At 43.9% G+C, this 60807-nt stretch overlaps 1 protein-coding gene across 3 annotated transcripts; it reads right to left on the bottom strand.

The window, feature by feature from the left end:
- Positions 1-4899: 4899 nt before the first annotated feature.
- LOC140187635 (cytochrome P450 2D3-like) lies at positions 4900-58708 on the bottom strand. 3 transcript variants are annotated; one of them, XM_072243156.1, is made up of 9 exons: positions 58451-58708; positions 46101-46269; positions 39433-39585; positions 36563-36723; positions 29188-29361; positions 24701-24842; positions 24116-24303; positions 8049-8190; positions 4900-7639 (listed from the first exon to the last, which is right to left on the bottom strand). In XM_072243156.1, exons 1-9 carry the CDS (start codon positions 58658-58660, stop codon positions 7458-7460), a joined length of 1521 nt encoding a protein of 506 aa, XP_072099257.1. In that variant the 5' UTR covers positions 58661-58708; the 3' UTR covers positions 4900-7457. The 3 variants fall into 3 exon arrangements, with proteins under 3 accessions (XP_072099257.1, XP_072099258.1, XP_072099259.1); XM_072243157.1 differs by lacking the exon at positions 36563-36723 and having other exon boundaries at positions 29188-29324; XM_072243158.1 differs by lacking the exons at positions 4900-7639; positions 8049-8190 and adding an exon at positions 18600-18722.
- Positions 58709-60807: the final 2099 nt, after the last annotated feature.

The raw sequence follows: 60807 nt of genomic DNA on the forward strand, positions 1-60807 counted from the left end.
CTCCACAGTGATGCTTTTTTTTTTATCTCCATTCTTTTTTCCCATTCTTGCCTCCCTTATCAATTCAGATATTTTCAAAATATCTTTTATTTGATGGATTAACGGGGCACAATATGCGTTTTTCCGGAGGAGCTGTTGATTTAAGCTGCCATTCTGGACGATGACATCACTGGAACCCCACAACTCTGAAATTCGACAGTTTTCCAGGTAGCCATGAAACCAAGAAAGAAAAAGAAAAGCCATGCGGTTCCCGTAAAAAAAAAGAACAAAATTGGAACAAGCACATCAACCCCAAATCCCTCCTCCTGCACAAAATAAAAAATGGACAAAGCAGATCAGTCACATCGACCCCTAGATCCCGATTCCCGCACAAAATCCGAACAAAACAGATCAGGCTCTTCCATCCCCCAAATCCCCCCTCCCACACGAAAACCAAGCAAACAAATCAGTGATAACCCAGAGAGGTAGGTTTTGAATTCCTGAACATGGGAGCACAATGTTAAAAATTAGTTAAATGCTTTATTAAAACTCCAGAAACTATTTACTTCAAGTTTTGAAATAGAATGATAACTACTTAATGTGAAGCAAAGGAATGACACCACCCAGGTTTCACCCCTCCTTTTTTTACAAAGAGTCCCGTGGGATGAAGTGACTGACAATGTTTAAACAAGTACATTTACAGGTCAAGTCTATCAGGTGGTCGAGTCCGTCGCTGTGATCTACGTAGCACCGGCGGTGATTGCACTGGCGATGGTGGTTGTGCTGGCTCCGGCCTGACTTGAGGTGTCAGCAGATTGGGCGTCGGTAATCCCTCATGCTTGTGCATTGCGCCCGGTATGTGAGTGTCGTGTGGTGTCTGTGTAGGGCTTGGAGTGCGTGGTGTCTGGTTGGTATATATGATTGGTGGATACTGGGTTAATAGTCACCATGGAATGTTCAGGGGAGAATGCCACGGTGTGGAAAGCCACACTCTTAGTCCTCAGGTCAAAGGGACTGCCGGTCTCCCGCTGGCAGGAGGTCCTTCCCGAGGCACTCCACTCCATCCGCTCCCTGTTATGCACGGCCACCGACGCCACCCCTCATGAGCGGCTCTTTTCCCAGAAAGTCGACCACTGGGACTACCCTACCAATTTGGCTGATGTCCCCGGGGCCATTGCTGCTCCAGAAACATGTGAGGAGCAATAAATACTCCCCGATGGTCGAGAGGGTTCACTTACTTCATGCGAACCCCTGGTATGCCTATGTGGTTTTACCTGATGGGCGGGAGGACACGGTCTCCATCCGGGACCTGGCGCCCGCAGGAGCACCGGGCCCCTACCCTGAACACTCCGTGGTGACTATTGACCCCGTACCCACCGATATATATACCCACGAGACACCTCGCACTCCAAGCCCTACACAGACACCACATGACACTCGCACACCGGGCGCAACACACACGCACGAAGGATTACCGACGCCTAACGTGCTGACACCTCAAGTCAGGCCGGAGCCAGCACAACCACCATCACCGGTGCAATCACCACCGGTGCTACATAGATCACAGTGACGGACTCGACCGCCTGATAGACTTGACCTGTAAATATACTTGTTTTAAATATTGTCAGTCACTTCACCCCACGGGACTCTTTTTAAAAAAAAAGAGGGGTGAATGTAGTAAACCATATATATATGTTGTAACTGGGTTACCTGTCTGGACACATCCCTTTGCTGACTGCCCCTGTGGCTCCTCCCACAGACCCCTGAATAAAGGCAATTGCACCATTGCTCCTCCTCTCAGTCCAGGGCAGATACTCAGCATGGTGGAGGTCACATTTTACTGCTAATAAAAAGCTTCCAGTATTTACTCTACTTCCAGTCTTTTGGAGTTATTGATGGTGCATCACCAGGACTTCATTCCCTGGAATTTAGGAGTTTGGGGGCTAAGCTGATTAATGTATGCAAGACCAAGAGTGGCATAGACAGGGTGAATGCATTCTCTTTTTTCAGGGAGGGGAAGCTAACAATGTGAAACATAGGCTTAAGATCATAGGTGAGATGTTAAAAAGGGATGTCAGGAGCAGCTCCTTCACATAAAAGATGGGTCCTTCAGCAGGATTTTGGCTTGAAATGTTGACTGTACTCTTTTCCATAGATGCCACCTGGCCTGTTGAGTTCCTCCAGCATAAATGTGTCAAGTTAGCACTGACACATTTACATTAATCCTACTGTTTTTTATTCTCCCCACATTCCCATCAACACCTCCCAGATTCTTACCAATCCCCTCCACCCCAGGGACAACTTACAGTGACCAATTATCCTAAACTCACCCGGTTTTTGGGTTGTGGCAGGAAACTGTTGCTTGTGGGGAACGTGCAAACTCCCCACAGACAGCACCAGAGGTCAGGATTGAACCCGAGTCTCCGGAGCCAGTGGGGGGGGGGGGGGGGCAGCAGCTCTCCCTCCTGCACCACAGTACTGGCCAGTAAAGCAACTGCCCGGGGAAGCAGTTCTGCCATGGAGGTGAGAGAGATCGCAGTGGGTAGAGAGAGATATACAGAAAGGGAAATTGAATTGTTCACCGGTCACATACATGCAGGTAAGACAGAAACCCATGAGAAGGAATTCTCTCCTTCAGGAAAGAGAATCCCTGTAGCATTAGACAATCCTTTCAGGAATTCCGTTATCTCCCCAGGGATGCCAAGGTGAGATACACACCAATAGAAATTTTCCTGCCTCACACACACTTACTTGCATCAAGTGTTAATCACACAAATTGTGATTCCAGCCACACCATCCAATGCCCCTTTTCTTCTCACCGATGGTCTTCTCTCACTCCCCCTCCACAAGCCGATGCATCCTGCAAAGATCATTCAGAGCCCCTCACCTTCTCCACATACGATAAAGCAGTGGAAGCTAGAAGGGAGGCCACTCCAGTGGGAGGGGTTCTTCCCAGGCTGCAGGAGGCATGGGAGGAGGCACTGAGGCACAAACTTCATCTGGAGCAAAGTCACCATGAAAAATCCCATCAGCACTACATCATTGTGGCTACAATATCCTCCTATCGATGAACAGCACACATTGTCACTACCCTGTGCACTGCTGCGTCACCATAGGCGGTGGTTTGGGTGAAGTTTATGTGCGTAGCTGCCTGTTGTTTTGTTTTTGCAGGGAATGAGGAGAGGCTCCCCATTTCGTACTCGATGGAACAGCAGGACAGGCGGGACGAGATGCTGTCGGATAAGGAGTAGGAGGGAGAGAAATGACAGTGATGAAGTGATATTGAAGCCGGCACCGTACAGCCTGCAGGGAGTGAGGTGGAGTCGGCCCCATTCTCTCACAGGGGGTTGTGCTGAAGTGGGAGACCAAGACCTCCACTCCAGATCTGATTGTACTTGTCTACAAGGGCTTGGTGACAACCCACCACATGGCACCTCAACATCTGTCAGGGGCCAGATTGTACTGTCAGGACACTGAAGCAGGGACCCAATCGTAGACCAAGTATGTGTGCACTGCGATATTTCTTGAGTAGCAAATCCAGAGAGGCAACAAAGTCAGCATCGAAGTTCAGGCAGCGATCAAAAGTTCCAGAGAAATCGAAAAACCCAAATCAGGAAACAGGCAGAGTCGATATTCAGATGGACAGAGTACAGATAGAAATGCTGGAAAGGTTCAGGAAAATTCACTGGCCCAATCTGACAACAAACAGGTGAAAACACAGGACTGAAATACACTGAGCAATAGACAGAGAGGCAGATGATAGGTGGAGCACAATGAGACACAGGTGGCAGCAATACAGGTAATAATGAGAAACAGATGAGAGACGGAGTACTCAGTAATACAGGGGCCGGAGTAGAGCAGGAGCGGGGACAGGAGCACATGACAATACAAAACCAGAGACTGACAGCTAGGAGGAAACACACAAAAAGACAAGAGTTCAACTGAAGGTACTGACATAGTCCAAGTCAAGTTTATTGTCAAATACGCAAGTACACATCTGCACAGGTGCAAAGAAAAACTTAGTTGCAGCTGCATCATAGTTATGTAGTATCATATAAGCCACATTTATCAGAAAAACATAAACACAACTCTCAATTTTTACAAGAAAGGACACAGGTAGAACAGAAAAACAATGTCTGTTTTAGTGCACAGTGATTGAAGTCATTGAAGTGTCTTGGCCCGAAATGCTAACTGTTCAATCTCCTCCACAGAAGCTGGATGGCCTCCTGAGTTTCTCTAGTTTTAGAATCATAGAAAAATAGAGCACAGAAACAGCATACAAGCTTTGTACTTTAAAAAGTTTCACTTTTGAAGGCCTCCCACTTACCAAGTACACCTTTGCTAGGCAACATCTTGCCCCAATCCAAACTTGCCAGATCCTTTCTGATACCAACAAAATTGGCCTTTTCCCAACTTAGAATCTCAATCTGGCAGACCAGACGTATCTTTCTCCATATTTACTTCAAAACTAGTGGCATTAAATCACTAGATGCAAAAGTGTTCCCTACAGGAATTTCTGTCACCTCTCCTCTCTCATTCCTTGATAGGAGATCAAGTATTGTAAACGCTGCCATTGGGATTTCAATGTACTGACTAAAGAAACGTTCCTGAATACATTTGACAAATTCTGTCCCATCTATTCCTTTTATAGTATGGGTGTCTCAGTTTATATGTGGAAAGTTAAAATCACCTACGAAAGGAACCTTATGTTTCTTGCAACTGTCTGTGATCACTCTACAAATTTGTTCCTCTAAATCCCACAGACTATTGGGTGGTCTATAACATAGCCCCATTAACGTGGACATACTGTTCTTATTCTTCAGTTCCACCCATAAAGCCTCACTAGATGAGTTCTCTAGTCTGTCCTGACTGGGCACTGCACGACATTTTCCCTAACAGGTAATGCCAACCCCCCCCCCACCCATTTTAATCCCTCCCACTCTGCTGTGTCTATAGTAACAGAACCCCAGAATATTAAGCCAACAGTCCTGCTCCACCTACAACTAAGTCTCACTAATGGCTACAATATTATAATTCCAAGTGTTGATCCATACCCTGACCTCATCTGCCTTTCCTGCAATACTATTTGCATTGAACTATACGCAGCTCAGAACATTAGTCGCACCATGCTCAATTTTCTGATCTCTGCCTTTGTCCAAGGTCTTAACAACATTTGCCTCCACAACCTCTCTACTTATCTGTTCTGGCGCTCTGGTTCTTAACCCGCTGCATCTCTTTGTGTGTGTTGACCCAAATTTCCAGCACCTGCAGTCTCTCTTGCATCTCTGCAATATCACAGAGAGCTAGCTGATACAGAAAAATCAACTTACCTGAAATGATAGAATTGAATACAGAAAACTACAAGGTGCTCCCCTAGTGTTCCTACTCTGAAAGTTGTTCCACTTGGCACTTTCCTCTTTGGTCTAACCAAATGCTGATCACAGAATCATAGATGAGAAACTATTCCCATAGCTCCAACGTTATTCTAATCCATACTGTGGGAGCTGAGGACCCTCAGTATCACGGGTCCTTACAATCTGGTAATGTCCTTGCAGGGTTCCTCCTTTCTCCCACTCAGTCTGTGGTGGCCTCAGGAACCTCCCCGGTCATTTATTACCTCATTCACATTTAAGCAATGGTTTCACTTGTTTATCTCTTAAAGAGATTCTATCTCTGCATTATGTACATTTTCCTGAATCAGCACTGTCACCTGACACTTTTTTCCTGGTCAAGAATATTAAGTGATCATTCCTGTACTTTTGGAGCCGTGTTTGAATTATTACACTGCATCATAAACCCACAGAACCCTTGTGTACACGCAGCTCATCAGTCCTTTTGCTACACTTTATATATGTGTCTTTTAAACCTAACTGTGTCCTCCCTGCAGTCTCGTCACCATCCACCAATATCCTAAACTCTTCACATGAAAGTGTGTTACTCATTGACCTGTTGTCCGTTAACTTCCCATCATCCAAAACAAGGTATGGTCCAGTTGCAACTTTCAACCAAAACCTCTTGCACGCTTGTGCCATCAAAATGTTCCCATCTATCATAGCAGTAACAAGATGTTACATGTAGGGTCACTCATTAGCATTAGGAGAACAGTACTCTTTGATTTTATCACTATGAACTCTGCTGTAAATTAGTGTTGTTCAGCAGTCAGCAGAACCTACAATTGTAATCAAATCAAATTCAGACTTTATTCTTTCTTCAGGCAGTTTGGCCAAGCTCAGGAACTCATTCTTCCATTCCTTCTCGGACATAATCGAAGACCCTCCCACTCCAAACATTCTCCCCTCCCATCGGGCAGAAGATACGAAAGCCTGAAAGTGTGTACCACAGGCTTCTATCACGCTTTTAGAAATTGAAATAATGTGCACTAGTAAGGTTTTCATTCTTGAAAAAAAAGGGCCAATCAATTGTTACATTCATCACTGTCAATTTAGAGTTTGGGATGACATGGTAGTGTAGCAGTTAGCGTAACGCTATTACAGTGCCAGTGATCAGGGTACCAATATCTGAAAGGGGTTTGTATGCTGCCCCCGTGATTGTGCAGGTTTCCTTCCACATTCCAAATACGCGTGAGTTAGTACGTTAATTAGTCACATGGTGTATTTGGGATTGGGTTAAATAGCTGGGCAAGCAGGGCCTGTTGCTGTTCTGTTACCTCTAACTGAAAGATAAATATATCAACAATCTCTAGAGTCCTAAACTGAAGTTAAGTCCTGTAAGGTGTACACAAGACCTTTATACATAGGGACAGAATTCGGCCACATGGTCTAACAACTCCATTCTGCAACTATGCACCCTCACTTTACGGAGATTACACTGTATCATCCTAGAATGCAATTTTCTGAAGGGGTTTAACTGTCAATAGTCACTCTTTCAAGCAGTGATTCCTCCCTCCCAACCAAGGAGGAGATGCATCCAGCTAATCAAACAGATTAAACAAGTGGAGCACATTTATATTGAGGAGTAATTCTAATAGAGATTATGGATCTATAAATGATATCCAAACATATGTCCAATTCTTACTAACTAGATGAGTTGCAGACAAATAAGTTGCAACACAGTAAGACTGGTCTGGGAAGAGAGCCTTCTCAGATCAAGGCTGAGGATTGAGATCCATGTCATGTTCGTAACTCCGCACTTTTACTGCCTTTAAAAGTTTATATAACTTTTTCTTACAAGTCATCTAGTGTTGCCCTCATCTGCATGTGGTAATTTCACAACTGAATTGATCAGGTCAGACTGCAGCAGAGTTAGTTTAACTCAGACAACATTGTTTCTTCTGATTAGGTTGTAGTCCCAATTAAGTTAATGATGTTTCCTAATCTTGGACATGATTGTTTCTCAAGAGGACTGATAAATTAGTACTAGTTAAAGATTAACAATAAATGCCTTGAATAAAAAAAATCAGCATTTTGAATCTGAGTTTAGCAAAAAGCCTCCTGAGCCCAGGTAGTGAATACCTATCCCTATCTGGCTTTAACACAGAGCCGATAGGGCAGTGGGCGGAGGGTAATTCCGAATCGAGCTTCCTTGTAGCTTGGTCTTGCCTCATTTCCCGGGAGAAAAAACGTAAATCTTTGGAGCATGGACGTGAAGAAGATGAAGAGCTTCGTCTTTGCCAGTTGCTCCCCCAAACACACACGATGACCTGTAGGGTGAAGGGCAAGAGAGGTTAGTATCACAGAAAAAAGACTGAGAAACACTGCAAGGTCACACAGTGACTACCTATATAGTCTCGAAGTCCTAATATAATTCTCCCTTATCCAACCCCATCTCATCTCTGAGAGAGGTAGTACACTTCCAGAGTTTATCAAAGTTAAACAAATGTTTATTCCATTCATTGTAATTAGTTAATGCATGAAGTTCTCTTTTAGCACTGGGGTGGTGGGAAAAGGTTTGGGGCGTTAATTTAAATTTTGAAGTTAATGAAGCGAATACTACAAATGCAGGAATCAGCCAGCAGCGTCCCTCTCCAGAGCACGGGAGATGAAGCTTGGATATCCACAACCACAGCTCCAAACTTTGGTACATTTAATGATCCACAAACCCTACATTACCTGCCGAGAATGGGATGAAGGCCTCTGGCTTCACAAACTTCCCGTCGGAATCGAGGAAATGTCCTGGATTAAACTGATGTGGAGTCAACCAAATATCTTCATCAAGCAAGGCAGAGGAAATGTTTGGAATGATCATTGTTCCCTAAATATTAATCAAAGAGATACATTAGGGAAATATCAGTAACAGATCCACAGAGCAATGAAGTGAATTATATTGTGGTCTTTGGACTAAGAGCTAAGACTTGTAGCCCAATGACTGTAAGTCATCATGGACAGAAGACAGTCAATCTAATTCTGCAATACACTTCACCTTCACTTCTACCACAAACGTAGGGTGCATTAGCAATGCTTTGAGAGGTTTGTTGATGAGAACATTAGTCGTCGAGAGCCTGGTCCTGCTGTTGCAGACAGCGAGCCTGGACCAAGAGGCCAGCAAGGTCACTTTGGACAGAGGAGGTATGAAGGTCCAAGAGGTTTCCCTGGTTCACCTGGTCCAGTTAATCTCCAGGTGAGTATCTGATGTGGAATAATGAGACAGAGTTGAGTGATGACATGCCTGGGGTTGGGGTGATGGAATGGGATTGTTCTGGAGTTGGGGTGTAATGGAGATCGAAAGTGAGTAGGTGGGGGTTCAATGTAGGCAGCTGGCAGAGCAGTAATCTTTACAGGAGATGAGGAGGGTGTTATTGCAAACTGGGTGAAGCAGAAGGCGAATGAAGATGGACTCCAAGGATGATTGAGGAAACACCTGGAGGAGAAGTGGGATTCCCAACTAGACTGAGCAGGAGAAATGAGATCAATACACCAGCTGGGGAAGTTGTACGTAATCCAACAGAGGGAGTAAATGGAAGCAAGTGGAAGATCCAGAATAAAATATGGAATAAAGATAGTTATTGATGAATGTAAGAAAATAGGAGTTGGAGTAGGCTACTCAGCCACTCATGACTGCCCTACCATTCAGTCTGATCATGACTGATCTACCCTAGTTCTTATAGAGTCATAGAAAAATACAGGCCAGAAACAGACTCTTCAGCCCACCTAACCCATGCTAAACCACTTAAACTGCCTACTCCCATCTGGTGGTGCAGTGACATCAGCGCTGGACTCTGGAGCGAAGGTTCCCAAGTTCAATCCCAGTCTGGCTGCTCCCGGGCACGCTTTCCATCCGTGCCGGGTTGAGTGTTGAGCTCACAACTAGGTCTCGTAAAAAAAAAGACTGCGCTGTGAGAAGGATGTGGGGGACCACTCACAGAATCTTTCCTCCAAGACAACCACTTGAAAAAGTGGTTGCCGAGGCTCTGACAGAGTATGGCACACCAAAAAACTCCCATCAACCTGCGCCAAGGCCATAGCCCTCCATACCCCTACCATCTATGTGCTTAATCAAACTTTTTTAAATGATAGAATTGAGCTTGCATGCAGCATTTGCACTGGCCGGTTATTCCACACACTGACAATCCTCCGAGTAAAGTTGTTTCCCCTTACTTTCCCCATAAACTTTCCAAATTTGATCCTTAACCCATGACCTCCAGTTGGAGTCCATCCAATCTCACTGGAAAAAGCCTGCTTGCATTTATCCTATCTATACCCCACATAATTTTGTATACCTCTATTAAATCTCCCCTCAATCTTCCACATTCTAGGAAATAAATTTCTAACCTATTCAATCTTTTCTCGTAACTCAGGTCCTTCAGACCCAGCAACATCCTTGTAAATTTTCTGTGTATTCTTTCAACCTAATTTACATCTTTCCTGTAGGTAGGTGACCAAACTACTACTACTACGTCAACTCAGGCCTAGGGGGCCGGTATCGGGCACAATGACAGACTCTCCACTTCTCTCTCTCCCTCATCAGTGTGCTCAGTTCATCTACATTAGCTACGCCACTATCTTCTAGGAGCGTGTTGACCATAGTCTTGGGAGGGTGCCCAGGGTTCATCCTCCCATGCTTGTGCTCCCATATGGTGACTAGGCTGGCAGGTAGCTTGGGGTGGCATAGACAGTGCCCTGCTAGTTGCAGCCTTCTCGCCTCGACCAAAACTGCATACAATACTCCAGATTTGGCCTCAACAATGTATTTTACAACTTCAACATAACATCTCATCTCTTGTACTCAATACAACAGACACAAAATGCTGGAGGGACTCAGCAGGTCGAACAGCATCTATGAAAATGAACAAACAATTGACATTTCGGTCCAAGACCCTTTATTTCCAGCATCTCCAGAATCTGTTGTTCTCATGTTTATGATATCCTATATTCAATACTTTGATTTAGGAGGCAAATGTGCTAAAAGCTTCCTTTACGAGCCTTTCTACCTGTGACATCACTTTCAATCAATTATGGACCTGTATTCCCAGATCCCTTTGTTCTCAGTTCACTGTGCAAGACTTACCTTAGTTGGTCCTGAAGTGCAACACCTCACATTTATCTGCTTTAAATTCCTTCTGCTATTTTTCATCCGGTCCAGTTCCTGCTGCAAGCTTCAATCGTCTTCCTCACTGATCCAGTTAACTACGTTATCATCTAGATCATTGATATACATGACAAACAAAAAATGACTCAGCACTGATCCCTGCAGCACTTCACTAGTCTCAGGTCTCCAATCAGACAGGCAAACATCTACTACCCCTCTCTGAATTCTCCCACAAAGCCAATGTCTAATCCAATTTACTACTTCATTTTGACCAACCTCCCCTATGGGACCTTGTAAAATGCATTGGTTGTAGACAACAGCCACTGCCTTGTGTTTATAAACTTTCCTGGTAACTTCCTCAAAAAACTCTCTAAGATTGGATAGACATGAGCCACCATGCACAAAGCCATGCTGACTATCCCTTATCAGTCCATGTCTATCCAAATACTCAAACAGTGTATCCAGTCCCTCAGAATGGTTTCCAATAACTTCCCCACGAATGATGTCAGGCTCACTGGCCTATAGTTTCCTAGTTAATGTTAGAACCTTTCTTCAACAGCTATGCTCCAGTCCTCCGATACTTCACCTGTCACGAAGGATGATTTAAATATCGCTGCTCGGACCCTGTAATTTCTGTACTTGCCTCCCACAGGGTCCGATGGAACACCTTGTCAGGCCTTGGGGATTTATCCACCCTAATTTTCCTCAAGACAGCAAACATATCTGTATAGGGTCCATTACCTTGTTGCTGCTTTGCCTCATTTCTATAGACTCTGTGTACATCTCCCGAATAAGTACGGATACAGGAAATCCACTGAAGATCTCCCACATCTCTTGGGGCTCCACGCATAGATTACCATTCTGATCTTCCAGAGGACTAACTTTGTCCATTGCAATCTTTTACTCTTAACATATCTAGAATCTCTTGGGATTCTCCTTCACCTTGTCTGCTAGGGCTGCATCATGCCTTCTTTCAGCCCTCCTGATTCTTTTCTTAAGTGTTCTCTTCCATTTTTTAAATTCCATAAGTACATTTTCCTACTTGCCAATACCTGCTATGCTTCTCCTTTTTATGTTTTAACCAGGGTCTCAATATCTCTAGAAAACCAAAGTTCTCTAAACCTGTTATCTTTACTTTTATTCTGACAGACGCATACAAGCTTTGTACTCTCAAAATGTCACCTTTGAAGGCTTCACAATTACCAATTCTACTTCTGTCAGGAAGCAGCCTGTCCAAATCCACACTTTCCAGATCCTTTCTGATACCATCAAAATTGCATTTTTCCAATTTAGAATCTGAAACTGTGGACCAGACCTATCTTAGAAACATAGAAAACATACAGCACAACACAGGCATTCGGCCCACAAAGCTGTGCCGAACATGTCCCTACCTTAGAACTACCTAGGCTTGCCCATTACCCTCTATTTTCCTAAGCTCCACGTAACCATCCAGGAATCTCTTAAAAGACCCTATTGTTTCCGCCTCCACCGGCAGTCCATTCCACCTCTCACCACTCTCTGCATAAAAAACTTACCCCTGACATCTCCTCTGTACCTACTTCCAAGCACCTTAAAAATATGCCCTCTCGTGCTAGTCAATTCAGCCCTGGGGAAAAGCCTCTGACTATCCACATGATCAATGCCTCTCATTATCTTGTACACCTCTATCAAGTCACCTGTCATTCTCTGTCGCTCCAAGGAGAAAAGGCTGAGTTCACTCAACCTATTCTCATAAGGCATGTTCCCCAATCCAGGCAACATCCTTGTAAATCTCCTCTGCACCCTTTCTATGATTTCCACGTTCTTCCTATAGTGTGGCAACCAGAATTGAGCACAGTACTCCAAGTGGGGTCTGACCAGGGTCCTATATAGCTGCAACATTACCACTCAGCTCTTAAACTCAATTCCACGATTGATGAAGGCCAATGCACCGTATGCCTTCTTAACCACAGAGTCAATCTGCGCAGCAGCTCTGAGTGTCCTATGGACTCGGACCCCAAGATCCCTCTGATAATCCACACTGCTAAGAGTCTTACCATTAATACTATATTCTGCCATCATATTTGACCTACCAAAATGAACAAATTCACACTTATCTGGGTTGAACTCCGTCTGCCCCTTCTCAGCCCAGTTTTACATCCTATCAATGTCCTGTTGTAACTTCTGGCAGCCCTCCACACTATCCACAACACAGCCAACCTTTGTGTCATCAGCAAATTTACTAAGTATCTTTTTCTATACTTACTTTGAAACTGTTGGTATTAGGATTACTAGATTCGAAGTGTTCCCCTACACAAACTTCTGTCACCTGCCCTGCCTATTAGCAGATCATATATTGTACTCTCGTTGGACCTTCTATATACTGATTAAGGAAACTTTCCTGAACATATTTGACAACTTATATCCCATCTAGTCCTTTTACAGTATTGTAGTCCCTTTCAATATGTGGACAATTAAAATCACCTACTATAACAACCTTATGTTTCTTGCAACAGTCTGCAATCTCACAGACTGTTGGGTGGTCTATTAACATGGTCATACCTTTCTTATTCCTCATATCCATCCATAAAGCCTCAAGGGATGAGTTTTCCCAGTCTGTCCTGACAGAACACTGCTGTGACATTTTCTCTGACTAGTAACACTATACTTCCCCGTTTAATCCCTCCCGCTCTGTCACATCCAAAACAGCCAAACCCCAGGATATTGAGCTGCCAGTCCTGCCCATCCTGCAACCAAGTCTCACTAATGGCTACAGTATCACAATTCCATGTGTTGATACATGCCCTGAGCTCATCTACCTTTCCCACAATACTTCTTGCATTGGAATATACACAGCTCAGAACATTAATCACACCATGCTAAGACTTTCGATTCTGCCTCCACAACCTCTCCACTATCTGTTCTGTGTTATCTCCACTTCTTCACTATTTCCTTAATTCTCTAGCCTCTCCAATATTTATCTATCCCCAACTGGAAGTGAAGACCAAATCTGCCTAAAACTGTACCGGAATCTTTTCTGTTCTCCAAAAATCAATTTATGGGGATTAAGTTCCATCTGCCATTCTTTGCCCACCTTACCAACTCAACAGCCTCATGTGGTGGCCTGTGATGCTGCTGTAAGGTGAGAGAGAGGAGGGTTAAAGGGGATCTGCAGGGGACATTTATCACCCTGTAGTTATTATCTGTCAGAGCAGGTGGTGGAGGCAGGAACTGAGAGACACTTTGCCAGGTACTTGAATGGAAAGGATTAGAGGGGTATGGCATTAATATTAGTAGCTATCATGCTGACAAAGAGTTGGTGGACCAAAAAGCCTGTTTCTATGTTGAACAAATCTCTGAATCTACCCACGGGAGCTCTCAGCCGCACAAACACGTCGAGCTGATGGCAAGTTGCTGTTCTGTCAGAGCTGCAGGCTGCACCCAGGTGGCAGGGATCAGGGTCCCAGCTGGATCAGGGCAGGACCAAGTGGGTGCTTTCAGAGTCCCTGCAGTTTCCACCTGGGCCTCTGTTGCAGTCGTCGCTCGCTCCAGTTGGTGCCGTGTGAGAGAGTCGATGTTGGCTTCTTGCACAGGAGTGCTCACAGTCTCTCCAGAGGCTCCACACCACCTGTGGTGGGAATGGTTCTCCGTGCATCTGGCTCAGCAGACCTGGCAATGCATTTGACCCCTCTGCACACATCAGCCTTGGAAAGAAGGCATCTCGCGCTGGATATCTGATCACTTGAGGCAGTAAGAGATGCTCAAACTACTCTGAAGCACCACTTCACCCAACTCCTTTTCCTCCTGTCAGACCACAGGCCCATTGGTGTCTATAAAACACGTCTCTCTGAACCGACAGCGAAAGACAGCGGGAGGTTGATGGTGCCAACCTCTCGGGTATCAGGCACAATGATGCAGTGTGCAAAGCTTCATCATTCTCCTTGTGCTTGCCCCTAAATGTCCTCCTTTCACCCCTGTGCCCCTTCACTGATGCCTCTTAAATGGGAAGGCAGAGGGCTATTGATGTTATTCCATTTTAACCCCGGAGTGGGGACTGTGAGTGCTGTCATGTAAATGACAGTGGGGGAGCAGGTGGAGATGTAGGAGACTGAATGACCAAATGCGGATGTAGGTGAAGCCCCATTGTTTGTGCATGACAGAGAAACAGGATCAAAATGAGGAGTACCTTTCCATTGCCTTACATGGCTTATTTTCTGCTCAAATCATGAAAATTTACAACATCTTGTAACAGTACTGTATGATAAAAAGATTGTTGCAGTCACCAACACTCCTGGCTTCCTACTGGCACCATCCAGCAGAGGGCCTCTGTGTACATTGAGCAGAGTAAATATAAGTCAAAATTCAAAGGAAATTTATTATCGAAGTATGTATATATATGTCACAATATACTACCCTGAGCATCATTTCCTTGTGGGCATTCACAGTAAATACAAAAAAAAAAGAATCAATAAAAACTGCAAATTCAAGCAATCAATGTGCAAAAGATAACAAATTGTGCAAATACTAAAAAATACAAAATAATAACAAATAAGTAAGTAATAAATAATATTGAGAACATGAGTTGTTGAGTCCGTAAAGTGGGTCCATAGATTGTGGAATCAGTTCATAAGACCATAAGATATAGGAGCAGAATTAGGCCATTTGGCCCATTGAGTCTCTTCCACCATTTGACATTGGCAGATCCAATTTTCCTCTCAGTCCCAGTCTCCTGCCTTCTCCCTGTATCCCTTCATGCCCTGAACAATAAAAAATCTATCAAGCTCTATCTTAAATATACACAATGACTTGGCCCTCACAGCTGCCTCTGGCAAAGAATTCCACAGATTCACCAGTCTCTGGCTAAATAAATTCCTCCTCAATGTTTATCGTTGGGGGCGAGTGAAGTTATCCACTCTGGTTCAGGAGCCTGATGGTTGAGGGGTAATAACTGTTCCAAAATTTGTTGGCATGGGACTTGAGTCTCTTGTCCATCCTTCCTGATGGCAGCAGTAAGAAAAGAGCATTGCCTTGATGATAGGGGGTCCTCGATGATGGACGCTGCTCTTTCTCGTACAGGTATACAGGCTGATTGAGTGAGGTTGTCACAACTTTCCTCTTAACATTAGCAAGACCAAGATGTGCTGGAGCTTTTGGAAAGCATCAAGTTGGATAAGTCGCCGGGACTGGATGAGATGCACCCCAGGCTCCTGTGGGAAGCGAGGGAGGAGATTGCTGAACCTCTGGCGATGATCTTTGAATCATCAATGGGGACGGGAGAGGTTCTGGAGGATTGGAGGGTTGCGGATGTTGTTCCTTTAATCAAGAAAGGGAGTAGAGATAGCTCAGGAAATTATAGACCAGTGAGTCTGACTTCAGTGGTTGGTAAGTTGATGGAGAAGATTCTCAGAGGCAGGATTTATGAACATTTGGTATAATATGATTAGGAATAGTCAGCATGGCTTTGTCAAGGGCAGGTCATGTCTTACGAGCCTGATTGAATTTTTTGAGGATGTGACTACACACATTGATGAAGGAAGAGCAGTAGATGTAGTGTACATGGATTTCATCAAGGCATTTGATAAGGTGCCCCATGCAAGGCTTATCGAGAAAGTAAGGAGGCATGGGATCCAAGGGGACATTGCTTTGTGGATCCAGAACTGGCTTGCCCACAGAAGGCAAGGTTGTAGATGGGTCATATTCTGCATGGAGGTTGGTGACCAGCAGTGTGCCTCAGGGATTTGTTCTGGGACCCTTACTCTTCGTGATTTTTATAAATGACCTGGATGAGAAAGTGGAGGGAGGGGTTAGTAAGTCTGCTGATGACACAAAGGTTGGAGGTGTTGTGGATAGTGTGGAGGGCTGTCAGAGGTTACAGCAGGACATGCAAAACTGGGCTGAGAAGTGGCAGATGGAGTTCAACCCAGATAAGTGTGAAGTGGTTCATTTTGGTAGGTCAGATATGATGGCAGAATATAGTATTAATGGTAAGACTCTTGGCAGTGTGGAGGATCAGAGGGATCTTGGGGTCCGAGTCCATTGGACGCTCAAAGCAGCTACGCAGGTTGACGCTGTGGTTAAGAAGGCTGTGGTAAACCATGTATATAGATTGTAACTGGGTTACCTGTCTGGACATGCCTGGACACACCCCTCTGCTGACTGCTCCTGTGGCTCCGCCCATAGACCCCTGAATAAAGGCAATTGTGTCACTGCTCCGCCCTCAGTCTAGGGCAGATACTCAGCATTGCTAGTCCATTTTATTGTTAATAAAAGCCTTTCGGTATTTACTCTACTTCCAGTCTTTTGGAGTAATTGATAGTGCATCATTTTATTAACAGTAATTTTAAGGTATGGAACACGTCCTGAGACCCGACAAGTTAGACCTCGACCCGCAAACACCTGAAGCTGGAAACGCTTTCGAACTCTGGCTGGCCTGCTTTGAATCATACCTGGAGGAGATTGAAGTGACCGAGTTCTCCTCTCCAGGGTCGGTTCACGGTTCCTCTCAAAGATTAGAGAGCAGCCGAGCTACGACGGAGTGATGAGCACCCTCAGAAGACAATACCTGCAGCCAGTAAACACAGTCTATGCGCGACATCGCTTAGCGACACGGCAGCAGCGGCCCGAAGAGTGGAGCTCTGAGTTCGTCTGGGCCTTACAGATACTCGTGCGGGCCTGCGATTGCCGGGAGCTGATGGTTGAACAGCATGCGGAGCTCCCAGTAAGAGACGCCTTCGTCACGGGGACCACGTCAGTGTATGTGCGCCAGCGGCTGCTGGAACACGCCGATCTTACCTTATGTTCGGCGATTTAGCTGGCCGACATGTTGGAGGCTGCTCTGCACAACTGTGATGTTCTCCAGGCACGCGATCTCCCGACGGCCTCATGGATGCCGCAGACCCCGCAAACCACCGGCGAATCGACCACGGCTGCTGCCAGTCACGAGTCCATGAAGTGATACTTCTGTAGAATTGAGAAGCACCCCCGGAAATGCTGTCCGGCCCAAGAAACTACCTGCTCCAGCTGCAGAAAGAAGGGCCACTTCACCAAGGCCTGTAAGTCCAAACCGCGAGCGGGATCGAGCAGCGCCATGTGCGAGGCATGGGGGTCGCTATCTTGCCTGCACGCCGCCACCATATGGGAGACACGGGGGTGGCCATCTTGGTTGGTACCACGTCGCACCACCTACGACCCACTGGTGCTCTTCAGGTATCCCACTGCAGCGGACCAAGACAGCGACTCAACTCTGGCCTCCATGACCCTCGACCAAAGCGCTCCCCACCAGCTCGCAAGGTCAATGATGGACATCCTGGTGGAGGGGTGCAGGACAAGCTGCCTGTTTGACACAGGCAGAACGGAGAGTTTTATCCACCCGGACACAGTGCAGCATTGTGGACTCGCGATACGGCCGGTAAGTCAGAGGGTCGCCATGGCTTCAGGGTTGCATACAACAGACATCCGGACGGAGGGGGTTGTGTAGCGACGCTAGTGGTGCAGGGCACAGAATATCGAGACTTTACAGTACTGGTCATGCCTCAACTGTGTGCCCCTGTGCTATTGGGGCTCGACTTCCAGAGCCAGCTGAAAAGTGTGACAATGGAGTATGATGGGCCCCTCCCACCAATCACTATTGTAAAACCCCAGTTTTGTAGAGATATGTCACTTACCACACTACTGACCACCCCCACACACCGACCCGCACATCCCACCCAACACCATGCCAACAGCAGCACTATGGACACCACTTGCGGCCTCTCTGCCCTCAAGATCCCTCCCCCACCGCTGTTCACCAACCTGACCCCCGACTGTAAACCTGTGGCAACTAAAAGCAGGAGGTACAGCGCGGGGGACAGAGCTTTCATTAAGTCGGAGGTGCAGCGGCTGCTCAGGGAGGGGGTCATTGAGGCAAGCACAAGTCCTTGGAGGGCCCAGGTGATTGTTGTTCGGAACGGAGAGAAAAATAGGATGGTCGTGGATATAGCCAGACCATCAATAGGTTCACGCAGCTCGACCATAGACCTAAAATCCACTTACCATCTGCTCCCGATCCGCCCAGAGGACTGCCCTTACACCGCCTTCGAGGCGGACGGCAGGCTTTATCACTTCCTGTGCGTCTCCTTCGGCGTCACGAATGGTGTATCTGTCTTCCAGAGGGCAATGGACCGGATAGTGGTCCAGTGCCAACTGAAGGTCACATTCCCATATCTGGATAACATCACCATCTGCGGTCATGACAACAACCTTCGAAAATTTCTTCAAGCGGCCAAAGCTTTCAATCTCACCTATAACAAGGACAAAAGTGTGTTTGGAACCACCCGACTTGATATCCTTGGGTGTGTCGTGGAGAACGGAGTCATTGGCCATGACCCCGACCGTATGCGCCCCCTGTTGGAACTCCCTCTTCCCAACACCCTCAGAGCCCTCAAAAGGTGCCTAGGCTTCTTTTCATATTACACCCAATGGATCTCTAACTACGCAGACAAGGCCCGCCCTCTGGTTAAGTCCACCACATTTCCCCTCTCAGCCGAGGCCCGCGCGGCCTTCAGCCGCATTAAAGGGGACATTGCCAAAGCAGCAATGCATGCGGTGGATGAGGCCATTCCCTTCCAAGTAGACAGTGACGCCTCTGACTTTGCGCTGGCTGCTACCCTCAACTAGGCAGGAAGACTGGTGGCGTTCTTCTCCCGTACCCTTCAAGGCCCTGAAATTTGGCACTCCGCGGTAGAGAAAGAGGCCCAGGCCATAGTGGAAGCTATTAGGCACTGGAGGCACTATCTCGCTGGCAAAAAGTTCACGCTGCTGACTGACCAGCACTCAGTCACATTCATGTTTAGCAACCAACAGCGGGGCAAAATCAAAAATGATAAAATTTTGAGGTGGAGAATCGAACTCTCCACCTACAACTATGACATCATGTACAGGCCTGGAAAGCTCAACGAGCCCTCCGATGCCCTATCCTGGGGAACGTGCGCCAGCATGCAGATCGACCGGCTATACGCCCTACATGTAGATCTTTGCCACCCGGGAGTCACCCGGCTTTTCCACTTGGTGAAAGCCCGGAACCTGCATTACTCCCTTGAGGAGATCAGGACAATGACCAGGGACTGCCAAGTCTGCGCAGAGTGCAAACCGTACTTCTACCGACCCGAAAAGGCCACTCATCAAGGCCACCCGCCCCTTCCAGCAACTGAGTGTCAACTTTAAGGGCCCCCTTCCCTCCACCGATCGCAATGTGTACTTTCTTAACGTAATCAACGAGTACTCGCGGTTCCCCTTCGCCATCCCCTGCCCCGATACCACTACCACATCAGTCATAAAAGTCCTGCGCAAGCTCTTCACTCTGTTCGGATACCCATGCTATATCCACAGTGACAGAGGGTCCTCGTTAATGAGTGACGAGCTGCGCCAATACCTGCTGGCTAGGGGTATTGCAACTAGTAGGACCACGAGCTATAATCCCTGGGGGAATGGACAGTTGGAGAAGGGGAATGCCAAGGTGTGGAAGGCCACACTCTTAGTCCTCAGGTCAAAGGGACTGCCGGTCTCCCGCTGGCAGGAGGTCCTTCCCTAGGCACTCCACTCCATCCGCTCCCTGTTATGCATGTCCACCAATGCCACCCCTCATGAGCGACTCTTTTCTTTTCCCAGGAAGTTGACCACCGGGACCACCCTACCAACTTGGCTGACGTCCCCGGGGCCAGTGGTGCTCCAGAAACATGCGAGGAGCAATAATTACTCCCCGATGGTCGAGAGGGTTCACTTACTTCATGCGAACCCCCAATATGCCTACATGGCTTTATCTGATGGGCGGGAGGACACAGTCTCCATCCATGACCTGGCGCCCGCAAGAGCACCGGGCCCCTATCCTGAACACTCCATGGTGACTATTAACCCCATACCCACTGATATATATATAAGTGTGCCCCGCTTTTCGAACGTTCGCTTTACAAAACCTCACTGTTATGAAAGACCTACATTAGTACCTTGTTTTCGCTAACAGAAGGTGTTTTCACTGTTATGAAGAAAGGCAGTGCGCGAAAAAAAATCAGCCTGTGATAAAAGGCAGCGCGCGCCCCGAACAGCCGCTCTCCGCCGGATTCGGAACGGTATTCTCGCCGGCATTGCTTAAACACGTGCCTATGAGCATCCGTTAGCAAGATGAGTTTTAAGGTGTCAGAAAAACCTAAAAGAGCTCGTAAGGGTGTTACACTTAATGTAAAACTAGACATAATTAAGCGATTCGATAGTGGTGAACAAAGTAAGGACTAGACGAAGATGATGTTGAAGAGGTTTTGGCATCCCATGACCAAGAACTGATAGATGAAGAGCTGATGCAATTGGAAGAGGAAAGGATAACAATCGAAACCGAATGCGGTAGCGAACTGAACGTGAAGCAACTGCATGTGATTTTTGCTGCAATGATGAAGTACGACTTTAATTTTGAAAGGGTACGTAGGTTTAGGGGATATTTGCAAGATGGTTTGAGTCCTTACAAAGAACTGTATAATAGAAAAATGCGCGAGGCTCAGCAGTCAAGCAAGCCTTCTACATCAGCCACAGCAGATGACGAACCTCGACCTTTTTCATCGAGGCAGGCAGTCATAGGAGAAGATGAGCTGCCTGCTGTAATGGAAACAGACGATGAGATGACACCTCAGTGTCGCACCACCCCAACACCCAGGCCGCGGACAGATACCGATTCGTGGAGAATGCAGCAGTAGCCGGGAGACACACAGCACATCTTTAAGAAAAGAGCCGAAATAAACATGCTAATTTATTAGGTGCCGCCCGACACGTAATTGTTGGCCCAGATCAGAGACGACACAATCAGAAATCGGCACTGATCTGGGCCGAAAATTACGTGCCAGGCGGCACCTAATTAGCATGTTTATTTCGGCTGTTTTCTTAAAGATGTGCTGTGTGCCTCCTGGCTACTGCTGCACCCCTGCATGCTTCGTGGTTCGGTATCGGTTGGCGGCCTGGAGGGTGGGGACCACTGTATCACCCAACCTGCGACGACTCAGTCTAACACACCATCATCAGTGTGTTCGCTGTCTTCCCAATTCCCGTAAGTGATACTACACTGTACATACATTATTTCTACTTTATATCGGCTGTGTATTTTTACGTGTTATTTGGTAGATTTGGCAGCTTCATAGCTTAAAGGTTACTGGATAGCGCTTGCGCCGTGTTTTTGCCAACAGCGCTTGCGTGAGATTTTCTGCCGATGGCGCTTGCGTGAGCTTTTCGCTACAGAGGACAGTGCAGTAATGATTGTGGAAAAGTATTTCTACTTTATATAGGCTGTGTATTTATCATATCATTCCTGCTTTTACTATATGTTACTGTTATTTTAGGTTTTATGTGTTATTTGGCATGATTTGGTAGGTTATTTTTTGGGTCTGCAAACGCTCACAAATTTTTCCCATATAAATAAATAGTAATTGCTTCTTTGCTTTATTACATTTCGGCTTATGAACCGTTTCATAGGAATGCTCTACCTTCGAATGGCGGGGGAAACCTGTACCCACGAGACACCGCACACTCCAAGCCCTACACAGACACCACACGACACTCCCATACCAGGCGCGACACACAAGCACGAGGGATTACCGATGCCTAACGTGCTGACACCTCAAGTCAGGCTGAAGCCAGCACAACCGCCGTCGCTGGTGCAATTACCACCGGTGCTACGTAGATCACAGCGACGGACTCGACCACCTGATAGACTTGACCTGTAAATATACTTGTTTTAAATATTGTCAGTCACTTCACCCTGCGGGACTCCCTTCTTTTTATAAAGGAGGGTGAATGTGGTAAACCATGTATATAGGTTGTAACTGGGTTACCTGCCTGGAAACGCCCCTCTGCTGACTGTTCCTGTGGCTCCTCCCACAGACTCCTGAATAAAGGCGATTGTATCACTGCTCTTCCCTCAGTCCAGGACAGATACTCAGCATGGACGTGGATCCATTTTACTGTTAATAAAAGCCTTTCAGTATTTACTCTACTTCCAGTCTTTTGGAGTAATTGATAGTGCATCGAAGGCATATGGTGTATTGGCCTTCATTAATCGTGGAATTGAATTTAGGAGCTGAGAGGTAATGTTGCAGCTATATAGGACCCTGTTTAGACCCCACTTGGAGTACTGTGCTCAGTTCTGGTCGCCTCACTACAGGAAGGATGTGGAAGTCATGGAAAGGGTGCAGAGGAGAGTTACAAGGGTATTGCCTGGATTGGGGAGCATGCCTTATGAAAACAAGTTGAGTGAACTCGGCCTTTTCTCCTTGGAATGACGGAGGATGAGAGGTGACCTGATAAAAGTGTATAAGATGATGAGAGGCATTGACCCTGTGGATAGTCAGAGGCTTTTTCCCAGGGTTGAAATGGTTGCCACAAGAGGACACAGGTTTAAGGTGCTGGGGAGTAAGTACAGAGGTGATGTCAGGGGTAAATTTTTTCAATCAGGGAGTGGTGAGTGCATGGAATGGGTTGCCGGCAACGGTGGTGGAGGCGGATATGATAGGGTCCTTTAAGAAACTTTTGGATAGGTACATGGAGCTTTGAAAAATAGATGGCTATGGGAAAGTCTAGTAATTTCTAAGGTAGGGACATGTTCGGCACAACTTTGTGGGCCAAAGGACCTGTATTGTGCTGTAGGTTTTCTATGTTTCTGAATCAGAAGGGGAAGTTAGAAGAGCACACACTAGTCCTCTTTGAGGGGTCATCTGTGGAAAGAGTGAGCAGCTCCAAGCTTCTCGGGCATCAATATCTCAGAGGATCTATCCTTGGCCCAACATATTGATCTAATCATGAAGAAGGCATGCCAGAAAACCTAATTCATTTGGAGTTTAAGGAGGTTTAGTATGACACCAAAGAATCTTGAAAATTTCTACAGAGGTACGGTGGACAGCACTCTGACTGGGTGCCTCGCAACCTATCGTGGAGGCTCCAATGCACAGTATTGCAATAACCCGCAGAGGATTGTGGACACAGCTAGTTTCATCACAGGTACAACCCTTGCTGCCATCAAGGACATCTTCAAAAGGTGATAACTCAAGAAGGCAGTATCCATCATTAAAGACTCTCACTATCCATGACATGCCCTCTTCATAATATTATCTGAGAGATACAAGAGGCTAAAGAATCACACTCAATGCTCTAAGAACAACTGCTCCTCTTCAACCATCAGCTTTTTGAATGGTCCATGAACTTTTGAATACTCTCTCATTATTTTCTTTTGCACTTATATCTTTTTTAAGTTGTAGTATCTTTTATGTCTTGCACTGCCACAAAACAACAAATTTCACAGCATATGTCAGTGATTAAAGATCTTAAACTGAAATACCTCTCCCACACTGCTGACCCTTCCCGTCACTATGTATGGCTGTTGTGTCTGCTTACTGGGAAAGTGTCTTTGAGGGCTGATATCCTCCTGGGGTTGATGTATAGCAGAGTGGATGTCATTCCTCTTAGTGGGCTGTGTGAACCACACACAGATACTTTTCAGGTACTTCACAATAACCTCACAATTGTTTGTAGAAACTCCTGCTGACATTATTTCCATTTAGCACACCAAAAACAACTGAAGCCCAATTTTTGGGTAACTGCTTTCAGATCATTCAGAGTATTGAAGGTCAGAAAGGGAACGATTAAGATTAACTCTAGATTGTACCTTCGGGATGGTGTATCCCATGACTGTGGTATCTCTGTATGTTTGATGAGGCAGTGAGATTGGAACAATATTCCCTAAGCGTTGTGTTTCATGGATAACAGCATTTGTGAATGGCATTTCCTCCCAGTCCTCCAATCTTGGCCTTCTACCCTTCCCAATCACTCTGTCAATCTCCTCGTGAACCCGAGCTGCAGGAACAAAACAAGAACAGATTTCAAGCTTTGACTGAAAGGAGGAACTCATGTTTTATTCATATCTTTCATCCACTCAAAAATCCCAATGTGTTTTATTACTAAAGGAAACTTTGGCAATGTAGTCACTGTTGTATGTCAGGAAGTACAGCAACTAATCGAATAATAGCAAAGTCCTAGAAACACCAGGCTGATAGTGCTTAAACAAGGGGGTTTCATTAACTTAGGGATTCAAATCCTGTTGCTAATATTTGGATCTTTAGCCTGAAAATTAATAGTTTTCCTAATAGCATTCTTCAGCCTCTCCCGATACTGTTACACTCGTTCTCCACACCTTCCATTCACACCAATGTACAGCTGGTGAAGGGCCTGGCAGAGACATTGTTATACTTACACTGCACATCTGGATGTAACACCATGAAGAGCAAGCCCCAGCTTAGGGTGGTGGACGTGGTCTCTGTACCTGCAGCAAAGAGGCCAGCCACTGTCATAATCATCTTGGTCTCCACGAAACTTGTGTTCGGGTCATTCTTTGTCTAAGATTCAGTTAAGAAGTCCACTGTTAATATGTAGAAGTGAAAATTTATCACAGGAATATTTGGGGAAGCACGATAGCGTTACACTGTAACAGGGCCACTAGTCCTGGTTCAATTCCGCCATTGTCTGTTAAGAGTTGACATATTCTCTCCAGGACACCGTGGTTTCCTCTGGGTGCTTCTGTTCCCTTCCACATGATGAAGTCATAAGGGTTCGTAGGTTAACTGGTTATATGGGTGTAATTAGACGACACAGGCTCATTGAGCTGGGAGGGCCCATTACTGCACTGTACCTTTGAATAAAAGTGAGGAAAGAAAGAACAGTGCTGAAGTCAGTCAGCTTGTTTTAAACAGTGTAACATACTGGTGAGAGGATAAATGAGCATTCAGTTCTGACTAGGGCATCTAGGAAAGGAAGGCCAGAGTTACAAGGAGAGATTGTTAGGTTTGGACTCTTCTCCTGGGAGAACAGGAGTCTGAGGAATAATATTGTGGAGGTTTATGAGGGACTTAAATAAGGAGAATAGTTCCAGTTCAACCGCCTCCCCCCCCCCCAAAGTAGGGAGCCTAAAACTAGCGGACACTGGTTTATGGTGAGAAGATCTGACAGGCATGTTTTCTACACAAAGTTTGATGTGAGTTTGGGACAAGCTGCCAGAAGGTAGTAGAGGTGGGTACAATTACAACGCTATCTGGAAAGGAAAGAAATAGAGGGATTGAGATTGGTAGAGATAGGCATCTGGGTCAGAGTGGGTGAGTTGAGCCAAAGGGTTTGCTTCTATCCTGTCAGTCTATGTGACTCGGTGAAAGGTGCCAAGGTCCTGTGAGCTTACAAGAAGGACTTACCATGGGATTTCAGCCACGAGATTAGACAATGAGAACCCGAGGAAGGTTGAGAGGGGACGTGATGGAGATGTACTTAAAACAGGGTAAATGAAGAGACATTATTCCCATTAGCAGCTGAGTCAAAGATCAAAGCACTCAGGTTCAAAGTGAAGGGCAAGTGAAAGAGAGGAGAATCTGATAAAATCAGCTGCTGATAATCTAAATTTCCTGCCCTGTAAGATTGACGGAAACAATTAATCAGGGATTTTAAAATTGGATATGTGCTTAAGGAAAAATAATAGAGCAACAGCAAATGAGGGGAGTTGTTTTATAACATTCTGTATAGACCCACTGTGAAGATGTCTTCTTGTGGACCAGAATGACTGAAACATCTAACTAGTCCAATCCTGGTTCCGGTGAAAGGCCGTCCCACACAACGGGCCCGCGCCGCAATGCATTGGCTAGCAGAACACTGGAAATAGGATTTGCAGATTTGGAAATTGACAAGAAAATAAATCTCAGTTTTGTTTATGGCATCATACATGTACTTTGATAATAAATTCATTTTAAACTTTGATGAAAGATTTTCTGGCTCTGAGAAATGAGCGAGTCCCATTCTCTCGTTCTTTTCTCAGAGTCCGAAAAGTCTTTCACCAAACCTGCTTTCAGTATTCTACCATCCAATGCATCCCAGGCCACTATCATTTAATGCATTAAGGAATGCCTTTGCCCTTTTTGCCAAACAGCTGATATCTGCTCCAGTCCTTCCTTTGTGGAAAAATAGTTCCTTTTAATATTTTCCATCAAGGCTTCTGATCACTTAAGGCACTTTGATTCAATACCTTCTCAACCGCTCTGTTTTCAGGAGAAAAATCCCAGCTTTCTGTCACCAGGCTCAAGGACGGTCTTAACCCCAATGAAATAAGGCTATTAAATGGTAAGATGGGCTCTTGACCTCACAATCTACCTATGATCTTGCACACCGCACTGCACTTTCTCTGTAACTGTTACACTTTATTCTGCATTGTTAGTGTTTAACCTTGTTCTGTCTGAATGCACTGTTGAATGATTTCATCTGTATGAACAGTATACAAGTTTTTCACTGTATCAGGGTACTTGATAAACCAATTACAATGGAAGTCTTCTTGCTCACATTACTGAAGATCAACAGGGCACGTCACAATGCCAGCAGTGAAAATGATAAGAGTAGCTGCATCCTTTCCTCTGTGTGGAAAAGTTGCCCCTCAGATCCCTTTTAACATTTCCTTCAATGCAGTCTAGTTTTAGGCTCCCCTACCCTGGGAAAAAGATTGAGGCCATTCACCTCATCTATGCCCCTCATGATTTCGTACACCTCTGTCGTCATTGGTCAGCCTCACACATTCCAGGAAAGACTAACACCGTCTGAAGTGAATGGATGCAACATGATAAGAAAAAACTATTTTGATAACTAAATAGGAAGGCAGAGCATTCTTAGATATTCTGTTTGGTTGAACCCAAATCATACCGACCCCAGGCATGTGTTGCTTATTGAAGATTGCTTAGTCATGTGACTGTCAGCAGAGTTAGCTAACATGCCTAGTTTGTTACGAGCCACAGTGAGAGGGTTACTAGGAGATCCCTCGAAGTCGTCGTGCAAGTTGATAGAGTGGTGAAAGATGCATATGGTGCCTTGGCCTTCAGTAGTTCGGGGTGTCATGTGTGATGCCCAGCAGAGCTACCGGACGGATGATGCTAATGAGAGAGATAAGAAAGACAATGGAGAAACATTCAAAATGCTAATAAGAGAGAAGAGAAGGATTAATGGGAAAGAAACACAATTCAGATATTGACAGATCGCTTGCTTCGAACCTGAATCATTTGAAGTTTGATGGACAAGTGATAAAAGGGGGATAAAAGGAGCAGGTTTGCTAAGGCACGCGACACACCATGAGACCCTGGAAAGAGCAGTGTGCCCCCACAAGTTGGTAGGAGTTTGGAGGACCGGTTCATGGGAACCGATCAGAGGCTCACAGGGTGTAAAGGTACGATCGGTGGGAACCTGGGGTGTGTGTCCGCCCTTGCCTGGGTGCCGGGTTCACCGCGGAAGAACAATCATATCCGGAACGGAGGGGTCACAGTCGGTGACCACAGCGGGATTAGAAGACATCAAAAGGTCTGCCCGAAACCAACTGCGAAGACATCAAAAGGTCTGCCTGAAACCAAATTGCATCTCTCTTTCTCTCTCCAACGGTACGACAACAGCGATTACTGTGAACTGCACTAAACTGAACTGAACTCTGCTTCACTTAAGGCTGATCATTTTACCCCTAGACTGCTTGACTGATAGAGCTTGGTTGATTCCTATTACCCTAGTTCTGTGTATATGTGTGTATTATCATTGGTAACCTGTTACATTTATATCCTTACGATTAGTGTACTGTATTACTTATTTCTTTAATAAAACTTTATTAGTTCCTAGTAACGCAGACTCCAACGAGCGTCCCATTTCTGCTGGTTTGGCAACCCAGTTACGGGGTACGTAACAGGGGACTGAGGTTAAGAGCTGTGCGGAAAGGTCTCAGCTCTGTAAAACCCTGGTTAGATGGCACAGAAGTAGTGCATTCAGATCTGGTTGCCTCAGTATTGGAAGGTGTTGAAGCTTAAGAGAGGGTGCATAGGAGCTTTACCAGGACACTAACTGCATGGATCAGAATCAGAATCAGGTTTATTATCACCGGCATGTGACGTGAAATTTGTTAACTTAGCAGCAGCAGTTCAATGCACAACATAATCTACCAGAGAGAAATAATAATAATAACGATAACAATAAATAAAATAAAACATAATAATAAACAAGTAAATCAATTACGTATATTGAATAGATTAAAAAAACATGCAAAAACAGAATTACTGTATATTAAAAAAAATGAGGTAGTGTCCAAAGCTTCAATGTCCATTTAGGAATCAGATGGCAGAGGGGAAGAAGCTGTTCCTGAATCACCGAGTGTGTGCCTTCAGGCTTCTGTACCACCTACCTGATGGTAACAGTGAGAAAAGGGCATGCCCTGGGTGCTGGAGGTCCTTAATAATGGAGAGTACATGTCTTGTGAGAATAAGTTAAATGAGTTAGGGCTTTTCTCTTTGGAGCGAAGGAGGATGAGTGGTGACTTGATAGAACTATATAAGATGATAAGAGACATAGATAGAGTGGACAGCCAGAACATTTTCTCCCCAGGGCCCAAATGGCTAATACAAGAGGGAACAACTTTAATGTGATTGGAGGAAAGTATAGGGAGGATGTTAGAGGTAGGTTTTCCACAAAGAGTGTTAAGTGTATGAAACACACTTCCAGGGTTGGTGGTAGAGGCAAAAACATTAGGGACATTTAAGAGACTCTTAGATAGACTGATAGATGAAAGGAAATGGAAGGCTATGTGGCAGTGAGGAGTTAGATTGATCTTGGAGTAGGTTCACAAGTCAGCACAATGAAGGGTGTGTACTGTACTGTTCAATATTCTAAGTTTCAATCATCACCTACCTTCTCCTGTTGTGTTAATAAAGCATCAATAAAGTCCCTGGTATAATTTGGATCCCACGTTTCCTTATGGCTCATGATTACATCTTGAAAAAACTGAATAATTTTGTCCTGATTTTGAAATATTTTGTTTTGCGGTCCTGGGAGGTAATACAGGAGGGGGAACACATTCACTAGCTGCAAGAGAGACAGGGTTAGATATTAAATACATCCTCTTCAATTCTTTGACTGTTCTTAAAATGATAAAGGGGAAGGTTCAGAATCAGGTACAGAATCAAGGCAGGGTAAGATAGGCAGAGTTGGTGAAGCTGGATCCAATAATCTGGTATCCATCTGTATTCGTAAACACAATGGCTTAGGCTCTGGCTCACCAGGTACTGATTCCCACAGTCCCTTTACAATCCCTGGGCCCCAGTTCTCAGCACCCCTCTAATACACTGGAGCCCTGGTTTCACAGTTCCTTCCACTCACAGGAGCTCCAAGCTCTCCCATGTCTGTTAAACTCTCTGGAGCCCAGATTCCTTCACTCCCTTGAAAGCCAAATCACAAGAAACGGCAGATTCTGGAATCTGGAATGAAGAACAAACTGCTAGGGAGCTCAATGTGTTATATGGCATCCATGGAGGGAAATAGACAATCAAGATTTGCAGTCAAGACTTTCACTAGATTCTTAGTCAGTGGGTTCGTAGCAAATATCAGTGGATAGTTTGTCTCCCGAAATGGAGACAGAGATCAGGGACAGATAGAGAGGTGTAGGAAATAGTCCAAGTTAATTTGAGGGTAGGGTGATAGAGAAGTTGTTGAAGTTGACGAGTTCTGTATGGGTGCAGGAAATAAACTGAAGCAGTTGTCAATATAGCAGCAAAGGAGTTGGAGAAAGGTACCAGGTGTGTTACTTTGACCTGAAACAACAACTTCCCATTTCCCTCCACAGATGCTGTCTGACCTACAGGGTTCCTCCAACAGCATTTTGTTCCCATGAAACTCTTCTGAATCCACTTCCTGCACTCCCTTTAAACTTCACTGGACAAGTTATTGTGTCAAATGTATTTTTTTTTAAATCTCTCATGGCTGGGAAAACCAATTAATCTGGCACCAAAGTCCCAAGTGTGAGAGATTAAGGGGGCTTTCTAAAAGTGCAGCATCTAACCATCTGTGCTTGCGTGGCAATATTTGTTGTATCCGAGCCAGGACAGGACAAACTTTGAGCAACTGGTCCAAAGTTGGTGGTGAACAGCAGCTGACCTAGAGGTTGAACAAGTAGGTGGAAAGAAAACTGCAGTTTTTAACCTTCACAGTTTGGACATTAAACTGAAATCTCCCACAACATTTGTGTCAATCAGTCAGCAAAGGAGAGGGCTCATGCGGCAACTGGATGTCAGTAAGACTACGTCCGCACTAGACCGGATAATTTTGAAAATGCCGGTTTCGCGTAAAAACGACAGGCGTCCACAGTAGGTGTTTCTAAAAGTACCTCCATCCACATTAGAACGGATATTTGGGTGAATCTCGTCCTACTGGGCATGCGCAAGACACACAGAAAACAAGCAAAGAGGAAACGGTATACTTGGTGTGCGTTTTTCCAGTTACAGAGTAGAAAAACTTAAAAGGAAATTGCCAAACGAAAGACTTGGTGCGCGTTTGTCCAGAAACATTTTCTACAGCCATAGTCTCTTCACCAATGAAAGGGACGACAGCTACAACTAAATGCAATAAGGCTTGTTACTGGGCAAAAGTGAAATTTGCTGTTACTACATTTGTTTGCCTTTACTTTTGCCATGTCTTTGTGTATTATTTTACTGTATTTAACATGTGCAATAAAATGAGTTACTGGGCAAAAGTGACAATTGCATCTATTGAATGTTTGCACAAGCAATACATTAATAAAGCACATGTTAAATGTACAAAACATGTCTGCATCAGTGTTACCTTGTATTTCCATACGATGTTACATTAGGCTGTTACACATCTATTGTCAGATATTGTTGTGGTGTTGGAGGTTGCGTTCAAGAACACAATGAAATGCCGCGCTGCCACCACCATCTGTTCCGGCACGTCATGACAGCAGTTTTAAAAATAGCTGGTTACCCCGTACACACTACGCCGGATATTAGGTGTTTTCAGATTTATTCACTCTGGAGAGCATTTCTGAAAAGCTCCGTTTTCGGGGGAGGAAAACGCCGTTTCAGTGTGGACGGAGGGTCAAAATGAAGAGAAAAAGCTTCAGTTATGGATTTATCTGGTCTAGTGTGGACGTAGCCTAAGTGAGTACAGTCTTACCATGGCAGTCTGGTGCTTCCTAGCAAAGGAAGCTGCCCCTGGAGGGAGTATCATTCTCTGAGTGATTGTTGGCATGTTTAAATATTAAAAAAATTCCTCCCACAGTGCAAAGATATATCGGTTAGTAAACAAAAGGTTAATTTTGACAGAGGTACAGAATCAAGGCAGGGTAAGATAGACAGAGTTGCCTATTGTAAATTGTCCTGTAATTTGGTTAGGATTAAATCAGGATTGCTGGGCAGCGTGACATGAAGGGCTGGAAGGCCCTATTCTATGCTGTATCTCAATAAATAAGCAAATAAATTCAATCCACATGGAAAATGTCATAATATCTGCCCTAGTGATTGGAGTCTGACACAGATAAACACAGCTAAAAATCAAGAAATGGAAGGGGGTAGCTGGGACCTGTCAGTCAGTCCATTTTAGGGAGAAATCCAGAGTAGATAAGGCACCTATGTCTCCAGTTTGTGGACAAAATGAAGTCTCAGTTGACAGACTCAAACAACTGCAAAGTTGAGAGAAGCATATCACGCATGTGTGTGCTTTAATATTAAGACCCTTCATCTGGATTGAAAGATAGCTGGTAAAGGAGGTGAAGTGATGGGGTGGAGCAAGAACTGGGTCCAGGTGAGGGATGGAGAAGGTGCTGAGGCAGATGGAGGAGAGGCAGAATGAGGAGGGGAGAGGAGAAATAGCATCCTTTCACATTGTTTCCTACACTTAGTTCCCTGCTACACTTGACTCTCCCATCAGATTCAATCATCTGTCACCTCCACTTATCACCTCCCAGCCTCTGTCGCTTTTCATACTCTTCTCTCCTCCATCTGCCTATCATCCCTCCTTACCTCAATTTTTTCAGTGATGAGATTGATCTGAAATTTCCCACAACTGGCAACCATCTTCACAAAAAAAAACTAACCCAGAGGCTTTACCAACTGACATCCATTTCATTACCAACTACCAATATCAGTCATCGTATCTATTAATGAATCCCGACATATTGGTTTGAAAACATTATTTTCAGATACGCAAACACGAGGAAGTCTGCAGATGCTGGAAATTCAAGTAACACACACAAAAAATGCTGGTGAACGCAGCAGGCTAAGCAGCATGTATAGGAAGAGGTACAGTCGATGTTTCGGCCCGAGACCCTTCGTCAGGACTAACTGAAAGAAGAGATGGTAAGAGATTTTTTAAAGTGGGAGGGGGAGAGGAGATCTGAAATGATAGGAGAAGACAGGAGGGGGAGGGATGGAGCCAAGAGCTGGAAAGTTGATTGGCAAAAGGGATACAAGGCTGGACAAGGGAGAGGATCATGGGACGGAAAGCCTAGGGAGAAAGAAAGGGGGAGGGGAGCCCAGAGGATGGAGAGCAGGCAAGGAGTTATAGTGAGAGGGACAGAGAGAGAAAAAAGGAGAGAAAAAAGAGAAAAAAATAGATAAATAAATAAGGAACACACATCAAAGTTGCTGGTGAATGCAGCAGACCAGGCAGCATCTCTAGGAAGAGGTACAGTCGACATTTCGGGCTGAGAACCTTCGTCAGGACTAACTGAAGGAAGAGTGAATAAGAGATTTGAAAGTTGGAGGGGGAGGGGGAGATCCAAAATGATAGGAGAAGACAGGAGGGGGAGGGATGGAGCCAAGAGCTGGACTGGTGATTGGCAAAGGGGATATGAGAGGATCATGGGACAGGAGGTCCGGGGAGAAAGACAATGGTGGGGGGGGAACCCAGAGGATAGGCAAGGGGTATAGTCAGAGGGACAGAGGGAGAAAAAGGAGAGTGAGAGAAAGAATGTGTGTATAAAAATAAATAACGGATGGGGTACGAGGGGGAGGTGGGGCATTAGCAGAAGTTAGAGAAGTCGATGTTCATGCCATCAGGTTGGAGGCTACCCAGACGGAATATAAGGTGTTGTTCCTCCAACCTGAGTATGGCTTCATCTTGACAGTAGAGGAGGCCGTGGATAGACATATCAGAATGGGAATGGGACGTGGAATTAAAATATGTGGCCACTGGGAGATCCTGCTTTTTCTGGCGGACAGAGCGTAGGTGTTCAGTGAAACGGTCTCCCAGCCTGCGTCGGGTCTCGCCAATATATAGAAGGCCACATCAGGAGCACCGAACGCAGTATATCACCCCAGCTGACTCACAAATGAAGTGTCACCTCACCTGGAAGGACTGTCTGGGGTCCTGAATGGTGGTGAGGGAGAAAGTGTAAGGGTATGTGTAGCACTTGTTCCACTTACAAGGATAATTGCCAGGAGGGAGATCGGTGGGAGGGGATGGGGAGGACGAATGGACAAGGGAGTCGTGTAGGGAGCGATCCCTGTGGAAAGCAGAAAGGGGGGGAGGGAAAGATGTGCTTGGTGGTGGGATCCCGTTTTAAGTTATGGAGAATTATATGTTGGACTCAGAGGCTGGTGGGGTAGTAGATGAGGACAAGGGGAACCCTATTCCTAGTGGGGTGGCAGGAGGATGGGGTGAGAGCAGATGTGTGTGAAATGGGAGAGATGTGTTTGAGAGCACAGTTGATGGTGGAGGAAGGGAAGCCCCTTTCCTTAAAAAAGGAAGATATCTCCTTCCTGCTGGAATGAAAAGCCTTATCTTGAGAACAGATGCAGAAGAGATGGAGGAATTGCGAGAAGGGGATGGCATTTTTGCAAGAGACAGGGTGGGAAGAGGAATAGTCCAGGTAGCTGTGAGAATCAGTAGGCTTATAGTAGACATCAGTAGATAAGCTGTCTCCAGAGATAGAGACAGAAAGATCAAGAAAGGGGAGGGAGGTGTCGGAAATGGATCAGGTAAACTTGAGGGCAGGGTGAAAGTTGGAGCAAAGTTAATGAAGTCAACGAGCTCAGCGTGCATGCAGGAAGCAGCGCCAATGCAGTCGTCGATGTAGCAAAGGAAAAGTGGGGGACAGATACCAGTATAGGCTTGGAACATGGATTGTTCCACAAAGCCAACAAAAAGGCAGGCATAGCTGGGACCCAAACAGGTGCCCATGGCTACACTTTAGTTTGGAGGAAGTGGGAGGAGCCAAAGCAGAAATAATTAAGAGTAAGGACTAATTCCGCTAGATGGAGCAGAGTGGTGGTAGAGGGGAACTGGTTAGGTCTGGAATCCAAAAAGAAGTGGAGAGCATTGAGACCCTCCTGGTGGGGGATGGAGGTATATAGGGACTGAACATCCATGGTGAAAATAAAGCGGTGGGGGCCAGGGAACTTAAAATCATCGAAAAGTTTAAGAGTGTGAGAAGTGTCACAAACATAGGTAGGAAGGGATTGAACCAGGGGAGATAAAACCGTGTCAAGGTATACAGAAATGTGTTCGGTGGGGCAGGAGCAAGCTGGGACAATAGGTCTACCAGGACAGGCAGGTTTGTGGATCTTGGGTAGGAGGTAGAAACGGGAAGTGCGGGGTGTGGGAACTATAAGGTTGGTAGCAGTGGATGGGAGATCCCCTGAGCTGATAAAGTTGGTGATGGTGTGGGAGACAATGGCCTGGTGCTCCTTAGTGGGGACACGATTGAGGTAAATAAGAGGAGGTATCCCGAGTTGTCGCTGTGCCTCGGCAAGGTAGAGGTCAGTACGCCAGACTACAACAGCACTGCCCTTATCAGCGGGTTTAATAGTAAGGTTAGGGTTAGTGCGGAGGGAGTGGAGAGCAGAGTGTTCGGAAGGGGTGAGGTTGGAATGGGAACAAGGTGCGGTGAAGTTGAGACGGTTGATGTCCCGTCGGCAGTTAGCAATAAAGAGATCCAGAGCAGGCAGAAGACCAGAGCGGGGTGTCCACGAAGAGGAGGAGGGTTGAAGATGGGAGAAGGGGTCATCGGTGGGGGTGCGAGAGTCGTTGCCGAAGAAGTGTTGATGGTGGGATCTGAGGGAGACAGGGTTGCAGAGATTATTTTCAGATACCAAGCTTTACGGCCTTTTTGAGAATATATGTATTAACTCGCCAACTTGGTTGAACTTATAACACAGGTCACTGATTGCCCCATTAGAATTACAAAAGCAGAATTTTAAATGATCTTTTCAATATCTTTACTTGGAATAAATACTAATATTGTTCTAAATATTATCAAGATTCACAGGATTGATACAATAATTCCCCAGATTGTGATACTTTTCTAACACTTCCACATGTTTGGATTCCAATATATCAGATAGTTTTGGATGTGAACAACCTGGTGTGAACAACCAAGGATTGAGGGGAATGAGGGCCTACAACTAAGATTATTGTACAATAGCAGCAGCAGCACTTTCTTCTGCCATCTTCCTTCATATGGGGCAGGATTATCACGAGGGACTGGATTATAGGTTTGTACTTATTTGGAAGAGAGCCTGCCTGCTTGTAATGCAGGCAATGCTGAGCCTGATGGGAACCCACACCAGAATAACTCGTGTTACCACTCACCTCCCACCCCACCGACACATGGTGCAATTCTTCATTGTGAGCAGCACAATCTCAAGTTCTGACAGTCTACTCAGATTCCAACCACGCTGTCATTCATTTAAGCAATTCTTTGTTGACACTTCCTAATATTTCACAAGACATCCAACCACAAATTTTGAAAAATCAAAAACCCACAATGCTGGAGATCTGAAGTAAAAACAGAGAATGCAGAAACAATCAGGACCCACGGTAAGAAAGGCAGACTTTGTGCTGGATGTCCAGAAGACTTCAGAGCTGAGAAAGAGTGAAAATAGGGGCAGGCAGAGAATGTGAAATGCAGAGCTGCAAGAAATGTGCAGCTGATCAGGCGGTGTTAGTGGAGTTAGAACAAAATAATGCTTAGGCCCCCACACTCAACTATTTATCTGTGGCTTCCAGCATGGTCGTAATGGGGTCCACCATCAGCTTAAGAAATAACATCTTCCATCCAGACCTGTTCCAACCTTCTGGACCCAACATCCAAATACAACAGTTTCAGATAACTTGCTTCTTAAGTTCCTATCAGAACGGGTAGGATCAGCTGCAGGTTGTCCACCTCAGTTCTTCTCTTTCCACTATCACCATTTGGACATTTGAGGCTGATTAATAAGGCAGAAGCCCACAATGCCCACAATTGCATTATTGAATGAACAGTCTTACTTACCTGACCCCAAGATCCACCTTCCAACACAAAGCTTTCTTCAAGCTTGTGCAAAAGTCGAAGGAACTTTTCATCACTGTAGTCAAAGCGTTTGCCAAAGACAATTGAGCAGATAATATTAGAGGTCGCATAAGTTAAATGGAAATGTGGATAAAAAGGACGACCTAAATAAATGTTTAAAAAAAAGTTATTTCAATATCACAAACAGATTTTGAAACTGTAAGGAAACAGACTACTTAAAGAGATTTGTCAGCTGACAGAAAACTAGAACTTTGCAATTGAAACATTTTCCATGAAGGCCTGCACTAGCTGATCTTTGCTATCTCATTGGGAAGCTCCCATTTCCAGTCATTTTGGAACACTGTGTAAGGAGGGGGTTAAAACAGGTATTTTTACTTGGAATGGAGCAATCTGTTCACACTACTCGTAATGAACAAGCCTTTCCTTTGGAAAGGTAAGTACGGTATAAGGTCTTGATTCATCCATGGGGCCTTGGAATATACAATCGTAAACCATTAAGGGAATGTGATAACTTGATTTCTTTCTCAGGGATGAGCACTTCAGTTGGCAAAATAAAGTCTTTACTGATAAAATTTTTGGAAACAACTGACATTTGTTCAGTGGGAATGTAGAATTCTCCCTATGTAGTGATCATTAAGAACAAATAATTTTAGAATTGTAGCTGTCTGGTATGCTTAGGTTTAAAAAGTGTGGGCTTTCTAGATTATATAAGTGTGCAAATTCATTGGAAATTTGTCCTTGGACCTGAATGGCAATCGGTGCAAAGGGCCTCTAATAGTCTCCAGGCTAGTCGTCGTAAATTAGAGTCCTCGGTGAGCAGAAGGGTGTGAGACTTGCTTCTGTTTTAATTATTCTGTACTCTGTTGTTTTGTTAATCCATTGCGTCACTTAGTAGAAGGGTGTGGAACTTGTTTTTATCAATTATTTTACACATTGTTTTAGACTTAGTGTTTTATACTGTATGTCTTTACACTTATTTTCTGCTTATCACTTATTATACTCTAATATAATACCCAGCAGCAACTTTGGAGTGTTGCTTCTTCCTCCTTGATCTGAATCCTTGAAACCTGTTTCTCATTCCCTTACTTATTGCTTAAATATACAAAAAAATATCAGTTACACATCCCTAGCTGTACAACACCCTCCTAGCCAGCCTCAAATATACCATCTAACTCATTCAAAACTGTTGCCAAAATCCTTCATGCATACCAAGCCCATTCAGTCACAATCCTGTTCTCGCAACACACATCAAAGTTGCTGGTGAACGCAGCAGGCCAGGCAGCATCTCTAGGAAGAGGTACAGTCGACGTTTCAGGCCGAGACCCTTTGTCAGGACTAACAGAAGGAAGAGTTAGTAAGAGATTTGAAAGTGGGAGGGGGAGGGGGAGATCCAAAATGATAGGAGAAGACAGGAGGGGAAGGGATGGAGCCAAGAGCTGGACAGGTGATTGGCAAAGAGGATATGAGAGGATCATGAGACAGGAGGCCCAGGGAGAAGGAAAAGGGGGAGGGGGACCCAGAGGATGGACAACCCTGTTCTCCACTGGCTTCAAATCTACCAGAAGCTCACTCTTAAATAAGTTGAATAACTGCCTGGCATTTCTTCCAATCTCTGCAACCTTCCCTCTGGGAACTCTCCATCTACCTATACCTCTGAAATCAGCATGGTTTCCTTAAAAGTCTTGCCTGCTAAATCCGTGGAAATCTTTGGCAAAAATAACAGGAAGGCTGACAGAGCAGTCAATGGATGTTGGTTGGCTAGTGGTGAATGCTTGTGTTCCACAGGGATCAGTGTTAGGACTGCTTCTTTTCGCATTATATGTCAATGATTTGGATGATGGAATTGATGGCTTAGTGGCCAAGTTTGTGGATGATACAAAGATAAGATAGAGGGGCAAATAGTGTTGAGGAAGCAGAGAGTCTGCAAAGGGACTTTGCCAGTTTATAAGAATGGGCAAAGAAGTGACAGAAGTGTAGAGAAGTGTAAATTGCACTTTGGAAGAACAAATAAAGGCATAGACAATTTTCTAAACAGGGAGTGAATTCAAAAATTTGAAAAGGGACTTAGGAGTCCTAGTGCAGGATTTGAACTTGCAGATTAAGTTAGTGGTAAAGAAGGCAAATGCAATGTTAACATTCATTTTGGGACAACTTGAATATAAAATTTAAAAAAATGTACTGCTGAGGCTTTATAAGACATTGGTCAAGCAGCACTTGGGCTTTTGAGAGTAGCTTTGGGTCAATTATCTAAGAAAGAATGTGCTGACATTTGAGGAGGTTCATGAGAATGATCCCAGGAATGAAAGGGTTAATGTATTAGGAGCATTTGATGGCTCTAGGCTTGTGCTTGCTGAAGTTTAGAAGAATGAAGGTGGATCTCATTGGCACCTATTGAATACTGAAAGGCCTAGACAGACAGAATGCGGAGAGTCCAGGACCAGAGAGCCCAGCCCAGGAATACAAGGACGCTGCTTTAGAACAGAGACAAGGAGGAATGTTTTTAGCCAGGGTGTGATGAATCTGTAGAGTGCATTGCCACAGATGGCTGTGTCAGTGAGTGTATTTAAAATGAAGGTTGATAGGTTCTTGAAAACAAGGACATCAAAAGTTGCAGGGTGAAGCCAAAGTTCAAATCAAGCATGATGGAGGGATACTTCTGTTCCTTCTCTGCACATTTACTCACCCAGGTTGCTTCCTGCTCTGAACTTCTGGAAAGCTTTGACCTAGTGTTCAGTCACATGCCCTAATGTATCCCTGCTGTCCTTCTGTGACACACTGGGTTTACCAAGGTGCCAGACCACCAACCATAGCACAAGACCAAAGAACAGCAGTTGTTCCTCAGAATCACCCACCTTGTTCGCTTTCAAAACCTTCAATTAAAAATTCAGCCTCTTCCACAATTTGCAATTCGAGGGACTTCTTTCCGAGCCCAAAGTTCTTCAGGGTCATGAGTGAAAATTTCCTCTGCTGCTTCCACCAGTCTCCGTACTTTGCAAACACGATACCTGGATGGGTGTAGCGAGAATGTCGTTTCATTCATCTTCATTTTCAACCAGTCCTTCAACAAGTATCTAAATGAGCAGTTGAAATAGCAAGATAGAGAAAGCTACAGTCTAAGTACTGGGAAATGGGTTAGCATTGATTATCACCATGGAGATGATGGGCTGAAGAGCCTGTTACTGTATTCATTGATTTCTAAGACTTATTCATTTTAATTTACAATTAGATATTCACCCGGATCCTAAAGAATCAGCATGATATTTTAAGCAGAGTGGAGTAACAAGACTGGATTAACATGCAAAGGTGGATTACCCAGATCATTCCTACCTGCAATCTAGTGTAATATATCATCAACAGAAACAAACTCTTGCCCCTTCTGGGCCATACTGTTTTGTGTGTTCTGGGAGATGGGAGCCAGTGTGTCCAGGGGAACTTCAACCAGAAAACCAGGGACCACAGTATACACTTTGGTACTGAATGTTGAGTTCTGTTCATGTGGTCTATGTAAGTATTTAGCATGCATGCACACTCTCTCTGTGTGCACGCGTGGAGGGAAGGGAATTATGGAGTGTAAGGTTGGCAGTCCTCTGATATTGAAGGGTGACGTTGAAAGTAAAGTTGTTTAAACAAAAGAAAAATGTGTCCTTGTTGTTTGGGCATTAACAGTGCTAGCAAAGGATGGTTTTCAATAATAGGATCCCACCCAGCATTTGATGAGACTGAGTCTTATGAAAGCTGGAAAAATGAAATTGGAATATGGACTCGTGTTATGGAACTAGAGAAGATGAAGCAAGCCTTGGCTGTTGCGTTGTCGCTTTCGGGAAGAGCGGGAGAAACCGTGATGGGTATATGCTACTAAATACACTTAACTCTTGTTTTTTGAGGATAGAAAAGGATCGGATTTATGAGGCATATTCAGACTCTGACAATATAGAAATAATTCTAAAAATACGGCTGATTATATTATTGACTTTGACAAAGTGCACTTTCATGCGTAAATACAAAACGGAATTTCCTGATGCTGTATTAGCTTTTAAATTATTGGACACTGTGTGTCTAAGCATAAAGGACAGACAGCTAGAGTTATCTGCATGCACAGAACTTACATTTGCATCTATGAAATCAACACCGAAGAGGACTTTTGGAGAAAAGGCCACTAAGACAACAGTCGGAATTAGTTTGAGTCAGGAAATGGCATTCTTCACTGACCTCAGAGAGACCAGGCAAGGATACCATCACCTGGCACAAATCCAATAAATAAGTATGATAGGAGATCGAAATGTGTGGTATGTCGAAGTATTTACCATTGGACAAGAAAGTGTCCACACAGAACCAAACAAGTTAGACTAACTGAAGAAATAACAGATCTGAAGATGTAGAAGAGTGCCATATCACCGTTGGTGAAGGAACCACTTACTAATGATTGGACGTGGCATCAAAGGTTACGGGGAGAAGGCCAGGAAATGAGGTTGAGGAGGAGAAAAACAGGATCAGCTATGACTGAATGGCGGAGCAGACTCGATGGGCCAAAAGCCTAATTCTGCTCCTGTGTCTTATGGACTAATGCGGAGACCTCTGAGGCAGAGGTTCTGATGGTAGAATCTCCAGGATCTGCTGCTATTGATACAGCATGCACACACACACACACATTGTGTGGAAAAAAATAGCTTGGAATCTACGTAAGTGAACTAAACCAGAATGAAGTGCAGAAACCAGTGAACACAGATACACCCAGTAACAAAGCATTCAAATTTGGAAATGGAAAGATCGTACATTCCACCAAAAGGGTGAAAATTCCTGCAAAAATAGGGCTGAAATAAGGTTACATTGAAACGAAGGTGCTGCTATTGAACATTCCGTTACTCTTGAGTAAATCTTCCCTAACAAAAGCAAGAGCATTACTGGATAAGGAGAATGACCAGGCAATGATGTTTTAACAGCCAGTGTCTCTTGAGCTCAGCAGCTCTGGGCATTACTGTGTGAACATTCTAGATAAAGACACTACTGAGAATCAATGTGAGAATGAAGTACTAAATGTCACACACAACATGACCAGAGATGAGAAATGCAAGGTGTTGCTCAAACTTCACAAGCAGTTCGGACACGCTTCAATTGATGGACTTCAGAAACGGCTCAGGAAACAAAGATGCAGATTACTTTTCCATTCTAAAGCAGATAATTGACAGCTGCGAGATTGCCCAAGCCCAAGCCTGTAGCTGGTCTGAATACAATGAAACAGCAGCCATAAACCTACATGAACTGGAGCGTGGTATCTCCACATCACTGATGAGTTCACACGTTTCAGTGCTGGTAGCATTGTATACACAAAGAGACCCTCAGAGATAGTAAAAAACTTCATCCATTCCTGGATAAGTGTGCATGGTCCACCTTGGAAAGTATTCAGTGATAATGGTGGTGAATTTAATAATGATGAATTCAGAGATATGGCAGAGTACTTTAACATTGAAACAAAGACAACAATGGTATATAGTCCTTGGAGTAATGGACTTCTAGAGCAACACAATCAAACGCTTACTGAAATAATGCCGAAGGCAAAGGAAAGCAATGGCTGTGATTGGAACACAGCCCTGGACTGAGCGCTCATGGCGAAGAATACATGCACAATATTCATGGCTGTAGCCTGTATCAATTGGTGTCCGGCCAGAATCCAATCCATCCCTCTGTACTGGTTGACAGACCACTTGCACTACAAGCAGTCAATGGGTTGGGAAACATATTTCCCCACTGCACGCATCAAGGAGGGCTTTCGCTGAAGCAGAGCGTTCAGAGACAATTCAAAGAGCACTGAGGGCACAGATCCATCTGACAAATGGAAAATATGACACAGGGGACAAGGTGTATTACAAAAGATCAAACTGTACAGAACGGAAAGTTCCTGGAGTTGTCATTGGCCAGGATGGAGTTGTGGTATTTGGGAGACATGGAGATACATACAGTTTGTGAAAATACAGCATTTCAGACTATGTAAAGCACAAACTGAAGACCATCAAAACTCTATGGAGAATGACACAGAAAATGAAAAGCACTTACCTGGTACACTGTCACATAGCACAGACAAGGATGAGGAGAGTGCAGATAGGGACCCAACAGAGTTGCTCAATGGTGACACAGACAGTGCAGGAGAGAGTGCAGCTGGGGACTCAATAGAGTTGTTCAACGGTGGCACATTAAGTGTGGAAGAGAGTGCAGTTAGGGACTCAACAGAGTTGCTCAATGGTGGCACAGACAGTGCGGAAAAGTGTGCAGTTGAGAATTCAACAGATTTGCCTGAACAGAAATTATGACAAGTGCAAAGATAACATGGAAATTTCATTCTTAAAACAGTACACACTGTGAAATTAGCAGACCTAAACACTGGCATCTCATACAAATCTGAAATCTTAGTACAAGCAGGCAAAGCCACTGGGAGTGACAAAAGTTGGCACAACTTGAATTACCTAGAACCAGTCACAGTTGCTGGCACTGCAGGGTCAGTCAACACGTCATGTGTAGACAGACTTCATATTGAATCAGGCTGGGCCATCTGAGAAATATCAAGATGAAGATGTCTGAGTAACTAAAGAGGTGTCGTTTGAATCCACAAATCAAGATGAAATCAGAAACTGGAGAAATAATATAGTGTTTGAGGAAGCTATAGACATTGGCCAAAAGACAGTGCCTACAAGATGGGTGTGCACCCTGAAAGAAATCATGACGGGAATTTTACCAACATCTGGTTGCTAAAGGTTTTGAGGAGCCGTACATAGAAGAACTCCAAAAAAAACTTGCCAACATGTGCATCAGAGTCTCTCCGACTACTTCTGTCAGTGATATGTTCAAAGTATTGGCAATCCCACTGCATGGATATAAAATCCACATTCTTACAGGGAATGGAGCTGTCATTTGATGTTTACATTAAACTCCCCCCACCCTGAAGGCAGAAGCAAAGGAATACCCGGCAAACTCAAAAAGTGTGTGTATGGTCTGGCAGACGCATCACTCAACTGGTATAAAAAGGTCAAGGAAATAATGTTGAAAACGGGTGGAAAGATGTCACAAGAACACCCTAAAGGTTAACTTGCAGGTAGAGTTGGTGGTGAGGAAGCAAAGTACAATGTTAGCCTTCATTTTAAGATGTCTAGAATACAAGAGCAGGATGTGATGCTGAGGCTTTATAAGGCACTGATGAGGACTCACCTTGAGTATTGTGAACAATTTTGGGCTCCTGATCTAAGAAAAGATGTGCTGGCCTGGAGAGGGTCCAGAAGAGGTTCACAAGGATGATTCTCAGAATGAAAGGGTTACCATTTGATAGCTCTGGGTCTGTACTTGTTGGAATTTAGAAGGATGAGAGGGTATCTTATTAAAACCTTTCAAATGTTGAAAGACACAGACAGAGTAGATGTGGAAAGGATATTTCCCAGGGTGGGAGAGCCTAAGACAAGAAGGCACAGCCTCAGGATAGAGGGATGTCCATTTAAAACAGAGATACAGAGAAATTTCTTTAGCCAGAGGATGGTGAATTTGTGGAATTTGTTACCACAGGTAGCTGTGGAGGCCAGGTCGTTGGTGTATTTAAGGCAGAGCTTGTTAGGTTCTTGATTAGACATGGCATCACAGGTTATGGGGAACACAAACAAGAGAAAATCTGCAGATGCTGGAAATACGAGCAACACACAAAAAGTGCTGGAGGAACTCAACAAGTCAGGCAGCCTCTGCAGAAAAAAGCAGAGTCAACATTTTGGACCGAAACCCTTCAGCAGGACTGCCAAAGGGTTTTGGTCTGAAATATCAGCTGTGCTTTTCTCTATAGATCTGGCCTGGCCTGCTGAGAGATTATGGGGAGAAGGCCTGGGAGTGTGGCTGAGAAGGGGAACGAAGGGTCAGTCATGATTAAATGGCTGAGCGAACTCAACAGGCCAAACAGCCTAATTCCACCGCCATGTCTTATGGCCTTATGGTTTATGTGGATCCAGCTGTTTTTTTACTGGCAAGATTCAGGATATCATATGATTTGGAAAAATTGCCTGTCATGTAGATGACTTCATAAGGGAAGACTGACAAAACTTAGCCACAACAGTTATCTTTCAGCTAAATTCAGCCTTTCAAGTTAGACGGTAGGAACATGACAGATTCTATATAGGGATGGAACAGTAAAACTGCACCAAGAAAGCTACATCAGGAATCTTCAGACAATCCGCTTGGAATCCTCACATGCCACACAACGGTATTCGCCCCGCAGTGAAGTTGAAGCGGGGCAACTTGAGTCAAAGATAGGTCAGATTCTATGGGTGGCATGTCAGAGCAAACCTGACATCATGTTTGATACCTGAAGCTTGGCATCCAGCAAAGAAAAATGCCACAGTACAAACTTTACATGTGGCAAACAAGTTATAGTGCGCAGAATTCAATCTGAAAAAGTAGTCTTGAAGTTTTCACAGCTTGGAAAAGATAGCTTACCGAGGCTCGTTGGCTTCAGTGATGCCTCAGTTGGAAGTCTCCCTGATGGTGGAACTCAAGGGGGATATTTTGTTGTACTGATGGGAGAAGGGGGAAGATTTTCACCTCCCTGTTGGCAATCAAAAAGGATCTGAAGAGTTGTATGGAGTACGCTGGCAGGCAAAACCCTTGCAATGCCTGAAGGTATTGACAATGCTGTTTGTCTGGCCACAATTTATTCTGAGCTTTCCCATGGTGACCCAAAGGAGGATAATATACATATAACTTGTGTTAGAGACAGTGACTCTTTGGTTGACGCCATCAAATCCACCAAGTCAGTTACAGAGAAGAGGCTTCGCGTAGAGATAAACAGCTCCAAGGAACTCGTCCAAGCACAGAAAATTCATCACGTGTTATGACCAACTACAAAGGAACAACCAGTCTCACAAAAAAGGGAGGTCCAGCTCTTGTGCTGTTAAAGCACTTAGTGAAGGCATTTGGTACCTTAAGAATTGTATTAACTTCAAGGATTAGAACTAATTCCCATATCCTAATGGACGTTGGAGTTGTCTTTAAATTTGTTTTCAAGTTTGCTTTTTTAATTTATACATAAAAAGGATGGGAGATTGTTCAGTTCTGTTCTTTTGGAGTATGTAACAACTTTGCATGCGTACACACTCTCCCTGCTATGTAGGTGTGGAGGGAGAGAGATTATGGGATGTAAAGGTGGGGGCCATTAGGTATTGAAGGGAGATGTTGAAAGTAAAGTTGTTTAAACAAATGAAAGATGTGTGCTTGTTGTTTGGGCGTTAACAGTGAACTCACTGTTTCTGGTGACTAGTGTGTCTGATGGGGGGAGACAACATTCCCCAACCCATCCCCACTTAAATGATATTTCATCTTCCTGAGGAAGTGGTTGCTAAACCCCTTGAGGTGCACTGGATACAACGATCCCCCCCGCCCCGCTCCAAAGCTCTAGTGGTGGGGTTTAGGTCTGCTACCAAAACATGTGAAGTCCAATTATTCCTGATTCCTCCCACCTGATGCACAGGTCAGTCTCCGGATCCTGGTTCATACTCACCTTCCCCATGCTGCTCAAAGAGCTTCTTATAGATTGGAAAGCTGGGCCGGTCTGCAAAGTCTTCCGATTTCTTCACCAGAGCCTCTTTCAGGGTCTTGTAGCCACTCAGCACCACCAGGTTTGTCCATCCAAACTCTAAACTCACTACATCGCCGTACTTCTTCCACAGCTGAAAGAGAAAGCACCAGGACGTTACCGTAACTCTCAGACACTGAACACAGAAAAGAATAGAGACTGCACCATCGCTGAGTTCTCAGTCAGACCCAGCATCTATTTACTCTGCACCACTGCTGCTGTTAGCTCTTCATCCTTTATACCATTGAAAAAAGTGGGCTGGAGCCCTTGTGCCATTGTTTCCCCACTCATTATCCATCCCTGGATGGGCAAAAACCAGCCCTGCCACAAAAACACTGCTTCAAAATCAAAATGAAGCATATTGTCATGTATATAGGTAAACATATGCACAAGTGCAATGAAAATCTTACTTGTAACAACATCATAGACATGTATCAGTAGGGAAACAACATTGACAAATAAAACATAAGTTATATAAAATTATACAAGAAATAGCAGAATTATAACAAAGAGCAAAGTCCATCTAGTGACGTATAAAAATGGTTCCAGTTTTGCTGTACTGAAGTAATGCTTTGGGCTGTGCCGGTTGGACCAAGAACTGAATAGTGGAAGGGAAGCAACTATTATTGAACCTCGTGGTGTGGGACTTCAGGCTTCTGTATCTCCTGCCTAATTGTAGTTGCAAAACAGGTGGCGCACTCTGGGTGGTGAGGATCTTTGATGATAGAGATTGACTTTTTGAGGCAGGGCCTCACTGCGCAGGGTCACTACTCACGGCAGCTTCTTACATCCTAGCACATTCAAATTGCTGTAGCAGACCATGATGCCACCATTCAGAGCAGATTCAAAAGTGTTTCTGTAGAAGTTTGTTGGAGTGTTTGGACACTTACCGAACCTCTTTAACATTATGAGAAAGTAAAGGTGCTGCAGAAACATTGGAGACATGTAAGAGTTATGTAGAAATGCAAGCCAGAATCTTACTTTATTTTCAATGGATACCCTTCTGTATTAAAGCATTGTTTCAATATTGATTTCATCGAAGGACTACTCCACTCCCTATCTGATGCAAAGTAACCAGTTATGTAACTACCATGCTTTCTTTTTGCTTTACCCATGGGATCCACCATGTAGAGAAATGTTTTTTTTAAACCAACACATGGCCTCAAGCTGGAACAGGCTAAAAAAGGAATCTAAAACCAGGCTGGTATTTGACACATATTTACATCACAGTTTGATGCTACCAGATTTAAAGTATAGTGAACTATGAATACACCCGGTACACAGCACTTATAGAACAAGCTGATCCAGAAGTTAAAGGTGAGGTGATGCTAAAGGGTAAATTCACATTTTCATGGCCCACTGAGCATTGCACAGGATTGCTGCAGTTCAAGCAGAATCTTCAGCCCACCACCTGGACTACTTGTCAAAAACGTTGTTGTACTTTCACAGCTGAGTGCGTGATTAACCTTTACTTCATTGACTTCAGGAAGTATGGCGAAGCACACACCTCTGTCATATTAAAGGTGTTGAGAGGGAGATGGTTGAGAACTTCAAGTTCCTAGTTGTAAAAGTCACTGGCAAGCTGTCCCGATTCTGCCACGTGAATGCCGCGGTCAAGGAAGCACGTCAGTGCCTCTACTTCTTCCGAAGGCCAAGAAAATCCAGCAGGTCAGCAAAGACCCTCACCAATTTTTACAGATGCATCATTCCAGATGGATCACAGCTGGGTATAACAATCATACACATAAGAACATAAGACAGTGAAGAGTTTTGGGTACGCCGCCATTTATTGTTTAAACCAGCCTCACATCTAGTGATTGTGTCTGCACTTCCCTACTGCCTCGGGGAAGCACATACTGTAACACAATCTCAGGCCCCTCCCGCCGCATTCATTCTCGCTTCTCCCCTCTCTCATCGGGCAGAAGACACAAAAGCTTGAGAATAGCCAGACTCTATGACAGCTTCTATCCCACTGTTATTAGACTCTAGGACAGGGGTAGGCAACCTTCGGTCCGTGAGCAAATATTGGGATACTATGCTTATCCGGCCCGTGAGCGATTTTTCCTTATTCTGAGTGTTTCACACGACCATGGTGTCTTGTTACACTGGCCCCAGGTTCTGTTTTGTTCCAAACCAAACACTGGTACATATGAATGATGGGAAGGCAGACTACCCTATTAATATGTATTAGATACTCTCCGTGCACACACAGGTTTTCAGATAGGATTATTCAAATTTGTAACCAGAAACAGCATCACTGTGTTTTAACAAGAAATCCACGCTAAATATCCAGATATTTACATGTGCTATGATACTTGTTGAATAACTCGCGTTTCGAAATAAAATCAAGGAAAACAATTCCAATAGCAATGAATGCAAAACGCAGGAAGGTAGACACTGAGTGCTGAAAAAGCAGTGAAAATGAAGGAAATACCCATGCCAGCTACGAAGTCTCAAAACGTATCGCAGAAAAGATGAAGCCTTTTACAAATGGAGAGTTTGTCAAAGAGTGTTTACTGGCAGCAGTGGATATTGTTTGTCCTGAAAAGAAATCTTTATTTGCATCTATCAGTCTGTCAGCAAGAATGATCACACAGCGAGTTGAAGAAATGTCAGCTGATGTTAAAAGTTGTTTAAGGGATGCCTGCGAAGAATTGCATTTTTTTTTCAATTGTGCTTGATGAGAGTACAGACTTGAGAGACACTGCTCAACTTACAGTGTTTGTGCGAGGAGTGACCTCAACTTCTCAAATTTTTGAAGGGTTTATTCAATTAATTCCTATGAAGGACACGATTACTGAGGCAGACATTTTTGAAGCTTTGCTGAAAATGATGTCAGAAATGAAACTTAATGTTTCGAAGCTAATTGGCATCGCAACTGATGGGGCACCAGCAATGGTGGGACAGAAAAACTAAACTGAGTTCCTTGATTACTAATTGGCACCTTTGGTTAAACACAAATGATTTTCTAGCATGTGTTATTCATTAATTTGAGGCAAAACATAACTAGATGTATTTAAATAGATAATTCCCATATTTCAAGTTTTTATGGCATTTATCTGGCCCACCGTCTGCTCATTAATATGTGATCCAGCCCACAGAGGCAAAAAGGTTGCCAACCCCTGCTCTAGAACAGGGGTCCCCAACCTTTTTTGCACTGCGGACCGATTTAATATCGACAATATTCTTGTGGACCGGCCGACCCGGGGCGGGGGGGTGGTGGAGGGGGGTAAGGCTGCCAACGGAAAAGAGTAGCAGTCAAATACATTGTGTTTACCCAGGGAAAGACTACAATGACCATGAAGCATGAAGCCTTGCGCGGGCACCAGTGCGCAAGCATGACATGCGCATGCGTGTTACCAGCCAATTTTTTTGCTGCAAATCATTTTTGGTCATTCTGTACGGCGGGGGGTTGGGGGTATTAATCAGGACCAGAATATAGGTGATAGGTGGCTAATACACTCACTTTCGTTTCTAAAAGGGTTTATCTAACAAATTTAATATTAAACACACAGCGCATATTTTCCTCGCATGAGTATAGTGATAAGTCAATTATCAGGGGAGGACAGGGGAGTTTGAAGTAAGTGTTGAACGAACTTCCAGTAGAAGTAACAGAATCAGGTTCGATATTATCATTTAAAGGAAAATTGGATAGGTACATGGACAGGAAAGGAATGGAGGGTTATGGTCTGAGTGCAGGTCAGTGGGAGTAGGTAAGAGTAGCATTCGGCACGGACTAGAAGGGGTGAGATTGCCTGTTTCTGTGCTGCAATTGTTATATGGTTATACAAGTAAGTCAATAGCATCATAACATTTTAAGTATCGTTTCGATATTAAACACACAGCACATATTTTCCCCGTATGAACATATAAAATCATTGCAACACACCAATATTGCTGAATCAGTGGGAGCCCTGGGCTTGTTTTCCTGCAACAAGACGGTCCTATCGAGGGGTGATGGGAGACACCGATACTTGAAGGGAGTTCCTTATGTCCAGTCTATTCCACGATTTAGTTTTTGTTGCATTCATTGCAGAAAAGCCCACTTCATAGTGATATGATGTTGGAAATGGAAGCGATGTTTTCAGTGCTTTCGTGACTATCTCAGGATATTTAGCCTTGACTTTGATCCAGAATGCCGGCAGAGATGTTGTGTCAAACATACTTTTCAGCCCGCCGTCATTTGCAAGCTCGAGGAGTTGATCTTCCCGTGCTGACATGGATGACGCACGCATAATGACCTCGCTTGCGTTCAAGCTCAACAGGGCATGACAGGGAAGGAGGAAAAGTGCAGCTGACTCATATTGCCAAATCATATTGTTTCCTCGCGGCCCGGTTGTTGGGGACCACTGCTCTAGAATGACGCTCTCATACACTGAATGATGAATACTGGAATGCCAATATACCTCACATTTTATGTTTCCCTACACGGCACTTGCCTAAGGCTATACTCAATTTTCTTTTTTTTTTGTAATCAATTTTTTTTATTGAAGTTCATCGTCAAACAAACATTTTCATAAAATGTATTTTGGATACTGTACATATATATCATGAAGTCATATTTGTCACAAATCTCCACATAACATTTAGATAGAGTTATACACTTATAGAAAGGAGAGGAAAGAAGGTACGGAGTGATTTTTTTTACAACATAGTCATTGACTTGTGAGAATAAAATCAGGCCTATGAGGTGTTATGTAGTTAAACCATTTTTCCCAGTATGAATCAAATTGATCCAACTTATGATTAACAGATGCTGTTATCTTCTCCGTTTTGTAAATGTCCATTGTAATTTCTATCCTAATATTTAAAGTTGGGCTCTCCTGTGATAACCATTTGCTGGTAAGGGTCTTTTTACCAGCCACCAGCAGTATATTCATTAAATATTTGTCTCTTTTCAACCATTCTTGAGGTATGTACCCAAAATATATGGTCTTACTTTCTAGGGGTATTTCACATTTAAAGATGTCTTGTAGGGCATTGTGTATCCCACTCCAATAGTCTTTGGTAACGGGGCATTCCCAGAAAATATGATAATGGTTTGCATTTTGACTTCCACAATTTCTCCAGCAAACAGGGAGGTTACTATCATAATGGGATTTCTGAGAGTGTGTAATAAAATATCTTATCAAGTTTTTCCACCCGAACTCCCTCCATTTCTGTGAACTGGTACATTTCCATTGATACCTCCATATTATTGTCCAGTCTTCCTCAGATATTATTATCCCTCCTTCCTTCTCCCATTTTGTTTTAATGTATGGAGTCAAATGTGCTTTAAGATTTGACAAACCCTTATACATGCTTGAAATTATTCTACTACAGTTGTCTGAATTATATGCTTTTCTAAATAGCTCTATCAAACATGTACTTGCCATGGTTACATTTTTACCCGTCCTATTAACATACTGTTGCATCTGTAAATATCTATAAAAGTTTTGGTTTTCTAATAAGTGTTTCTCTTCGAGCATTTCAAAACTGAACAGTGTGCCTTCTTTCATTATATTGCAAATAGCTGTTATTCTTTTAGCTGTCCAGTCCTTAAATCTAGCATCCAGTTTGTTCGGTGTAAAATCTGAGTCATATGCACACCATTTAAGAATTGCAATGTCTCCCTCTAGTTTACATTCCTTTATAATAGTTTTCCATATTCTAAGAGTCCATTTCACCCACGGGTTATCAATAGTATCTATGTAACTTTGTAGGTTGTTATCAGCCAAAATTGTCTATTTGGGGATGGAAAGTATCCTCTTCTCAGTGTTTTTCCATTGAGCATCATATGATGGGTTGCACCAACATATCACAGCTCTCAACTGTGCTGCAAAATAGTAATCTCTAAGAGAATGTAGGCCCCATCCCCCCTTTTCCTTGGCTAATTGCAAAGTTTTGTGATGAACCCTAGGCCTTTTACCTTGCCATATAGATCTTAATAGCATCTTGTTCCATTCATTGAATTGATTTTGGTTAATCTCTGTTGGCAGGGTCTGAAAGAGATATAGTAGTTTGGGCAGTATATTCATTTTAATAGATTCAATACTTGAACTGAGACCAAGTAAAGGAATCAAGTAGGTTCCATCTTGTTATATCTTCCTTAATTTTTTTATATATAGGCTGATAATTGCATTCTGATGATTTTGCCAGATCTTTTGGCATAATGATGCCCAAATATTTGACAAACTCTGTTTGCCATGCCCAGGGATATCTACTTTCAATTTCTCGTGGTGGGCTATAGTTATATGAAAGCTGTTGGGTTTTATCTATGTTGCTCTTGTATCCTGATAATTGGCCATATTGTTCAAAGGATTGCATCAATTTAGGTAAAGAGTATGTTGGTTGCCCTAGATAGATCAAAATGTCATCCACGTAACAGGCCAATTTATGTTCTATCCCTTTAATAGTAATTCCCCTGATATCTTCATTTTGTCTGATGTATTGAGCTAATGGCTCCAGACATAATGCAAAGAGTAGCGGTGATCATGTACAACCCTGTCTCTTGCCCCTTTCTAGGGTAAAATTATTAGATAAATATCCATTGATTTTAATCCTAGCAGCAGGATTGTCATATATTGCCTGTATAGTTTTAATAATTGTGTCATGTAGACCAAATCTATGTAAAACTCTGTAAAGAAAAATCCAATTAATCGAATCAAATGCCTTTTCAGTGTCCACGCTTATCACTATTGCTTCAATTTCATTTTTTTGTATGATCCATAATCTGAAGTGACCTTTGTATATTGTCTTGTGTTTGGCGTTGTTGTATAAAACCTCTCTGATCATTATGTATCTGTGGGGTAGAAACTCTTCTAATCGTTTGGCCATGATGGAGGTAAATAATCTATAATCCACATTAAGAACAGATATTGGTCTAAATGACCAACATTCCATTTTAGGCGTGAATTTACGTTTCAGGCCGAGGCCCTTCATCAGGACCAACTGAAGGAAGAGTGAGTAAGGGATTTGAAAGTTGGAGGGGGAGGGGGAGATCCAAAATGATAGGAGAAGACAGGAGGGGGAGGGATAGAGCCAAGAGCTGGACAGGTGATAGGCGTCAGGACTAACTGAAGGAAGAGTGAGTAAGGGATTTGAAAGTTGGAGGGGGAGGGGGAGATCCTGACGAAGGGTCTCGGCCTGAAACGTCGACTGCACCTCTTCCTACAGATGCTGCCTGGCCTGCTGCGTTCACCAGCAACTTTGATGTGTGTTGCTTAACATTCCATTTTATCCTTGCCTTCTTTCGGTATAGCTGAGATTATCGCCTCCTTCCAGCTGAGTGGCATTTGCGTCTTTCTTAGAGCCCAGTTCAGTGTGGGGAGCAAAACAGGAAATAACTCATTTCTAAATTCCTTATACCACCCTGCTGTATATCCGTCTGATCCTGGTGACTTGCTTAATTTGAGCCTTCTAATTGCAGTTTTTAGTTCAGCTTCAGTTATGTTAGCAAGCATCATTATATTTTGTTCTTTGCTTGAAGTGGGTAACTCTAAAGAATTCAGGAAGTTGTCAATCTGGGCCATGCTTCCCCCTAGAGTTTTGTAAAACATTTCAAAAGCTTCTCGAATTTCACTTAGTTTATTTTTTTTTTATCATTTTTGTTCTTGGATCCCTAATTCTATGAATTGTATTTTCTGCTATTTTTTTTTCCGGTTTCCATGCCAGTATTTTCATCGATTTAGATCCACTTTCATAGTATCTCTGTTTCAGAAACATTAAATTTTTTTCTAATTTTTTGTGTAGCCAAACTATTAATTTCATTCCTAATTTTCTAAATTTCCTCCAGTGTATCCTGTGCCAAACTCAATTTATGTTTTTTTTCCTAGTTCCTTCAGCTTACTTTGTAATTCCTCCAATGCTTTATTCCTTATTTTTTCCTTATGTGAAGATATCGCTATAAGTTTCCCTCTTAAGACAGCCTTCATAGTATCCCATAGGATGGGAGGTGAAACTTCTCCATTATCACTGAATTCTAAGTAAAAACCAATTTCTTTTTAAATTTGTTCCTTAAAATAGGAATCATTGAGTGGACTTGAATTTAGTTTCCAAATAGTTTCTTTGGTTGTAAGTCAAAATTAACAGATAAATATATTGGTGCATGGTCACTTACATCTATTGTCCTAATTCCACAGGTATTTATTTTGTCTTTATCTTTTCCAAATGTTATGAAATAGTCTATTCTTGTATGTACGGAATTGGGGGGGGGGGCAGAATAATGAGTGTACTCTATTTTGTTGGGGAAAAGATCCCTCCATATATCAATTAGACCAACATCCTCAAAAAGTGTGTTAACTTTCTTATGTAAGGACTTTGTTTCATAAGTTTTTCTATTGGAGGAGTCCAACTTTGGTCGTAATTGTAAATTTAAGTCTTCCCCACATATCAAGAGACCTTCTGTTTCTGTTACCATAATATTAGTAATTTTCTGGAAGAAACTAATATCACTTCCTGGGGGTGCGTATATATTCAATAAGGTAACTGGATTTCCATCTATATTCCCCCTTACCAGAATATATCTGCCCTCCTTATCTCCCATTTCGAATACTTTTTCAAAATTTAGCTTGCTTGAGATGAGAATAGCAACTCCTCTTCTATGTCCTGATTTATATGAGGAAAAAAAACAAATTAGTGACCCATTCTCTTTAATTTTCCATGCTCATTATCACTTGTGAGTTTCCTGTAAATGTACTATATGAGCTTTTTCTTTTTTCATTTTTGATAGAATTTTACTTCGTTTGATTGGATTTAACAGCCCATTGACATTAAAAGAAATGAATTTTACTTTGTCCTCAGCCATGTGTATTTATCTGTAGTATATCATTGAAATTTGCAGAATATAACTTAATCGATCTACTCCCTGAACAAAAGAAACGCGAATATTAAAAAAGGTAACAAAGGTGTGATTCCAAGGTTGGGGTCTCTAGATGACCCTGGGTTGGGCTGGAAGAAAAGTCTAGCTGTGGGGGTTAGCCCCTCCTACCTGTGGGTTGAGGGCCCCCACTGCAGTACCTACAAAAGTAAGTAAAAAGATCTACGTCCATTACACAGAAATGATTTCCCTGTGTATTCCTCCCATATATATATTCTCATTTAGGTGGGGAAAAAGGAGTGAATGAATGAATAAACAAATTGAGTAATATGTAATCCATATTATAATACGTATTTCTTGAGATCGGTATATCACCGTCTATTTTTGCTTCCGTTTAGTTTATCAGCACTTTTAAAGTTAGCCAAACCTTAAGGCTCTTCTGTAGGAGGTGAGGGCTGTCTTCAGAGAACCCACAGTCTCTTTCTAATATCCTTCTTTCATCCTCCTCCCGTCCCCTGCTTTCGCGGTTCTCTATTTCCCAGGCAGATCGGGATAACTGCTCAGCCAGGCTTTCCCTCGGTCTGACCACGCTAACGGGCAGTCCTCTGTTATTCATGTCTGTAGTCGCCTCTTCCACTGTCTGATATAGCTGCATCCCTCCTTCGTAAAATACTCTCAGTTTAGCAGGGTACAGGGTTTGGAATTTAATCTTTTCCTTTTTTTAATATTCGTTTCGCTTCAGAATATTCCTTCCGTTCCGCCGGGGGGTAATCATGATCGAAATATATTAACTTTCCGTTCCAAAACACCCTTTTCTTACCCCAGGCCCTCCGTAGAATCTCCACCTTGCTCTTGAATCGAAGGAATCTAAGTACTATTGAGCGCGGCTTACTTTCTCTGTCTCTGGGAAGCCGCGGGACAAGCGCACGATGCGCCCTCTCAATTTCAATCTGCATAGTCGGGGGAATCTCCAGCGCTTCCCACAGCAACTTTTCTACAAACTCCATCATCGACAATCCCTCCGCTCCTTCAGGAACATTATAAATCCTGATATTTTCCGTCGCGATCTTCCCTCCTGGTCAAGCAATTTACTTTCCTGTTGATTTAATATTTTTATCGTCTTAGTATCTGTTCCACGTTTTGCACGCGATCTTCCACCTTCTCAATTCGAGTCTCTGCCACCGTTATTTTCTGATTGACGTTGGCGAGCTCTGACTTTATATCATTTAGTTGCTGTTTTATACCTTCTTGGACTTCCCTTATCTCTTCCAGAATCTTTATCCAGGAGAGCCGCGCGCTGCACCTCTCTCTTCCATAGGCTCCGCAGTGGTGCTTTTTAAAATCTCCATTCTTTTTCCCCATTCTTGCCCCCCTTATCAATTCAGATATTTTCGGAAGATCTTATATTTGATGGATTAACGGGGCAAAATATGCATTTTTCTGGAGGATCCGTTGATTTCAGCTGCCATGCTGGACGATGACGTCACCGGAACCCTCTATATTCTATTTTCTATTTGCCTTTTTACTACCCTGATGTAGTTGTGATTTGTCAGCATGCTACACAGACAACTTTTTTCATTGTATCTTGGTACACATGACAATAATGACCAATACCAATATTACATGGCAGAATCACAAAGATAAACCTGGCTAAGCATGGTTGTATACCTTTGAAATGAACAGTGGTAATTTTCTTCCATTTAAATTAATAAACTGAACTTTGGGCAAGTTCTTTATTTGCCAATGTCAATCCTGATGAAGACTCTCTGGAATGCCCCCTCCATAGATGCTGCCTGACTTTCTGAGTTTGTCAAGCGTTTTGTGTTTTGCTCTGGATTTCAAACATCTACAGAATCTTATCAACACACACAATGCTAGAGGAACTCTTGTGTTTGTGTCCCTATGTAATTTACCTCAGTACAATTAACCAAGCAGTGTTTATATAGTATCTGTGGGTTTGGGGATTCTAAATCAAACTTTCTGGAGCACACTATGGAACTTTTTATGATGAATTGACGCTGTCGATCTGCCTCTCTACCAGAGGCCTTTAGGTTCAGACTCAGGGAATAACTATCAAACACAGTTTACCTAGAAGTGCATGCTGTTTATTAGCAAGTTTGCATCTCAGTTGCCAACACAGAGGCTCTGCTCACCAAGCTTGAGAAAATCTGCAGCCAAGTGAGCCCAGAATACGGTTTGGAGCTGCTGATATAAATTGCTATCACGTATTTTGATAAGGGTAGACCAAGAAGCTTCTTACGGAACAAACACTTCTTTGTTTGTAGGAGCTGCCAATAAGTCAGATAGGTTTTAGCCCTTTAATTCTGCATATAATTCTTCAACACCAGAGAGAGATTGTGCATCTTTATTCAGATTAGTCAAGACAAAGATTGTAGATTGCTGGAATCAAATGGAGGACAATGCTGCTGAGGTTAAAGATCCACCATTAATGAATGGTGCAGCAGGTATGAGGGACACAATGACCGACTCCTGCCTTTAATTGATACATTTGGATAATCTGACAGGAAGCAAAGCGAAGCCTCGGGTCTTCAGCCCAAGTCGCTTTAATGACTGGGTGGTGATATTTTCCTCCTTTGTCCTCGGCAATCAAAACATTTAGAAAAACATTTAGAAATATATAGGAATTTAAAAAAAAGTCTAAGCCATTAATTTACTCAAAATACAATTGTTACAAATTAAAACAACCCGACAAGAAAACAGAACAATTTACAGTATTGAAAACTGTGACTTAGCTACAAATTGTCTTCATCCACGCCGAATCCCGTCTGCACTCGAATATGGGGTTAAACGGATTCCCTCCCCCACCCCATCCCGCTTTTCGGTGTGCACGGAGACCCAGCTGATGGTCCAGTGATGGAGATCTTTGCAATTATTCATGCCTCCTGCATGCAGACGAAATCCTGAACTCACTGGCATTAAAATTTGCAAAACTGCCTACCCATCCCCAGAAACTGGACGTTCGGATAGCTTCGCGGCATTTACGCAATGTAGAGAAAGGAAAAGGTGTAATGAAAAAAATGGAAAAGGAGAAGGCAACCTGGATAACAATCGGAATAGGGGGGAAAAAACAGAATTGATTGACTGAATTAGAGGTAACCAACGGAGAGTAGATTCTGCTGAAAAATCATATCCTCCTCCTTCCCCTCCCTGTCCTACTGAATATTTCCTGCGTTCTCTTTTCTCCGCGTTCCAGGTTCTCCAAGTTTTTAACTTCCTGTTACCTCACATTCCGTCACATTACGTCACAGAGAACTAAAAACTCGTATATTGAAGTGAAATAGAGTGAAAGAAAACTGCTGGACACAAGGGGAAAGGGGGTAAAGGAGGAACTCAACAACATACGAGAAACTGAAAGGGTTAAAGTGTTCTCTCTCTCTCTCTCTCTCTCTCTCTGTCTCTCTTTCTCTATCTCTATCTCTCTCTATCTATCTCTATCTCTCTCCCCCCCCCCCCTTACCTTTGCGAATGACAGGTGAGGGTTGCTCAGATCTACTTGCAGGATGTTCCCGACGAAAGGCCACCCCCGGGGCCCGGGAGGGTAGTTCCCACACGTCTTCCGCCTCTTCATGAAGTCAAAGACCAGGCAAAAGATGGTGCAGAACACGGCCAGCACCGTGAACCTGTCGAAGAGTTTGAACAAGAGCAGGGGGAAAGCCGAGAACTCCATGTTCTCCAGAGCGAACGGGCAGTAAACAAAATGCGCGCAGTCCGTGAGGGAAGGGTGCGGAGGAAAGGGCGCAGTATCCTGGCGCTGCACGCACACACTCTCATGTAACACTTGCATCACAGAGCCAAGGAACTGTCATTGCTGGAATATGGATCAGGAGCAAAGCAACATCAGGGAAGTCAGCAGGCCAGGGAGCAGTTTTGGGGGCAAATGGACAATCCCTTAAAGCGAAACGAAAGAAGCGATCACATCCGAGGCGCCATCGAGAAGGCGACTCCCGCGTGCAGCCCCGATGGAAATAATCAAATATTCCCGTTTCAGGTTGCTACAGCTGAAATCCACAGCCACAGCTATGGACAAAACAGTAAGCAACTTCGTTTACAGGCGATTAAAATATCTGTCACTACTCAGAGAAAGCGAATAAACAGAGTAAACACTGCTCTGCTCTTTCTATCCACATGACTGTGTGGCTAGGCACAGCTCAAATACCGTTCATAAATTTGCTGACGATACAACCGTTGTTGGTAGAATCTCAGGTGGTGACTAGAGGGCACACAGGAGTGAGATATGCCAACTAGTGGAATGGTGGCACTCAACGTCAGTAAGACGAAAGAGCTGATTGTGGACTTCAGGAAGGGTAGGACAAAGGAACACATACCAATCCTCAAAGAGGGATCACAAGTGGCGAGAGTGAGTGGTTTTAAGTTCCTGGGTGTCGAGATCTCTGAGGATCTAACCGGGTCCCAACATATCGATTTAGTTATAAAGAAGGCAAAACAGCGGCTATTCTTCATTAGGAGTTTGAAGAGATTTGGCATGTCAACAAATACACTAATGGACTTCTATAGATGTACTGTGGAGAGCATTCTGACAGGCTGCATCACTGTCTGGTATGGAGGGGCTACTGCACAGGACAGAAAGAAGCTGCAGAGGGTTGTAAATCTAGTCAGCTCCATCTTGGGTACAAGCCTACAAAGTACCCAGGACATCTTCAGGGAGCGGTGTCTCAGAAAGGCAGCGCCCGTTAATAAAGACCTCCAGCACCCAAGCCATGCCCTTTTCTCACTGTTACCATCAGGTAGGAGGTACAGAATCCTGAAGGCACACACTCAGCAATTCAGGATCAGCTTCTTCCCCTCTGCCATCCGATCCCTAAATGGACATTATACCCTTGGACACTACCTCACTTTTTTTAATATTCAGTATTTCTATTTTTTGCACGTTTTTTCATCTATTCAATACCTGTATACTGTAATTGATTTACTTACTTATTTATTATTATTATTATTATTATTATTATTATGGTTGTGACAAGAATACACATAGATTAAGATGTAGCTGGCCTGGGCTGGCACCAGTGGAATCAGCAGTTGGTCTGCCACCTGTCTTCAGGAGAGAGAGAGATAAGGAAAACATGGAGCAGCATTTGGAGATGTTAATGAAGGAAGGAGAGCTGTCAAGATCGGCTCCCCCCTTGAACCCTGAACTGTTTGAAGTGATGGACAGGCGATACCCCAGCAGGGGGATAAAAAGGGACAGGTTCGCTAAGGCAGGACACACGACACCCGAGGTAACAAGACCCTGGAAGCGGTGCATCTCTCACAAGTCGGTGGGAAGTACTGGGCCATAGACGCACAGGGTGGAAAGGCACGATCGGTGGGAACCTGGTGTGTGTCCACCCTTGCCTGGGTGCCAGGTTCACTGCAGGAAAACGATCGTATCTGGAAACGGAGGGGTCACGGTCGGGGACCTCAGATGACATCACAAAGGACTCGCCGGAAAGCTGACTGCGAAGGTCTGTGTGGAAGCCTTGAATATTCATTCGTTTTTGTTCTCTCTCTCCTTCCCCCCCCCCACTGTCCATTGCCACGGCAGCGATTACTGCGAACTGAACTGAACTAAATTGAACTGAACTTTGCGTCACTTTGAAACTGGTCATTTACCCCTAGACAACGATAGAGCTTGATTGATCCTGTTATCTTAATTCTGTGTACATGTATGTTTATCATTGCTGAACTGTTGCATTCATTATCCTTTTGATTAGAGTACTGTGTTGCTTGTTTCTTTAATAAAACTTTCTTAGTTCTAGTAATCCAGACTCCAACTGAGTGATCCATTTTTGCTGGTTTGGCAACCCAGTTACGGGG

This window comes from Mobula birostris, chromosome 25 (genome assembly GCF_030028105.1).
Source record: "Mobula birostris isolate sMobBir1 chromosome 25, sMobBir1.hap1, whole genome shotgun sequence".
Lineage (NCBI taxonomy): Eukaryota > Metazoa > Chordata > Chondrichthyes > Myliobatiformes > Myliobatidae > Mobula > Mobula birostris.

Excerpts from the sequence above, each read along its gene's own strand:
- LOC140187635 (XM_072243156.1), bottom strand. The coding sequence starts at position 58,660 with ATGGAGTTCTCGGCTTTCCCCCTGCTCTTGTTCAAACTCTTCGACAGG. Across the intron at positions 29,362-36,562 it reads AAGGTGGATCTTGGGGTCAG|CTAGTGAATGTGTTCCCCCT; the intron begins GTAAGTAAGACT and ends TCTCTCTTGCAG. Across the intron at positions 8,191-24,115 it reads TGGGATACACCATCCCGAAG|GGAACAATGATCATTCCAAA; the intron begins GTACAATCTAGA and ends ATTAATATTTAG.